The sequence below is a fragment of the Protobothrops mucrosquamatus genome, unplaced genomic scaffold (genome assembly GCF_001527695.2).
Source record: "Protobothrops mucrosquamatus isolate PMUCROS unplaced genomic scaffold, P.Mucros_1.0 scaffold3068, whole genome shotgun sequence".
Lineage (NCBI taxonomy): Eukaryota > Metazoa > Chordata > Lepidosauria > Squamata > Viperidae > Protobothrops > Protobothrops mucrosquamatus.
Window position 1 is genome coordinate 1 of NW_015389079.1, and position 64,994 is coordinate 64,994.

Sequence of the window (64,994 nt, forward strand, 5' to 3'; positions counted from 1 at the left end):
AGCAACTATTTCCAAGACTTTGGAGCCAGACTGACTTTCTCTGCAAATCTTTTTATTCTTTGAGGACAGTTGGCTCACAACTATATGAACTATATGAAACTTCAACTTTATGAACTAAAGCTTTTAAGCACTTCAGGGGCTCCAAGTATGTGAAGCTAGCCAGCTTGGTCTGTCCTGTTAGTTGGTTCAGCAAGACTAAAGCCATACACATCCAAGTTATTAAGTACTTATAAAGAGACACAGAGCTTTCATACAAAGAGTTAACAGGCAATCTTATGACTAAACAATTCATTGCCTCTAAAGAAGTTTAGTTTTATGAACAGCAAAGTGAGCATCTGAAACAACAATTTGAATATAATGTGCTGTGATTGCTTTCCCAGATAAAGCTTTTAGCATATAATCTGCCTTATTCACGGAATGTTATAGGGGCCAGATGTTACTGGATTCCACTTGTAATTTACCATCTCTTGTATCCACAAAAATCCATTAAGTTAAAAAGAGAGGGGAAAAACACATAATGCCTGCCAACATTAGTGCTGGCACAGGAATTGCAAACAATGTTAGGAATCTGATGAAATTAGAGAAAGAAGTCCTGTTTGGCTCCAAAGGTAGCCTTCAGATAAGACATCTTTAAATAATACATAAAGATAAGCAAAGCATGAGATGAAATAATTACTGTCATCATCATCATTATCATCATCATCATCATCATTTTAGCCATTGTCTATCCACTGTAGGATGAAGGTCTCTTCCGCATGTTTCCAACCAATACGGTCCTGAGCATCTTTTGCCAAATCGACCAGCAATACTTGCTGATGTTGTCAATCCATCCTGTTTTAGGTCACTTTTGTGGGTGCTTTTTATCAAGTGGGATCCATTCTATGACTGCCTTGGTCCACCTGCCATAAGTTCTTCTTGCTATGTGACCAGCCCATTTCACTGTATTTACTTAAAATTTAAGATGATCCCATCTTCATAAATAAAAGCTTGATGAAAAACTTTTGCAAAGGCCACCATTATATCAACCTAGGGTTGCTAACACAAGCTAAAACAAATCCCATAGATTTTCATCCATCATAAATGTGTGCTTGTAACACCCAGCAATGTGTATTAGACTGGTTTACTGTATGTGCATAGGTGAGTTTGTGTATAGTTACAATATCTACGTATAGTTTCAGAACCTAAACTTCCACAATAGGGAAGAACAAAAGAATATATTAACTGAATTTTTAAATGTGAATTAAAAATTGATTTCTTACAAAATAAGGTGCCCTGTTTTATAAACTATTTACTATATGTATCTTCACTGTCTCACAGGTAGCACTTTAAAATGCAAATATACATTCTCAAGAACACACACACACACACACACACACACACACACACACATGGCTTTCCTTTCTTCTTTCAGAAACAGCAAAAAATAAATCAGCAAAGGAAATACACTAAAAGATCCTTGCAATGGAAGGAAAAGAAAAACAAAGGAAAGACACTAAGGAAAGTAAGATGAGGGAAAATAGTAACAGAACGGGGGGGGGAGGAAAGGGAAATTCTAGGTGATACAAAAAGAGTTAAATTCACCAGACAAAACACCTGTCCAAGCAACAATTTATGCAGGGTAATTCAAAGGCATCCGTTTTGTAGCACTGTTTTCTATCTCTCACTCATTCCTTCATTTTTCCAGCTTCTTCTACTGTTGTCGATGAATGTAAGAAAACCTCCAAATTGAAAGGTTATTATTTTGATGGGGGGAGGGAATTCATTCTGTTGGATAAATGTAGTATATTTCCTTTCACTTTTTTGGCATAAAATTAAAAAAGTACATTCTAGAAGTGATGGATGATATCACCTCAATCAATCTTGCAGTCATAGAAAGTGTCTCGCCACATTTCCTTTGACTAGTTTGCAGGAATTGGGTATGGCTAGGCTAGAGAAAAGAAGGACTAGGGGTGACACGATAGCCGTATTCCAGTATTTGAGGGGCTGCCATAAAGAAGAAGGTGTCAACTTATTTGCCTACCCCTGCCCTATACCATTTCAGACAAATGGCTGTCTAGTCTCTTCTTAAAAACTTCCAGTGTTTAAGCATTCACAACTTCTGGAGGCAGGTTGTTCCACTGATTAATTGTTCTAACTGCCAGGAAATTTCTCCTTAGTTCTAGGTTGCTTCTCTCCTTGATCAGTTTCCATCCGTTGCTTCTTGTCCTGCCTTCAGGCGCTTTGGAGAATACTTTCACTCCCTCTTCTTTGTTGCAGCCCCTGAGATATTGGAACACTGCTATCATGTCACCCCTCGTCCTTCTCTTCGTTAAACTAGACATACCCAATTCCAGCAGCCTTTCCTTATATGCTTTAGCCTCCAGTCCCCTAAACATCTTTGTTGCTCTTCTCTGTACTCAGAGTCTCAACATCTTTTTTACATCGTGGTGATCAAAACTGGATGCAGTATTCAAGTGTGGCCTTACCAAGGCATTGTAAAGTGGTATTAACACTTCATGTGATCTTGATTCTATCTCTGTTAATGCAGCCTAGTACTGTTGGCTTTTTTGGCAGCTGCAGCACACTGCTGGCTCATATTTAAGTGACTGTCCATAAGGGCTCCAAGATCCCTCTCATAGTTACTACTATTGAGCAAACCTATACCAGTGATGGCGAACCTTTTAGAGACCGAGTGCCCAAACTGCAACCCAAAACCCACTTATGTATCGTCGGGTGCTGGGTGGGCGTGGCCCATTGGGTGGGTGTGGTCAGTTGGGTGGGTGTGGCCCATTGGATGGGCGTGGCTACGGTGGCAATGGCAGACTGGGTGGGACTAAAAAGTTCAATCAATCAATTCCAACTTTGTGAGATCTTTTTTTTTCCCGCGAAAAGTTGAAATTGATTGATTGATTGAACTTTTTTTTTTTGCACATGGCGGCAGAGGTCTAAAGCGAAAAGGTTTTATAAAACCCAGCTGAAGGCCTAGAACTGGGGCGATGGCGCGTGTGGCCACAGAAAGGGCTCTGAGTGCCGCCTCTGGCACACATGCCATAGGTTCGCCACAATGGACCTATACTATACCTGTGCATTTGTTTTTTCTTGCCCAAATTTTTTTCACCATTGAATTTCATTTTGTTAGATAGTGCCCAATGTTCAAGTCTGTCAAGATCCTTCTGTATCTTAAGCCTATCTTCTGGACTGTTGGCTATTCCTGCCAGCTTGGTGTCATCTGCAAATTTGATGAGTTCCCCATCTATCCCTACCAAATCATTGATGAAGATGTTGAAGAGCACTGGGCCCAGAACAGAGCCCTGGGGCACCCACTACACATTTCCCTCCATGTAAATGCAGTTCCTTTGAGAACCACATGCTGAGTATGGCCAGTCAGCCAGCTACGAATCCATTTAGTAGTGATGCTGTCTAACCCACATTTTCTCTATCTTATCAAGTAGTAGGTTGTGGTCTACTTTATTAAATTCCTACTGAAGTCCAAGTAAATTATATCCACAGCATTCCTCTGATACATTAATTTTGTCATCTGGTCAAATAATGCAATAAGATTTGTCTGGCATGATCTGTTTTTGACAAACCCATGTTGGCTTTTGGTAATGACTTTGTTTGCCTCTAGGTGTTCGCTGATTCGTTGCTTGATTATCTTTTCCAGAATTTTCCCAGGTATTGAAGTCAGGCTGATAGGTCTGTAGTTTCCTGGATCCATTTTTTTTCCTTTTTTTGTAGATGGGAACTACATCAGCTCTTTTCCAGTCCCCTGGTAGTTCCCAAGTACTTTGAGGATCTTTGAAAGATATAGATCAGTGGTTCTGAGATCACATCTGCCAGTTCCTTCAGAACATTGGGGTGTAATCCATCTGGTCCTGGTGATTTGAACTCATCTAGGGTGAACAGGTGCTCACTTACAATTTTCTTCTCTATCTTGTCTTTCTAATCTGTTTTTTATAGTACTGTTTTTGATAGGTTGAACTGTTTTTTCCCTTTGTGTAAAGACAGAAGCAAAAAATGAGTTAAGTAGTTCTGCTTTCTCCCTGTTGCTTGTCACCTTCTTGCCAATTTCTCCCACTAATGGACCAATCGTTTCCTTAACTTTTTTTCTTGTTTTTTTACATGTTGAAAGAAGCTTTTTAAATTATTTTTTACTTTTGTCGCAAGTCTTAGTTCATTTTGAGCCTTAACTTTCCTCACTTCATCTTTGCGGGCTCGGACTATTTGCTGATGTTCTGCCTTAGTTATGTACCCCTCTTTCCACCTTTTGTACTTGTCCTTTTTGTCTTTCAATTTACCAGAGAGTTCTTTCTGCAGCCATGCTGGTTTCTTTTGAGAGCTGTTATTTTTCTTCTTCATTGGTATTGTACTAGACTGGGCTTTTATATTCTCACTTTTCAAAATTTCCATGCTTCTTGAGTTGTTTTCCCCTTGAGGATTCTCATCCATGGAATCCTTCCCAAGCTCTCTCTAAGTTTATTGAAATTAGCTCTCTTAAAGTCCAAAACTCTAGTTTGACTATGTTTTATTGCTTGTGCTTGCATAACGTTGAATTCCAATATTGCATGATCACTCCCACCCCCCAAGGTTCCTATGGCTTCAACACCTTCTATCATTTCATCTCTGTTAGTGAAAGTCCAATGAGGCTGATCCCCTAGTTCGCTTCTCTATTTTTTGGGAGACAAAGTTGTCTGCTAGGTTCGTCAGGAATCTGTTTGATCTTCCACTTGGTGCAGAGTTTGTCTCCCAGTTGATGTCAGGGTAATTAAAGACCCCATTACTATTGTGATGTGCTTCCTACATACCTTAGTTAACTGACTATTTCCTCTGTTTGGTAGAGTGGCCTATAGTATACACCTATGGCAATGTCATTTTCCCCCTTTTATATTGACCCAAATGCATTCAAGGCAGTTTTCATCATTGTTGTACTCTATTTCTGTGGAGATGTAGTTATTCCTTATATAGAGAGTAACTCCACCTCCTCTTTTATTTGGTCTGTTTCTTTTAAATAATTTAAATCCCTCTAGCTGTGTGTTCCATTTGTGGGTTTCATCCCACCAGGTTTCCGTAATAGTTGCAGTGAATTTCTCTCTAGTATGCAAAAACAAGTTGGCTATTTCCTTTACAAATCAAAGATGCACCATCTAGCTTAAGATCAGTCAAGAGGTACTTCTATTCAAATTAAAATATTTATATGACCATTTCTTCTCCATGGATATCATTATTTACACAATTCTCTAATGTATAACATATTTTTTAAATAAAAAGCCTGACAGCTGTATCATATTTAGAATATATAGTCTTAGCCACATGTATGCACTGTAGTTTTACAAATAGAGCTGTATACAAATCATTGAGTGCTTATGAAAGTTTATTAGCTATCACCTCCCCCTCAAAAAAAGACCCATTAAAAGAAAATACTTAAAATATGTGTTTGCTGCTGCCTTACCATTTTCCTTGTGGTGCACATCTGGCGGAAACCAGTCAGGAACATACCATTGTTAGTCTGGCTGTGCAGAACAATAAAACATTATTACAGCAATGTGGACTTCATAGACACTTCAAACAAAAGTTTAGTATAAATGGTAAATATAATGATATTGTGAGACTTTTCATTAGTCATATCAAAGTAATTTACTCCTAAATTGCTCCCTCTTATTTTGATTAAACAATTCTTCTGATTAAATCCTTCAGCTGTTTTAAAACATATTGACCTAACAGATGAAATTCTAATCTCCACCTCTGATGGCAGTAAGTTAGGATTTTACATTTTTTTAAAAAAAAACATCTGTAAGGAAAAAAAAGGTCTTGCAAAATCATGCGTATTTCAGTTAAGCTATTCATTTCAGATCTTAATTGAAACACTGAAATAAAATGTTAAAAGGCAATGGAGTGGGAGGCATAGATATATTTTAAATTTTCAGAATAACAGGATAACAGAGTTGGAAGAGACCTTGAAAGTCTTCTAGTCCAACCCAGGAAACCCAATACCATTTCAGACAAATGGTTGTCCAATCTCTTCTTTAAAACTTCCAATGTTAGAGCATCACAACTTCTGGAGGCAAGTTGGCCAACTGATTAATTGTTCCAATAGAATCCATTTTATTGGGTGCTATCCCAAAATGGCAGAAGGAGTGATCAGCAACATTACACACATTAGAAGTAACACTATTCTTATCATGTCTCCTTACAACATTCATACTGAAGTATTGTGGTGAAGTCATCCACTTTTTTATTTTAAGAATGTTTATGGACTTATCTATAGCCCAAAGACATTCTTTGAAATAAGGCTAATGCAGAGGCAATTAATTTACATTGCAACATACCAATCTTCTATTTAAAACTCTTAAAATCAGATTGGAAATGGAAACTGGTAAGCACTGAAAAATTAGTTAGTGAGCAGATTGGAGCTCACGGGTATCAAAGGAGGACCTACATTTATGCTTTATAACAGCTTTTGTACATTCTGTCTATCAAGATCTATTTGAGTCAGCATTGTATTTAAAGGGTGTCGAATAGCCAGTTGTTTGTATAAATTACTTTAAATTAAATGTTTGAATTGGTTGTCATTTTCTTTTAACCACTTCCTACTCATTTAACACATGACCTTTGAATACTCCTAATTACAGTAAAGTTTTTTCCCCCTGAGGTAAAAAATAAACTAATACAAAAATGGGATTGACCTATGGATTTTTAGTACACCGCATATAACCTGGTGTAGCACTCAAGTTTAGATATATGGCTTTTTAGTCCTAAAAATGCAATAGTTACAAACCAGACTTTCAGCAAGGAAAGCAGGCATTCCCCCTTCCAATTAGAGCCAGCCCATGTTCATAGAGAAACATCTGTACTCTAGTTATCTATTCTCTATCTACTGTTTTTCAGGTGTATGAACTGGAATAATAAAGATTACAATATGGATATAGTGTTTGTTGATGTGTTTTCATCAGGAAAAGTAGGATTTGGGGCTCTAATCCAGCCTATTTTTAGATGTTGTTCCTAAATGGACAAATTGCTGAACTGAGTAGAATTATGACATCGTACCCACAGCTAGGCAATTTATATAAGAACTTCAACTAATATACATTTATCTCAATATTTTCACATTGAAATAAAAAAGGAACTTTCTATGGTTTAACAGCCACCTGGATCAATGATTCTCAACCTTGGCAACTTTATGCTGGTTGGGGAATTCTGGAAATTGAAGTAGACACACATTAGTGTTGCTAAGGTAGAGAAACATTGATTCTAGACAATATTAGATAATAAAAAATATATCCCCTGATTTACTTTAGAAGCAAATAACTGAACGATCTTTTACACTCCATCTAAAATAGGGAAATCGTAAGCCATTCCATTAGCTCTAGGATAATAACAGCTTAGTCAAAATGAACAATTTCTAGCTGGTTTTTCTTTCCATTTTTCCTCCCTCCCTTTTGTTACTCTAGACTATAAAACTATAAGCAAGTATTGGGATAAATTACCCAGCATATATATTTTAGCAGAGAAGGATAAAAAAGCATAAATAAAATGAGGATGTGGAGATATAAATATGCAACTGAAAGCATAAATGGTTTTTAATGAAATGCTATGTGAAACTACTGAATATTCAAAAAAAACCCCAAACAGTAATGTTCAAACACTGCATTACAACAAATAACATCATTTTTACAATTAGGTCTTGAAACTATTTCAAAGAATAAAGAGCCAGAATTTGCATTCAGACTAAACAAACGTTTTCATGGATAACCAAAAAGTAAATATTAAATGTGAGATACAAAAGAGGCACATATAAAGTCATAATTTAATGAAGTAACTGTGCTGTATTCCATATGCTAAGCCTACATATTGAGGCCCTTCTAACACTTTTTATGTCTGATGATAAATTGCTTGGCAGATTATAAAGAAATACATGCTAGATCTGCTTTGATTATATAAGAAAATGATCATAAAGACTGCAGAAAAGAATACAAAACAGACAATCAGCAAACAAGTCCACCCTTGAAACTCTCTTCTAAAGAAAGACAAAAAATTGTTTAGAATATATTGCACAGCTCAAGATCCAGATTGTGAAAGCTGTAGAATAAAGGCCAAAATTAATTAACCTCACTTTAAAAACATTAGTGGAAACCATTTTCTCCCAAATTCATGTTAGAAAAACAGTAAAAGGATTATTCAAATTTGGTTTGTATTATATCAGTGTTTCTCAACCTTAGCAATTTCAAAATATGTGAACTTCCAGAATTCCCAGTCAGAATGTTGGCTAGGGAATTCTGAGACTTAAAGCCCACAAGTCTTAAAGCTGCTGAGGTTGAGAAACCTGTACACGTATACATTTTTAATTTGTCATAAATATATAAGAAATAAAAAAAAACTATTTACTCTTGTGGCACAGTTATATCCTAGCAATGCATTTTAGGTAATGTCCCTAAATGTACAACACAGACTTATATTATCCTTTATTATACTGATGTTAAATTGGTATTTCCCCCTTTATTCTGACAGTTAGATGTGTGAAATTTGTAAGGTTTTACCATTCATTCCTGCAAATGAAGTCATGTGATTGTATTGACTTGAGAAATAAATAATAGAAACAAGACAAGATCAGAAATAGATCAGAACATTTCATGCTGCCTTGATATTGATATTGACATATACATACATATATACACACATGCATACACACACATTTACTTTTTTCTTAATATTTGACTGTACTTTATCTCAAATATTCTTAAAATTGATAATGACTCCCCAACCCAAGCCAGGACAAGCTAAAGGAAAGTTTTGCATGTATATATCTTGAGAATCTCTTTTAGAAAGGGTTGTATAAAATTAACTAAATGGTAGTAAAATAAATCAAATTCTGCCTATAACTTCAAATTGAAAATATTTTTATCTACAATTTATTTATGCTACTATATAAATGTACAATTGTTTACAAAATTAAAATATGCATAAAATAATTTCCATCAAAGTGGAAATTATATATTATAACTGAACAGACAGATAACATATATCTGTAGATAGAGAAAAATAAGCATGCTTCTTTTTAATAATCTGAACTTACTTTTTAAAATGATAATGATACAGAAGTATAGCTGTACAAGAGACAAAATAAGAATAAAATGTTTTTTCTTTTGCCTTCTAGAATTGACGTACAGGAAATGCAGATGGTAGAAATGAGTCCATTACCTGTTACATAATAAACTTATCAAATTCCCAGAAGAAAGCAAAGTGATTAGGTAAGTGATGGAAGAGGGTATAATAGCTAAGAAAGAAATGCGAAATAAAATTAAACTGCTGTGTAAGCCACCCAAGAAAGCAGAACTCTTGAAACAGGCATTGTCTCAAAAGGAACTTTTATTAGGGGCTAGTGATAGCAGGGAATCAAGGCGAGGTCTGAGAGAAAAACCTGCAAAGCAGTATATTAAAAGCAAAATTCAATACTCCTCCCCCCAGTGTCCCAGTGTTCGTTTGAATCCCAGGCAATCCACAGATGGCATCGTGTTTTGGTAACTGGTCTTTTTGGTGGGCTCCTCAAGGTCTTTCTCACTTTTGATTTCTTCTGGCTCCAAGCGCAAACCGTCTCTCAGATAAGGGAGGGACATTCCATCCCTTGGGGAAAGGGCATCATAGCAGACAGTGCAAAGCAATCCCAAAAGCTTCCCGCTCCCAACAGAATGGCAGGTCACAAAGAAAGGCTACAGAAGTAGAAAATAGGCATAGGATTAAAATGCATTTCTTTGGGGACCTGACATGCTGGTAGAGTTGCATATTTTTTGACATTACAAAATTCTCACTAAACACTTGCAGAATCTGGTTGTAACAGGTTTGGTCTCTGAGCCTTTTTGCTGACAGAGATTCAGCTTACAGGGGCTGCTGCTGTTTTCTGTTAGCACATGAGCACGATGTTATTTGAGGTTCAGACAATGGCTGAAGTAGGGCACAATTCCCACAATTCAGACAAGAAGGAACAAACAACTGTTGCAGGCAGAAATATTTTTCTGTAAGTGCTTGGAAATCTTGGGCCTATATGAAAATGGACATAAAATGACATTGATAGAAAGAATTATTTTTCTTGGAAAAACGTGACACACTTGCATTTCTTGTATTTATGGCTCGGGGTTTTTTTGGTTCAGTACAAACTATCTTTAAAAACACTTTATATATATTTTATTATCCTAAAATAAGGTTGCAAAATACTTCCCAGAATTTCTGAATTTAACTTTAAAAGCTTAAATTTGGTTATGACTTTAATTTTCTAAATTTATTATATTATAATTATGGATATACTATTGAAGTTGTATTTTTGATTTTTATATTGCTTTAAACTATATATGTATGCTAGTCAAATGCTTTTAATATAGTGCATCATAAAAATATTGAATTATATAAAGAATGATAATAGATTAAAAAAAAACTTTCGTTTATTAGGAGCAGTAACTATAAAGCTAATATTAGTCAATTTTATATTTAATCATAATAGTAATATTAAAAGTATAGTCTGCAACTTTAGGAGTCACTAAATAAATCTAAAGCAAAAAACAAACCTGTTGTTTTACTTGTTTCTGAAGAAGTTCATTTTCTGTCTGAAAGTGTTTAATCTGTGAAAAGGAGAAATTCAGCCAATGAAGTAAAAATATACACTATATACTATGCAGCTATAAAGAAAGAAGTTGCATGTGTAAGAAGAACTATTAAATATTGTATGAAAATGGCATTAATTATTAAACTTATTAAAAGATGAAATTTTAAAAAGAAGCCTTACAGCCTTGCCTAAATAAGCATTTGTCAGTATCTTGCTGGGTTTCAGAGGAACACAGGCCTGCATCCAATAAGGAAGCAAGTATTAGTTGTGTACCAACAAGACTTCATGAAAAGATGTTATCTGCCAAGAGAAGGCAGTTATTGAAAAGCAAATTTCAGAATTGTTGAAAGGAAGACTTCTTATGCCCTCTAGTGGTCCTTTTGCTGCATCATTTAATAACTCAGAAATGTGATTGACTGTATTCCAAGTTAAAAAAAGATGAATAAAATTGTGTGTTGTTAATAAAAGATATATTGCTTCTTATAATAAAGCCCTCAGTCAAGAGCAGTCATTTCAATAAACTAAACAGGCTACTTAGGTTGAATATAAGGTGAAAATCTATTAACCATTTGGGATGGTAGAAGTCTCCTTCCTATCTTGAGCAGAAGGTTGGACTAGAAGACCAATGAAGTTCCTGCCACCCGTATGATTCATGTTTTATGTTCTAAATGCAATGTAATAGCACGTATTACTCAGAAGGGCCATGAAAACTTCCATTTATCCATGATTATCAAGAAACTATTGAACAAAATCCTGTCAAAGATGTCTTAGGTACAGATTATCCTGGTACTCGTTGATTCAACTCATTTCATACAATACAGAGTGCATAAATCATTTGTATTTATGAACTGTTTTATTGAAAAAAGTATTTATTATATTTCACATTATACCAGTATCACAAGCTGATATTGTTAAACAGAAGCAGTGCTGTACTGTCACAGCACAAGCTCCACCCTTTAGTAAATGTATGCAATGTCCTGATGCCTGCAAAAAAGGCACAGAGCTTGTATTATACTGGTGCAATACCATTCATGGTATCTGATTCCTGTCTGGAATGATTTCGTCCAAGGTGAGAATCTCACATAAAATATTATGTCAGTTACTGATATACTATTCCTTGGGTTATCCTGGAAGTGAGAAACTAAGAATAAAGTATGTTTTGGGAATTATACTTTTGTTTTGAGACATACCTGAAATTTTAATTTGTTCAGCTGGAACTCTGATTGCTCATTAAGTTTTTGCAAAAGTTTCTTCTCTTCACCGAATCTCTCTCTGTGGTATCTTTCCTTTTTTAAGTCTTCTTCATAAATCTGAATCTACAATTGGCATTATTTAATGTAACAGCTCTATAGGCACATTATTAATTAAAAAGAGGCACAAAAATGCAGATTTGTTTACTTCTGTCTATAGGGTATAAATGCCATATAACAAAATATTTACATGAAAAATACATGAGTTCACATAAAAAATCTTTTTTACAAATCTTTTTTATTATATTTCATAAACATTAAAATATAAACTAACATAATGGGAAAATGGAGAGGGAAATAACAGAACAAGTTTAACAGTGACAAAAATACATCAAAAATATAAAACAAAAATGACTTTCAAACTTTTTTCAGTACAAAGATTTTCAAACATGTTTGATATTCACATACCGTGCAGCAGTCACTCAAATCAGTTTTATCCCAAACTGTATTATTCTTATTTGAAGTTTTATTGTTTAGTCCTTTTTAGTGCTTTTCACTCGCTTTCACCAGTTTTTTTTTAATTTACATCCAAATAAATTTCCTCATCTTTTAATATTAACATATCATGGCTGCAGAAGTTTGGTTGTCCAATACTGGAGGTTTTTAAGAAGACATTGGATAACCATTTGTCTGAAAGGGTATAGGTTTCCTGCTTGAGCAGGGGTTGGACTGGAAGACCTCCAAGGTCCCTTTCAACTTGCTTTCTCTGTTATTCTGTTAGTAACATGGTTGTTAAGTGAATCTGGCTCCCCCATTGACTTTGTTTGTCAGAAGGTCACAAAAGGACGCTACAACTGTCATAAATATGAGCCAGTTGTCAAACATCCGAAGTTTGATCATGTGACCACAGGGATGCTGCAGCGGTCATAAACATCATAAGTCACTTTTTTCACTCCCATTGTAATTTCATATGGTTAATAAATCATGTTGTAAGTCAAGGGCTACCAGTAGTTTGTTTAGTCTATCATTCTAACAAGCAAATATTTTCATATTTCACAGTGATATAATCCCACATTCATTCTGAACAAGCAGTCTCCAATAAGGACATTTGCAATTATACACGAAAAAAAGTCAAGAATAGTTACACAATCAGAGTTCTGCCCCTTTTTAAAATGTGTACATATGTTTTAACCCTGTAGTCATGTAACCTCTCAGCCCCATAGATGTTGCTGTTTCCATAATTTTCATAATTAAATGAATGTTGAAAAGAATTATATTCTGTCTACTCATACCTGTTCCCAGAGAAGTTCGATTTGCATTCCCATCTCTTCTTGGTTGCAATTTCTATCCAATGCCTCAACATGAGATCTCTGTGAGGATGTATTTTGATGTTTCAAGATATCCAAAAGGGATTTAACCCCCCAAAAGCAAAAGGCAAACAAATAACAGTAAGAGACATATATATTTCTCCCCAACTAATCCAAAATCCAACTGATTTAATGTCATCTGCATGCCAAGAAACTGAGGATTATATCTCAGCCCAATATGGAAACTTAGTCAAACCACATTGTGGCAGATGTACTAGTTCTTACACTTAATTTTAACATAAGTTATTTTAGTTTTTATATAATACTTTATAAAAGACTATTAATTATAAACAGATTTCAGCATTCAAATAAAAAAGATTTGAGGGCTCATAATCATGGGCAACATCCACAAATACATTTGAATACAAAAAAAAGGTAAAGACAAACACTGTTCTCACAAATACAGAATCACAAACTAAACTATTGTTGGCAATTTTGTTGTTGTTTAAGCTTCCAGTTCTATATGCTGAGTCTCAAAGATCCTTAGATTATAAATAAGAATTTTAATTATACTTTTTGACTTTTTAAAATCTCATTTTGTTTCCCCATCTACACATCATTACAAGTTTATAGTGAACCAAATCTAACAACTTTATTTTTTGGTAATTTTCTGACTCCTATTTCTTAGCTGTAAGCTTAGAACACTATTTCAAGAAATACGTTTCCACAGGAAATATGTTTCAGGTTAAGCAGTTAATATATATTTTTATTTTAAAAATACATTCATTGTTTTTTGCTGCCTTCCTGATGGAAATATATTTATTTACTACCAGTGCTACATATATGTAACATCCAGATAGCTATTGGCTTCTAGCTGTTCATGACCAAAAAATTACATATTAAAGTAGCTGCTGCTTTCTATGTTAAATATAAAGTAAGGAAGATGACCTTGATGGAAATGTGCAAGACCAATACCTATACAAAAGGAGTTTAAGTCCTAGAAAAATGAAAAAAATATTCAGAAGCACATCAGAAAAATGGCTTCCTGGCTCACTGGATCATAATGAACGGGATGTAATGGTTTGTGGAAATGATTGTGAGGAACAAGGGGAAAAATGCTGCCTAAGAAATAATCAGTTAACAGAAGGAGGAACCCCCAATCTCAACTGTCAGAGGAAAGACAGTTATTCAGATAGTTAAAAGTGGCGTGGTAAGTTTGTGCCTTCAGAGTTGCAATATTCTGTTAATTTGCCTTACAAAAAGTTGAAAATTAGCATATCTAATTGTGTTCCCTATCTGTCTGGTTTACCAGGGAGGCTAGTAGGCAAAATCAGACTCTATTATTATAGCCAATCACAATAATGTAGTTCTAGTCTCCATATGCAGTTGATTTCCTGATCTGATCTACTACATGGGCTTGACTCCAAATAATTTTCAAAAGGGATTCCATATATACTGTAGTACACATTTCTATTGTAGATAAAGATGACTAAAGCACAAGTGTTTGAAAAACTCATCGTCCAAGAGGAACTGTGCCACTAGATTTAATTATGTTTCCTTTTCCTTATTCTTTTACATTTTTTATTCTTATCATGAATGATAATAGCATGATTACTTTGTATGTAGGCATGATAATCCACATACTATACAATGAAATACTGCCAAGTAGATAAGAAAGATGCATGAGTATGATTTTTAACATAGATATATGAATACTAAAACAAGAAGAATCCTACCTTGTTGAGTCGATTTATTTCACATTCATAAAACATCTTCTTTCTGCTTGTAAAGGTAGTTTCCTGTTTCAAAAAACTGTTCTCTTTCCTCAATGTGTTCTTGTCTTTCTGGAACAAAATATATATAAATACATTGATAAAGTACAGATAACTGAATCTGTCCCCTTTCCCTAACAGATTATTATATGTTTTTATGCCAAACATTTCAGAAACAAAATAACATAAAATTGATGCATAGCATATCCTTGAAACAGTAAAGCATGATAAAACTGTATTGATTTCTTCTTGGGCTCTCTGTGGCCCATAGTGTTGTGATTCCTTGCCAGCCAGTGGATTCAGCAGCTGAGTCTGAGGAATCAGATGAGGAGGAGGGGCCTGGAGTGACATTAGAGTCAGAGGAAGGCTTAACTGTTGGAGGAGATGCCTGGCCCCTCTACTTGCACTTAGGTTGTGACACAGCTGTGCTGGGAGCCTGAGTTGGACAGTGATGAAGAACAGTTGGGACAAATCACAGACACATGAATGTGCAGGAAAGAGAAGCGAGTAGGACAGGGGAATGCAATGGGGCAGCTCCAAAGGCAGAGGAGAAGGCATTAGGAAGCCACGCCTTGGCTGAATTATAAAAGGGAAAGTGTGGAAGGTGCTGGTTGCCAAAGGCAACTGTCCATGTTGAGGATCAAGTTTCTGTGGACTGTGTTTGTTTGCCTTGGTCATTGACTCAGGTCTGTGAGAATAAAAGGGGTTGGTTTTTTCTTGTGGTTCCAGCCTGTTTCTTGGAAGAGGGGTTTCTCCTTGTGAGCATAACAGGGACTCACATAGGCTAGGACAGAACACATACATGTCATAAACAGTGCAATATAACTGAAGAAATATAGCTTGTGGTAAATCAATCTTGCTATTACTTTTTTATATAACTTGTATCATTCTTCAATTTCAAAGCAGACTTCTAAAAAGCAAAATAAATGGGATCTATAAATAAATGTTAGGTATTCAGTTTGTACAAAATGATAGTATGTTTATTTCTCCCCCGCTGCTTATTTTCTATTTAGTAACCAGTTACCCTTCTATGTCCACTGAGTATGCGTAGTCCAGTGGATTGTTTCAGAGGAAGGGAATTTCCTGAGAGGTGTTTCTGAAATATTTTTGGTATTACTAAAAGTCCTAAGGTTTCTCCAATCTTCCATCATTTTTATTTTGGAATACAAATGGCATTTGAGCGTCATGGAAACACAATTGATAATGTAAATGATTTATTTTACCTGATGAATTTATTTGGTATATGCATATGACACCTCCATTCCTGGAAATTAGGAGGCTGAACATTATTCTTACCAGCAGTCTTTCCTTTGTCTGGAACAGCCCAAACAGGGCAAAACTCATCCAATCAAATATTCCTCCATGCAAATCATTTCTTTGGAGATTTATCAAGAAAAAGAATTTAGCTTTCTCCCTGACTTGCTAGCTATCTGTGGCAATTATTTTGTAAAGAGGATCGTTCAACATGTGAATGATGAATTAGCCCAGACTTAGTGGACAACAGCAAGCAGATTTAAGGACTTTTTGCCAACCTCAAATTTTAAGGAGTTACTGAAGCCACCTTTGCAAAGTGATTATTATCTTGGGCATATAGATAACGAAATTCATTAGAAGCCATCTGATGAGGCTGCTCCCTATCTCTGTAGTACCACAGAACTCTTTCTGGACAAGCTTATATTTTTGAGGCAGGCTTGGATCATGTGTTTGCACTTTTTCCTAGAAGGCCTAAAGCAGTGTTTCTCAATTTTACCAATTTTAGGATTTGTGGACTTCAACTCCCAGAATTCTCCATCCCTTAGCATGTGTTGAGGTCCCCATATCTTAAAGTCAGCAAAGTTGATAAACACTGGCCTAAATTATCAATTTGGAACTCAAATGTTTTCTTGTAAAGAAATATGATATTGAAGATTCTCACAATCAGTAGAAAAACAAGACAAATGATAAATTTGACCACTACAAAAATAAATGAGCAGCTGACAGAAAAGATAAAACCAAAGTTGTTTGGTAGGCCAAGAAGAAAAACTGCATGTAAGACCATGTGAAAACACGTGTTCATAGTCTCTCCATAAAATGCATAAAGAATGGTGTTCACTTATTTCTTCAGTAAACATTATTAGGATTAGTAGCCTGAGAGCCAGTTTGCTAGCTCTGCTGAAATCCTATTAGGCAATCGAGAATGGATTGCATGTTTTGTTGTTGTACATAAAACTTCTTTAAGTGTGCTTTTGGCAGAACAGCAAGAAAAGAATATTTTCAATTGGTTCAAAATCCACTTTATCAAAACTGGAACTAATTCCCACTATGTTCCAGATGCCATGATAGTAAATAATTTTGCTCTTTGAGAAGCCAAACGTCCAATGTAAAATAAAATTGTTTAATAATTTTTAGAACATGAAAAATAAGAAAATATTTTTTGAGATTACACTATTCATTGTTGCTATTACACTTTACTATCAAATATTATCAGTGATCTCGGTCTCAGAGTTATCATCAACTGAGCTTTTTAGCTGGATAACTAGATGCATTTGTTATGTACTGTTGTTACTAGGCTATCTCTTGTCTTTAAGAATTCATCAAATGAATAGCCTGAAATTTTCTCTGCCTAATAGCCATATCCACGTGAGACAAGCAGATTCATAGTAAATACAACTTTCCCCAGAAATACCATAACTCATTGCTATTATGATTGTGAAGATATGGAAGATGAAACAGCCAAGATTTATATGAGTTTTCCAGTATATTTTATTACATTTACCCTCTTGTGGACTATAATCTCTAAAGAAACAACAAACGGAAGCTTTCAGGAGCAAATGATTTTCTATATCCTTTTTGCAGGTTTACCTTTTTTTTTTAAAAAAATGCAATCGTATGCATATCTTTGATTTTTCTCCAGAATTCTTTTTAAATTTAAATAATGAAAATAATCTATTGTTGAAAACAAACTGCTAGATGTCTTTGTCCAAAGAAATTTGCTTAAAGGATCACAAAATAAATTTGCCCCTTGGCACACACTTAGTGAAAACAAAATCAAATGCCAACATTATCTGAGGTGCATTACTGTGCGATCCCTCTGAGAGGCTTTTACAAGACCATGGTTCCTGCAAATGGCATATAAGCAACTAGAGAAAGCCAATTTCTCAGAATCCCATTTAAGCTTCTGCCCTTGTTCCAAGAAAAATAAACATTGTTTATGGCACTGTCCTATTTCTACTTCACAACGTGGAAAATTTCTACAAACCCTCTTGGTAAGAAAATCTTTTTGGCCTGATTCAGATAAAATTAAATCTATATAAATAAAAATGTAAATGTTCGTTTGTTTAAAATCTTAAATCTCTGAAAGTTCTTCACCGATTGCTTTGAAATTTTGACACAATGTTGCATTCGAATACGTGCGTGTTTTTATGTACCTACTATTATATAGATGTCACACCTGTGACACAAACGTGCGCTTTCTCTTTTCTTTCTTTTCCATTTAACCAGACTGAGCCACAGCAACGCGTGGCCAGGTACAGCTAGTAACTAATAAATTTAGACAAGGAGATGCTGCTATGGATATTAGCAAGGTTTGCACCAGCTGCAACTAAAGAGGCAGAATATTTTATCAAAAGTTTCAAATGTTTTCTAATGTTTTATTTGGTGTAATAACACTGTTAATGTTTTCTCAACTTCAGTAACATTATCAGTGGTGGGATTCAGCCGGTTCACAACACTTTGGCAGAACCGGTAGCTAATTTTTTGTTGCCCAGGCCCAGAATGGACTTCTGGAAGTGGCATCCACACAGACAACCAGTTGTTCACATATTTGAATCCCACCACTGAACATTATGTTATGTGGATTTGAATCCCCAGAGTTTTTGACTGCAGAATTTTGTGAGTTAGAGTCCACACATTTTAAGCTGTCAAGGTTCAGAAATACTGATCTAAACTGAAATTTTAACATGCACATTTTTTAATTCTCCTTTTTTAAAAAAAAATTGTTTAATGAAACTGGTGGGAACTCCATTAAAGGGTTTGACAACTGTGGTCTAGGTCTATAAAAACTTTATCTGGTTGTTCCTACTTTACTTGAAAACTATTTTATGAGAAAGAAAGTAAAGTAAATTAAGTTTCTTGAATTAAAGAGAGCAGTGAATGATTGTGAAAATATTTCTGAATGACAGCATAACAAATGTAAATCTTGTTTTCTTTTGTCAATAGCGACCAAGTGAAAGGTAACTCCTTGCTATTTCAGTCACTTTTCAACTAAGCAAGACGCACATTTAAAAACAAACATTCAAACAATGAACTGTAGAAGCCAGGCCTAATAAAAACATTGGCACACGCCCTGTTCTCCTACCATTTCCTGAGCTAATCGGCTTCTCATCAGATCTCCCAGTCTTTTGCACTCTTCCTGTGTTTGATATCTTTCTCGTTCAAGATCCTTAACAATCTTATGCACAGTTTCCAGTTTTGCTTTCATTTCTGTGATCTGCAACATGATACAAAACTACATTGTAAGATATATCTATGTATATATTTATTTGTTTGTTTATTGCTTGTGCCACCCATTTTCCCTACAAGGTGACTGTAGAAATGATACTTTTATTCTAAGATGTTCGTTCTGGAAGCAGCAATTGGAAAACACAACCGTCCACTCAAAAATGTAAAGGAAACCACTGGCAATAAAATGTATTTTAGTCAAGATCTAGGATACCAGATCAAAATATAATAATCAACTAATACTAGAGGCAAGCCTATGTACAGCTGACCAGATGACTGTATTGTAAAAGAAAAATCTTTGTTTCAGTCACAAAATTCCCCAAGCCGCCTCTCCTCTTCAATCCTTGAATATTTACAGTATAAATTATACCCTAATCTTAAATGTATGAAGATTATTAAGAAGTCATATGCAAATTACATTGAAAACTTGCTTAGGTTGTTAACATTTGAGTTACTAAATTACTCAAATATCATTTTCCATTTTTTTGGCCCTTTACTAAAATTTCTAATGTAAGGTTAGAAATGAAACACATGGCTTTGTGAATCTCTCTTCACTATGAGGTCATTTGAGCACTTCCCATGGCACCATTTGAAAGATGTTCAGCAATTGCTACATTGTCAGCTCATTTTTTTTGTTAGTTTGTTATTTTCTTGCCAGCAGCAGAAATGCCATATTTTTTCCTACAAGGTGCCTGAAGGTATATTATCTGAGATACTGTGAGAGGGAAATTGATGCCTGTGACAGAAGTAGTGCAAAAGTCCCTAGTTGCTGTGATGTTGTCTTATTATTTCCCAGTCCTTTGTGTTTCAAAGAAGGTGAGCACTTAAGTATAGTAACCTAAGATTACTATACTTACTATACTATACAGGAAATTAAGTATAGTAACCTAAGATTACTATACTTACTATACTATACAGGAAATTACAACAGGCTGATGAAATAAAAGTATACTTTTTCTGCCACTAATAAAGCAAATTTAAAAGATGACATTATTGTGTTACTGTTATTATTTTCTGTAAGTGATGCTGTACTATTAATTATGAATATTCCCAACCAATGATTTTTCTGCCTATTTTATAGCAAAATAATAGCTGGCAATTTTCATTTAATTTAAAGGGTTATACTCTTATGCCTTTATGTGCTCTGCAATCATATTTTCTCTTTTCTGTTTGGTATTACACTGTTTTATATCATTTAAGTTAAGGAAAAATATCTATACATTGTAGAAAAGAGACCATACTTTGAAACAACAGTGCATCGTTGTTATTTGTTTTACCTTTTTCTCACAACGCTGCTTCATCTGCCTGAATAGTTGATCCCATTGATTGTTCACTGACAAAAGCTGAAATGATTGAGCAATACTTAACACAATATTTTCACATTATTTTTAAATAATGTTACACTATTTTACCATATAATCTTTAAACTGCTATGCTATTATGGGTTTTGCATTCTTTTACATTATTATATTAAACGCAAAGCAGTTTTTCAAATATTATTGGCATAAAACTCGTCTTTAAAACGTATATATATATTTGAGAGTAAGACAGGCAATATTGAGATTTTACATTTAGTCTAGGTTTTAACTATAAATATCACCGGATGATAGGGAAAATATATCGTTTTTAAACTACAGATATCTCAAACATTTAAAGCTTTATGGATTCTACCTTTTTCCAATCTTTTCATTATATACTAGTCCTCGACTTATGATTACAATTTAGCCCAAAATTTCTGTGACTCAGACAGTTGATAAGTGATTTTTGCCCCATTTCATGATCTTCCTTGCCACAGTTGTTAAGTGAATCACTGCAATTGTTAAGTCAGTAAGATGGCTGTTAAGCAAATCTGGCTTCCCCATTGACTTTGCTTGTCAGAAGGTCACAAAAGGTGATCACAGGACACTGCAACCATCATAAATATGAGTCAGTTGACAAGCGCTTGAATTTTGATCACATAACTATGGGGATGCTACAATGATCTAAGTGTGAAAAACAATAATTAGTCACTTTTTTCAGTGCCATTGTAACATAGTCACTAAATGAAGTGTAAGTCGAGGACTACCTGTAAATTCATGACTTTTTACATTGTTTTATAGATGTCTTAAGAATACTTAATTGACTCTGTAATTCAGGAGATTAAAAAATAAATATAAGTGCCAGGCAAGAGAATAGCTTGGGAGTGGCAAATGAGTCAATATTATATTGTAGCAAAATTTACTGCAGTAATTTTTCAAACTACCTGTGGGAATTTCCAAGATGTGCAGGTTCCCTTACATTTCTGAAAGTTAGCTTTTCTCCAGCTCCTTGGTGTCATGTTACAATTACTCTGTGTATTTTAATATGCAGAGCTAGTCTTACAGGCAAAAGATTTGGTTACATATTTAATACAAATCAACCTTCAGTAATTCATAGTTCCTGAATAATGCGCACATTGAAACACAATTATTATTATTATTTTTCTATTTCTGTCAGAGAAAAAGTATGCAAATAAAACATATTCAAGGAAATGCATGCAAAATGTCTCTATTAAAGACTTTAAAAATTAATTTTGATTTGAAATTTAATAAACTTGTGTTTTAAAAGGGGAATGTTACAAAACTCTGTCTGAATATTTATTATACCACCAATGGAAAAATATCCAATAGGAGTTTCAAACAAGCAACTTTAAATATTATGTGTATTTACTGCATATATAATGTGTTTCAGTTACACACAATATGGTAGTATTATGCTCACATCTAATTTTTAGCTACATGCTTGATATAGTCAAACATAACTATAAGTTCCTACATGAAAAAATGTAAACGTTTATGCAACTAAAATTATATGGGAAAAACTAAGTCACATAACTGTGACTTTATCAAATCATAAAACTAAATGCTGTGAATAACACATAGAAAAGGAGAAGTATATTTTATATATAAGTTTATATATAATATACTTAGTTACCTAGACCATACTTCCTATTCTGACAGTCTGCAGATATGTTAATTTATTTCTAAGATTTTAATTCCTACTTTATTGTTGTATAATCAGGGATTTTCAACCTTTCACCCATTGTACCACTTTTAGGATATGGCAACATCTGAGTACCACCAGTCGCCTAGCAAGGTGTCAAAAACTTGATGACCAAAAAAAAAAGGAAAAAAGTGATGAAGTACAGGTAGTCCTCGACTTACAACAGTTCGTTTAGTGACTGTTCAAAGTTACAATGGCACTGAAAAAAGCACCCCCCAAGCCACAGCCAAGCAAGACACCTGCCTGTCCACCCGGCAGCGCTCTTCCTCCTGTCTGAGGTTTTCATTGTTGTGAGCATTTCTGTTGAGGATTGGCAGCAGGGTGGGGTGGGGGGGTGTTTGGTTTTTATTCCCCCCCATTTGCTGGCTGGTTGCAGCAGGTTTTGGTCACTTCACATGACCCTGGGACACTGTGACCGTCATAAATATGAATCAGTTGCCAAGCATCTGAATGTAAATCACAAGACCCTGGGCTCATCAGAAGCACCAGGATCAGCGTCGAGTTCCAGCTGGATCCTGGCGCTGATCCTAGCGCTTCCACTGAGCCCTGACAGCCCTGCAGCTCCAGCCATTCTTCTTTGTCTGCACATCCCACTTCTTATTCCTGTACCTTTTTTCTCATCAGGATTTTAGGGAGCTCTGTATGTATCTACACCGAACTATTTAAATTTCTTTCATTTTCCTTTTTGTAGGAATTATTTAATTGCCCCTTTAGCATCTCACTTGTAGAAACATATAACCTGAAGTCACATGAGATCTGTTGTATAAACAATGTGGTGATTCTGAAAGGAATTTTCAAATGTAACACATTATCTTTCTTGGCATCCAGAAATGCATGCTAGGTCAGTGATCTGCTCAGCTTGCTTTTCTGGCAAACTACAAGCAGGTCTGTATAGTTGGAATGAATCGTCAAGAAGCCTGCCATGCAGTTTTATTCTTGTTCTTCATGTGTAGTTTCCTTCCAGGCAGACAAACCCATGAAAAATATAGAAATGTGTTTTGGAGAATCTTAATGATTTAGGTTCAGATGGCTTCAACTTACCTCCTGCTTCTGCTTTTCTAATGATATAATTTTTTGCTGCAGTGATATGTCTGTTAAGTTCGTTGTAAATATACACTACAAAAACAAAATGATTCAGCTGAAAACAAATCCATTTACATTGACCTAAGTAAAATAAAAATAGATATCAGTCTAGATTTGCAGCTAAATAATGTAAACTATGTATCAGCCTGACTATTAGATATTGTTCCAATGTAGATTAGGTTCTCCCTGAAGTGGCTTCCCTTGCTCTTTCTATTTCTGTTACAAATATGACATTGAAAGTGAACTTTGTTACTGTAGAATATGGTATATTCTATGTTAGAATATTTTAATTTTATTTTTCTATCATTAGAATGTTGGAAGCTATTGTTAGGTTAATATGTTGAATGTTAATCTGATTGGGTACTTGAAAATGGAATTGTTGAATCGGATTTACTTTCAACCAGCAACATATTTCAATTTATTACATTTATTATATATTACATTTATTACATATATATAAAATCACATTTTTCAATTACCAACTAAACCTATATTATCTATATTTTGAAACAAATTCTACAGATATCCAAAATATTTACAATATTTATGTATAATTACAGTATTTCAATATTTAAAATTATGTTCAACACCTACAATATTACACAGAATTAAAGGGAAAGAAATATATATCTTCTCTGATGAAAGTATCCAACATAATTTTTAAAAATCCTAAAGCCATTTTTACAATTTACTAAAATAATATTTTACAGCATTGTTCAAATCTATTAACCTGCTATTTATTTATTTAACTTTATATGCACATGTGTCTGTCTCTCCAGAAACATAATTTTAATTATTTATTAAAAGGCATTTTAATAACTTAGTAGTTTATTTATGACTTGCTGCATTTTGAATGCTCTTACTTTCCATTAATTAAATTAATCGTGGTTAACATATGCTTATTAAAGCTTTAATTCACTTTAGTATCATGGAATAGGCTACTTTCTCATTTAATTAATGTTGCAACCATCATAGGAGAAGAAGTGGCAGAAACTGGAAATGGAATCAAAAGAGGAATCAGCCTAGAATCTTAACCTAACCACAAATGGACTAAATCCAATTCTCCTTGAATTCCATTACCCCTGGTCTAGCCAAAATAGTCCTAACTTTTGAATATATTCCTGTGTATAGGCATGAGCAATAAATCAGTTTAATTGGACCTTCACATGTAGATCTTTCACACCTGACATATAGGCTGTTTAATAACTGTTTTTAACTTCTAGCTAGAGGAAATTAAAATGAGTTAAAAAATAATTCAGTTGAGGTGTTAGTACTTAATATGAGTCATTGGAAACTCCAATTCTCAAGCATTAACTGGACTACTTCCCTTATGTTCAATCTGATGCATGCTGATACTGAAGGGCTCTTGTCCTTCTTATAGTATGGAAACTTGAAAATTTCAGTTTTATTGGGAGTATAATTGGTATTCGTACCAGACACACTTACTCTTAAATAGGCATGCATAAGATTATCCTCTTAGTAAGATTAGTCTCAGTTTATGTATCCTAGTATATAATATTGTACATCGGACATGATCCTATATGTCAAATTGGTATGCTGATGGTAGTGATTACAAAATGGTGACCACAACAGGGAATTTTACACAATACTTTTCATTGTTACTTCCCTCAGTGAACAATTATTTCACAGAGAAATTGTCCCTTGGCCACATTTCAACATAGCACTATATTATTGTTTAATTTTACAAAAATGAGCTATTGTGACTTTTACAAACTTTATACTTCTCCTTTGTTCCCCAAAGTAATAGCTGTGTATTTAATAGCAGTGCATTAGATAGTTATTATTTAATAATAACTTTGTGAATTCAATTCAATCTGTATTTTATTTGCTTTTAGGAAAACACATTGTTGCATTCATTCTTGTTGCTGTTACATTGTTATTATTGATCTTCCTCGTCTTGTTGTTATTTAAATAAGATGCTATGAATCCACAAAGCACACACTCCTTGGATTTAAGCTGGTATATAAATGAATGAGGAACTGCAACCACAATTTTAATTACTTGTGAAATACTTGTGGGATATTTTGTTTTGTTTTTAAGTTGAGCAAGATCATACTGAGACCACACCAGAATGAAGCAAAATAAGTAATGACATTTTTCAAGGCATACTTTTACAAATTGAAAATAAGGAAAATAGGCTTTGAAAATTTTCTCACCTAAGTGCATAATATTTTTATTTCTAAAAGACAATAAACATTTGAAACAATTTACTTGCTGCCTGGATAGAAAACCAAGGTTTAAATCCATATGCTTTGAGTACTGTCTATGTAAAACAGCAGAATATAATAAGCCATCAATACTGCAGAAATTATTAACTTAGTTTGTACCAATTATTAACTGGGTAGTTTGTACTAAAAAGCAAGAAAAATGATTATTAACTATACATTACATCCCTTAGTGGTAACTGTACCTGCCCCATAGAAATAGAGGCAGAGATTTACTTCAAGTCAAACAAACTGTAAAGAAGAAAAGCATGCATTGGCTGATTACATAAAAGACAGCAAGGACAAGCATTGATACAAGTTAAAAATTGGAAATTATGAGTTTCTGATGACCTCGCTGCAAGATGAGCACTGGGGAATGAAGTTCCGTTCCCCAAGCCCAATTTCTACCAGCTGGGGAGTCCAATAGGACTGAAAGTCACCTCGTAGAGGTGACTAGCCAAAGGGTGAAATTTTGCAGATCGTGGGCCAGCAGTAGCTGACTCACTTGATCCAAAGGAGCCCTCGGGACCAGCAGGAAGAAAAGCTGACCGCACCCATGTAGTCAGCCAGAAGCAGCTGACCGTCGGAGACAACAAATTCTAAAAGCGGAAAGCAAAACAGCTGATCTGGGTGAGACTACTTTCCTTATCTCTCTGCGAGTGAAAATACCAGTTCTGGGGAAAGCATTCAAAAGCAAGAAATCCCCGAGCACCAAGGAGGGAAGGCTTTTTTCTTTACCCCTCCCTCCTGAACTATAAGCGGCGGTTTAAGCTTTGGGGAAATTAATAATGACTGATAACAATATTGTGAAGAAAACTGAGCCATAAAAGAAGGATAATTTGGGAAACTTTTGGACTCATAAATATTTTTTTATTCCTTGTTTGGAAACCATCTGGTTTTAACTTTTTAAACTTGTTTAAAGTATGGTGGGAACGGACATCTCATGACATCTAGTGGCAAAACTGAGAACTACATTTAACCTTGCTTTCTCTCTCTCTCTCTTTTCTTTATCTCACTGAGTTGTTTTGATTGGAGTTTTAAAACTTGGCTGTATGCCCAGACACAGCTTATAGTTTAAACATTTTGGTATCCTTTAAATTTATAGTCCTGAAGATTGTGGCTGAAAAAGAAAAGACTCTTTTTGGATTGCCCTTTTCTACAGGATGGATTACAATTATAAATAAAAATTGTTTTTGAAGTCATCTGACTTCCCTGGATTACAAATACAGCTTGACCTGGAATTTTTGCAAGCTGTTTTGAAAGAGTGAATAACAAGAAATCTCTTTGAACAAAACACTTTGGATTACAAATTTTGGTATATAATTTTTTTTCTCTTTCTTTCTTTTTCTTTTTTCCCTTTTGCTCTTTTTTACCATTCATTATTTTTATTATTTACCTTTCCTATTTGTTAGGAGCCTATTGGATTATAAATTTTGATTTACTTGGTAGATTATAAAATATGATTAAAAGATAAAGATGAGCGTCCCTAATTTATCTAGAGTTGGAAAAAAAGGATCTTCTGCTCCCTCTTCTGCTTCTGCAAGTCCAGTCTATCAGAGATCAATTGATACAATGCTCCAACAAGAAAAGGCCAATAACTTGCAAAAGGAAACTCAAACGACTCTACAAGCAATTCAAGAAGCAATTGCTACTCACATGGCGGTTACAACAAGAAATCATGAGGAGATGAAAAGTGATTTTGATAAAATGAATAAAAAAATTAACAACATGGACTCTCAATTTGAAAATGTTAAACAGATGATTACAGATAATCAACAAAGAATCCAAAAAATAGAAGATAAATCAACTGAGGTTGACCAGAAATCAGAAGTCTTAAAAGATGAAAATCAGAAATGGATGCAAATAAATGGAGAACTAGAAGACTCGATAGCTGAAATGGAGATGGAAAGAGCCTCATACTTTTTAAGATTTCCAAATATAATGGAAGATAAGGAAGAGGATCTCCTAAACTTGATAACGGAATTATTGGCAGACGCATTAGGAATTGGGAAACAGCAAATGGAAGAAGAATTAGATCAGATCTATTGAGTCAACTCAAACTATGCTAGAAGAAATAAAGTCCCCAGGGAAGTACATGTTAGATTTCTCAAAAGATCTATAAGAGACAAGATTCTGAGAAGAGTAAGAGAAAGGAATTGTAATCCTCAAACAAATTCCTAGGAGAATTACTATATTAGTAAGAAGAAGACTATTGAGCGATTAATTAACATATTGTTTATGATAATTAACTATTATCTATTATTTCTTGTTAAACACATGAACCCAGACATTATGCTGTTTGCTAAATATTGAGAATGTTATTTGAAAAAACCCTAACCCTAACCCCAACCCCAACCCTAATCCCAACCCTAACCCAAATTCCAATCCCAATCCCACCTCATTCCTAACCCTATAAAACTAATAAAATTTATACAAAAATGTATACAAAAATTACAAACTTGGAAGTTTGTTATTTACCGAAGACAAAATCTAAATATAAAAACACAAAAAGCAATCCAAGGAAAAGCATTATATAGTCAATTTCTACTGAAGACCATGGAGAAAGTGGATACAGACAAAACCTGGCCATGGTTTACAATTGGAATATTAAAAAAAAAAAAAAAAGCCCTGAAAGCTTGGTTTTGGCTGCTAAGAGCAAGTTATTCAAACTAATCCAATCAAGGCCAGAATTGAAAAATCATCAAATGTTTCAAAATGCAGATTGTGCAAAGAAGTAGAAGAAACAATAGATCATATACTCAATTCATGTTAGACGATTTTACAAACTGATTATAAATAATAACATAACACATAGCACTTCAAAATTATTTGCTGGAACATTTATAAAAATCATCTTGTGCCAGTAATGAAAAATTGATGGCAGCATAGATTTGAAAACAGTTGAAAATGACCTAGTTATGGGACATAACATAGCAGAATTAAGAGTGGGCGATAATAAGAAATTTTGATAATTGATGTGGTAATACCACAGAACAGTAGGTTACAAGACAAAGAATTGGAAAAGATCACAAGTATCAAAATCTGAAAATTGAAATTGAAAGATTATGAATAAACCAGCCATGGTGGTCCCAGTGTTTGCACACTAGGTGCCATGTCAAAAATCTTAGATGGCACTTAGAAAATCTGCACACTGACAAAATTTCTATCAATTACAAAAGGCTACACTGCTTGGATCTGCACATATACTACGCCAAAACATTATGACATCCTAGATTCTTGGGAAGAATTCAATACATATGAAGGCAACACTAGCTAAAGAACTGAAACTCTGTTGTGTATATGATAATAATGTAATAATAGTAATAGCAGCAATAATAATAATGTACTAAATATTAATATATTAGTATATATTTATAAAGTAACATAAAACGATTGAATTGCCACAGACACACCTTTAGACTGGGAACAAACTTACTTCTTCCGAAGTTTTCTTGGATTCCATAACAACTTGTCTCTGGCCTGAACAATTTTGGCTCTTGCTTTTTTCAAAGGCCTTTAAATCATACAATATAAAGAAATCATGTACACTATGAGATAGAATCAATCCAAAGAAGAACACTAAAACTATAGTATCAGGAACTTCACATGAGGAATATCCTTTTTTTTCTGCATGTCAAATGCTGAAAGCAATGGAACTTGTATTTGAATCTTTCATAAAAGGGGCTTTCCAAAATATCTCAAGCATACAGCCTATGATTAAATTAATAAAAGTAACTGTTATAAATGCAACTGCAATTTCCATGTTGTCTTTCTGTTGTCTTTGGCTGGGGTGGGACTGCACAGGGAAGAAAAACAATAGAGTAAATTTATTATCTCCTCACTACCATCCATGATAACCATTTCCTATCAGAATTTTTTCTATGCTATTTCCCATACAAACCCGGAACTTTTCTGATCATTGTTAACACATATTAGATATTCACCCATGACAAGGAAATGGGTGAATCTTATTTTATACAGCAGAAGAATGACTGCAAAATAAGAGGAATGTCCATCATGAGGAATTTTTGTACCCTAGGGATGAACCCCAATGAAAGTTAACTAATTCTTGCAAGTAAACACATTTTTCTATTGTGATAATTTGTGGGTTCAAAAGGGAAAGAATTGTGGAAGAAACATAGGTTTTTACTTGAGTAAAAAGGAATTTTGATATTATTTCTAATCATAGGAATAATAAATTTATAGTCGCTATATAGCTGTTATGAGCTTTTTCTTGTGCAGGAAGAGCATTTGCTAAACTAAGAGCTGGTATAAAATTATATCCCTTGGTGATACAGATCTGGATTCAGTTCCAAAAGTTTTATTAGTTTATAATATACGATACAATGAAAATACAAAAGTAAATAGAAGAAAAGATAGGGAAGGAGAAAGGAAGTAGAGAAGTGAGGTAAGAGAGAGAAAAAAAGGCATTGACTTCCAACTTCCTTTGGTGCAATAAACATCAAACATCAACTTTTTACTTTTACAAAATAATATAAACTAGACATTTTAATAACATCAAGTCTTTCTAATTGGTAAAACCCAAAATCAAAATTTCATTTTTTTCCACCTCAAGCACAAAGTCTAGAAGCGGTTTCCTTGTAACAATAAAAGTATTTGTATTCTTTTCTTTAATCAGTACAGTCAGCTTAGCCATCTCTGCTAGCTCCATCAGTTTTTGTAACCATTCCTCCGTTGTGGGAATTGATGTAGTCTTCCATTTCTGAGCATAAAGTAATCTTGCTGCTGTCAACATATATAACATCAAAGTTCCATATTTTTTTCCCAGGTCTTTGTTCAAGAGATGGATGGCTACAGATCTGGATTGATCCACCATTAGCTTATTCGAAGAAGCAGAGGAATACTGTACATCTTATATTGTCTATTTTGTTTTTGTTTTAAATATTTTTATAGACATTCCCAATTTATTTGATTGTTTGCCACACAAAGTTACACCATGTTTTGTGAACTATTGTAGATTTATGTATCAAATGAATTTACTTTGATAACTGTACCAACAAAACAACAGCCTTTTCTAAATATAAATTGGAGATATTTGCTTGACAATGTTAGTCATAATAATGCTATAATAATGAAAACTTCCCTCAAATAGCAACTGAAGCTTAAATATGATTTGAATAAGATTCTAAATATCTTAAATCTAAAATCTCTCCAGTTTTTCTGCTGACTTTCAGTGCAATTTCAGGCTTTGGCTGCTACTCATTCATGAAATTCTTAATTTAAAAAAAAGGAAATTCACATTCACTCATATTGTGTATTGTTTTCAAAAGGGATTTTTTTTCTAAAGATTTAGGTTAACTTTTGAATTTGTAAGTAACAGATTAGAAAATTTTGTCTTTTCCCCATTCTTTTCCTTGGTAACTTTTTTACTACATGATCTAAATCAACATTTCCATTAATAGTACGTATATTGGACAGATAATTAAAACACAAAATATAAATGAAGAAGCATGTATGATATTTGATTTCTGTATAAGAACAAGAATGGAAATATTTCACTTTCTGTGGGTGTAGTATATTACAACTTATATATAGTTATTCTCATTTAAAATTTTACACATTTACACAAGTGGGTGGATTTAGAGAAACCATAATTCACTCTTTCAATTTATGAGGGAAATGATTATAACTTCTATAGTAATCTTGCAGCTATGTATTTTATTTAAGAACTCTCCATGAAATCTGGACATATTTTCTCTTTTTTATGTGAAAATAGTGAAACAATGATATTAAATATCACATTGTTATATGTTGAATAATCAGAACATTTCTAAGAAGATGTTTAAAAAATGATATAAAATATGCCAGTGTTACAAGTTGAAAGAAATTGTGCCAAAAAAGCATGCTTTTACTACCCAAATATCACCCGGGTGGAAAATCCTAATTTATCAAATTTCACAAGAAAATTGGACATATATTTTTAAAAAGGTCAATGCCTGTGAGCTATTTCAGGTAGGCCAAAACACTAATTAGATAATGTGAGGATTATAAGAATGTTTCTTTATTGCTATAGAATATATTGACAAAATCTTGAAAGAATCTTGAAATCATGTCAGAAAGTTCTTCTGAATTCTCAGATGCCAAACAGATTCAAGCTAGGATTATCTTGAGTTTCTTTCTCATGCTTTCTCCTTTCCCAGGAGTGTCTGAATTATTGTTTGCTCTCTCTTAACAGTTCTTGCATTCCTTCATCAAATTTATCTCCGTGCACCTCTACAACAACACCAGGGAAAGGGATATTTGAAAAAATAAAAAAGAGAGAAAAGGAAATAAGTTGTAACTTGTTACATTTCTACAATTACTTTTTTTCCTTCCTTCCTTCCTTCCTTCCTTCCTTCCTTCCTTCCTTCCTTCCTTCCTTCCTTCCTTCCTTCCTTCCTTCCTTCCTTCCTATTTATTTATTTCAATGAGTGTGGGCAATTTACAATTAAAAAGTTAAAAGCAAAATATATTAGAAAAATTATTAGTTTATATATAGAACCTACAACTTCCACATTTATGTGATTAGTAAGCAATGAGTTAGAAATCCAGGACTTATCTGTTTTCAAGTTCAGGACATATCTGTTTTCAAGCTTGTATCTTTACCATCAAAAACTATTACACTATTACATAAAGAGAGGTAATAGTTACATGTTGTCCATTTTTTTCTCATGTTGGTAAAGCCACATTTTTACTGAGCTATTTGCATTCCAACAGTTTGCTCCCATAATCATCAGCCAAGACAAATTGGGGAAATAATCTTTAAATGATGTGTCAGGAATCAAACCTAATAAATAGATGCATAAGTCACACTTGTTAAAGTGTACATCAGAAGTTTCACTCAAAAAGAGAGAGAGGGAAAAGGAGAGAAATAGTCTATACAAATGAATAAACTGTGCATTAGCACCTATAAAAAAAGGAGCTCATTTATAAAAGGTCATCACCTCATTGTGTATCATACACCCAAATTATTGTTAAACAAAGAAACATAATAGACACACTTCCTTTCTTTCTTCTAAAAGAAGGCTAAAAAAGAAGGAAAGAGAAACAGGAAAGAAAGAGCAATGGGAAACAAAACTGGATGAAAATCAGATAGAAGGAAGGAAAGCAAACTGAAGCCCTCGTTAGGCATTACAAAAAGAAATAAATTCACTGGAAAGAAACAACTTTCAAGTAACAGCTACTCCTCTGACTAATTCGTAGTGGCATCTACACTTTCCAACTGCAGTATCTGTGAATATTTGCAGCGTCTTTTATTCCTTTGTTTTCAAAACCTTCTTTTATTAGCAATGAATATGAAACCACATGAATTCTTCCCATGTGTGTTCCTATGGGGTAAATACTGTATTTTAAGAAATTGACTCTTCCTTTGAAATTAAGTAAGAATAATTAACGTTACCATGTCTTAGGAAAAGTCCACAATATTGCATATAAGAAAATGAAAAATTATTACAGATGTGATTATTGATGCATAAAGCAGATGTTCGCAATCCTAGTAAGTTCTCAATCATGTGGTATTTTTTAAGCTCAGTTTTATTTTCTCTACAAAGATTTCCTGTTTTGTATAAAAAGGGATGGAAGTAGAGGAGATTTGTTTATACTTAAGTTTTGAAAATTACAAGAGCCTTAGTAGTAGGTATGTCATTTGAGTTCTTTGCTGCAAAAACTGTAAACACTAGCAAAAGATATGTAGATATATTATGCTGCCAAACAGGATTGGAGAAAATGAATATAGGGTTTTAAAAGAAACACAAGAAAGCTAAAAGAAACATGCCACATCTTATTCTCAAAATAAAATGTAGCAAATAGCCTTCTTTTCACTTCTTAAAGAAACTGAAGTTAATTAGCTATCTTTTTTTTAATATATTTTTATTAATTTTTTTACATGAAAAAAGATAAACATAAGAAATACAGAGGAGAGTTAAGAATAAGAAAAAAGAGAAAAAAAAGTGTAAAAACAACACAAATAGAAAAGAAAAAGATAATTAATAAAGCAACTTCCAATTATCTTTACAACAGTTACAAACCAACTTATTATCTCTCATTTCTCTCTAAGATTATATCACATGGATTTCCTCTATTCCATAGTCAACCTATTTAATCAGCAAATCAGAACACCATATGATTTCTTTTTCCATTTTTAGCAAAAGTTCATAAAAGGCTTCCAGTCTTTTACAAAAGTACTTTTATTTTATCTCTGATCAAATAGATAAATGTTGCCATTTCTGCAAATCCTGAAATTTTCACAATCTATTGTGGGTTTTGATAAAATTTCCATGCTTTTTCACACTTCCAACATTGACCAGAAATACTTTTATCCATCTTAGATACGTTTTTCTGGAATTATATACCAACAGTACATCATTTTATTAAAATCTTGTCTTAAATTATAACACAATGTAAATTTCAGTCCTTTTAACCACAGTCGTTCCTACTGATCCATCTGTATATTATAACCAAAATTGTTAGTCCATTTTATCATGAACTCTTTAACTTGTCCTTCCATTTCAAACCTCAATGAAAGTTAATACATTTTAGCTATTATTTGTTCATTTGTACACTGTTCAATTCAAATTTGGCCTTATGTTGTTCAATTTCAGTTATTTTTCTATGTACCTTAAATCTTTCTTTTAAGTATATATAAGAACTGAAACTATTGGAAATATTGAAAACTAAATCTCTCTGCACTCAATTGTTCTCTTGATTTCATTTTAAATTCTCATGTTCCTATACTAACAAATCTGGATATGTTAACAATTTGACTTTGCCTGCTGTTTCTTTTCTATAAAATGTGTCTTGTGTTGAAACTATAAAAGTATTTTCAGGCACAGTCTGAATTTATATCTATTCCATATTCTTAATGTGACATTTCTATCATAGTGGTTTTGAAAATCCACATTAAATTTAACTTTATTGTACCATTAAAAAACCATTTCACCCTCAGGTTATATTCTTTTAGTGGTTATATTCTTCTTATTCTAACATTCTCTTATTTCTCAAGAGTATCTACTTTTTCATCCAAACTAAACAGCAGGCTGCAAAATACAATCTAATGTCAAAGAGGTGCATTTCTTGAAAAGTAAGTGATATAGCTGGTGACAAAATTTGTAAGTTATTTTTCTTTTACTAAAACATAGTTATTTTCTCTATTGTACACTTTCTTTTGTACACTATATTAAAATACTCATTTTGTCATAACCATTTCTTTTCACCTACATCTATTTCATATTGAAATCTGGTGTGGCAACATTAGCTTTTAATGGGTTTTATCAACCATATTCCAATAGCACAGTTTGAGGACTGATATATTGCCGTGCTTTCCTTTAATCATCTTACATAAATTCTGAAAGATGCATCTTGAAGTCTTAAGTATTTAAGGGAATTTGGACACAAAATTTACTCTGGTCTTTCCTGTCTCCAAATGTGTGCTATCCACTCATCATGAATCAGTAGAAATTCTGCTTCTGTTTCAGGTCACTATTATTCATTTGACTCCATTCAAAGTAATGAATAATGAAACATAACAAATTTCATCAATTTAGACTGCCTTCTCAAAACAGTACTCAAAACTATTCAATACCACTGTAGTTGAAAATGAATTTAGACTGTTATTTACATAGGCTGGAGATGCACAACTTGTGCACAATTGGTAAAAAAAATATATTGCCAGGAAACATCGGTATCATGGCTAGGTAGAAATGAAGAAAGAATTGTAATGCAGATATAATGTTATATATGTTGTGACACCTTCCTTCACTCACTCATTTATATATTGCTTCTCCATCTTGAATATCAGTCTTGTAAAGTAGAGGAGAGCCTCACAAATGTTACAGATGAAAAATGTGGTTTATTATTTATTTGAAATTATTTTTGGCAGCCAAGTACTTCAGGAAGGTAGGGCTAATCTAAATGTTATCAGTTTGGTTTGCACTCTGTAAGAGATGGCTGTAAGAAAATGGAGAAGTGTCCTTGGACTGTTTTAAAGAATCCTATAGAGGAATTATATGTGTTTTTCAATCCTATAATTCTAATTTTATATTCATTATAAACAACTTTGCATCTATATACTACTATTTTCTGCCAATATTTCAGAGTCTACATGGACTATTCCTGAGGATAGTCAAGAGTTTATCAAAAATACCAGCAGTATTCTGCACATGATGGGATGGACATTATGAAATACATCCTTCAGGAACTTGTTTTTTCAGTCGTCTGGACTTCTCTAACTTCCTACATGTCTAATAAATTGATAATGTAGACAACAGATGCCACCAGAAGCAGGATCCACTTACATTCTTACCACCCCTTTGTGTTCCTAGATCTAAACTTGTGATTCCATTATATCAAGTTAAAATTTACCTAATTGAAAACCAATCTTTTAATGTTGGTACCTATTTGGTTCCTGCTCAGATGTTTTATAGATAGCTTCGGATTAAATATATAAATTAAACAAACAGTGCTGTTAAATCATTATTGGCCAAAAATGTCTAAGCGGGAATATGAAACAAGAGCTTTTCACTTCTCATTCCACACACTACCTAACACCACACAAATAATTGCAGTAGGAATAATGACAAATATCCAGTAATGAAAAAAGGAGAAAAATAAGTAGTAAGGTTTTTAAATTATTAGTTGTTATCCATATGATACTCATTATTCTTAGTATGATACACAAAACTAGCTAATGCAGAAAACAATGCTTTCAGTTTCAATTCTTTATGTCAATTTGTTAAGTCGGTATTCTTTGGATACAGGTGAAAACTATATTATTTTAGTTATACAGTATATCATGCTGTTCTTGGATTTTTTTTCCTCTCTAAAGTAAGCACAACTGATTTCAGTGTGGAAACGAAGAATGTAGACTAGCAACTATTGCTAAAGAAACTCCATCTTTGAGTCTGATTGGGACTCAAAGGGAAGGTGGCATTTTCTCTTATATTTCATATTTCATGACAATATTTCATATAATCATGAGTTTTTAATCTAGCTCTGATATATCTTCAAAGTGAAGAAGTGTGAGCAGAATAATTTGGAAGCTGCCATTTAGGTCATCATTTCCAATCCATTGCACAGTAATGAAATTCAAAGTAAAGTATTTCTGACAAATCTCTGTGCAGTATCTGATTGAATACCATGTGATATTGTATATCTGAATAATGATATAACATTTCTTCACAGTGAAGAGACATACTAATAAGATCATCCTTCCAATGAATAAAAACACCATTATAAATATATTTTATTTAAAAAAAACATACTGCTATATCCATCTCTTGTCTTCGTATAATTCTGACACAGAATACAAAATAAATGAGGAAGCAAGAAGATGGAACTATGAAGTATTGATCTCATTCCTACACACTGAGCAATCATTTCATTGATGTGTTGATTTCAAACCTCCAAGATTTGGAGATTTCATAGATTATTGCAAAAGTGATTATTGTAAATCTGATGTCCAAAAACTGCCACACCAACATAATATGTCTTACTCTACTATACAAATGATGCCATCTCATGTCAGTGTTCTTCCGACTACCAGGAAACAACTGCAGAGAGTAGGGAGGTAGCTGCATTATTTAATTAATAAAGGAAGTTTTTGTACAATTATGTAAAAGAAAGTCAATTGACTAATTTTAAGCAGCTGTCAAGAATGACAAAGTTACTTACATTTAAGGCACTGTTTTCTGGTTTCTTACAGGACTCTGGAGTATCATTCTTCTTGATCAAAATCCTTATTTTATCATCAAGTTCTACACTGTCACATCTGGGTTCAGAAGAGAAAAAAAATGATGCCCTATTTTCTAAAGCCAACAAATATATGTATATAAGTTCATTCAACTTTTTGTTTAATTAAGGATATTTTTAAGCATATTCTAAGAGTTTCCCAAAAATTATTCTGTCAGGACTAATTGGAGTTTCAAGAAAAAGATAACCTGTTAATTAATTATTAGTTTTATAAAATATATATTGCTCAAACACTTTAAAAAAAGAAGCTACATTATTTGATAATATAAATGTGTTGATCTAGTAAGCTTAAACATCTCCAGCTTGGAACATAAAATATGGTTCTCATATGTACTGTATAGCTGCAACAGTGCTTTGTGGCCACATGTGAAAAGTTCTTTAAATTTAAACCTCTTTGTTTACAATGAAATATTCATTAGAAGTTTTGAAATACAGGACCACTCAATCAAGTAGTCTTTTAATTAAAGAGGTTTCTTTTTCCTATTTGGGCCAGTTTTCTACACTGTTTCATCCAGACATTTTTCTTATATATACTGTATTTCCATCAGCTGGTCAAAAATTTTAAGCTTACAAGAAATTCTCTGTAGATATGGACACACCTTTTCCAGAGTCGTATTTTAATTTTTGTCTTTTTAACAAAAGATACACACTACTAACTAAATATTAAGACTGATGGCTGTGCCACAGACCCAGAAGTAAAGCTCCTTCACATTCAAATTCATTCAGTTCCAGAGTTATCAGTCAACACGATCCACTTTTCCAATCTGGTGTTCCCCAAATATGTTGCATTTCAAGTTGCAGAATTTACAGTTGAACATCTTGAGTATACCAGGCTGGTGAAATACAAAATGCCTCTTTTTACATAAAAATTTACATCCAGGCAGTTCATTAATACTTAAGATAAGATAAGATAACCTTTATTGTCATTTTTATACTGTGGGCACGATGGCACACATCAAAAATGAAATTTAGTTGCCCGCTCTCAAAGTGAAACACATACATGACACACACCTAAACATACTATGAACAACATATGTTTAGACCCACATCCCTACATATACGTAGCAAATAAATATTAAATATTGTCCATCTTGAATATATAACGGAAGGAGGAAGCTTGAGAGTTCGCAAGGTTAATGCTGTATGGAATGAAACTGGCTGAATCTGGATGTTCTGCTTCGGATACCACGAAGCCTCCTCCCAGAAGGTAACAAGGAAAATTCTGCACCAGGTGATTTGAAACAAGCATGGAAATTGCTTATATAAAGAAATCTTAGTTGCTGTACTGCAATTTCTCTTTCAGCCCCACAGACTCACAGGGTTGTTGCTGTGAGAATAAAATAAAGGGACATCTCCATGGAAGCTGTACTGAGCTCTAGGAAGGAAAGTGGAGTCTAGAAAATACATTTTTAAAAGTTGTCCATTGATAATTAGTATGCTGTCAAATACAACTATATCTTGATTACTAATTATTATTGGGTACTGCAAAATTAGATACTTTACAGGGAAAGAATCATGCAATCTTTCTGTTGATCCAATGGAATGGCAAAAAAGCCTTTATTTAATATTAAGTCAAAGAAACAAATAAATAAAGCACGAATGATTTTCCTGACACATGTTTAGGAAAGCAATTTATGTATGTATGTATGTACGTATGTACATGTTTGTTTGTTTGTTTGTTTGTTTGTTTGTTTGTTTGTTTGTTTAGTAGGCCACCCATCTGACCTCATGTTAACTGTGGGGACTTACAATCATGAAAGGTAACATTGGGTAGGAGGAGAAAGGATGGCAATCTCTGCCTTGTAACTACTCCATATTAAATTGCAGGAAAGCGACAAAACTATTCAGCCTTGTTACTGACGCCTGGTATAGGCACACTGCAGGAATACTGCCATTTATTTTAAGGACAGAAATAAAACACATTAACTTGTCCCCAAGGAAGAGATCATGGTAATTTATTCTTAGAATAAGAATCAAATTGTTGGAGTAATTCAACTGAATCTCTGTTTAAAAATTGGATTCTCTGAGTTATACTTTCTTTCTTTTTCACACACACTTTTAAGGAAGGGTACTGTAGAAATTACCTGCATGTTGTTTTTCTCTTATGCATTGATGGGATATTTAATCTTGATGCTACTATCATTCACACAGGATATGGAATCTATCACAATTAATACAAATATATAGTCATAAACAAGGTTGCTGTTGATATGTTTTCCTGCTAGGATTATAGTAGGGCATCTGAGCACAGGAATATACTTATTCTGTCCAGCACAGAGTCTTGGTTGATTTTTTCCTCACATCAAATAATCATTGTATGCCAAAGATTTCTGCTGTGCTCTGTTTGGAGGTATGAGGGAGGATGCATTTATCCTCAGATTTTCTGGCCTAGGAATCATATTAGTTCCTGAAAACAGTATTTGAGGATGTCTCTGACCATAAATATCCTCAAGCTGATTCCAAAGACACCCAAGATTGTGTGTATGGCAAGTTTGATGTTGAAAGAGAGAAAAAAGCACCACTACAGACTGACAACTAAAGACAGGTCATGGCTGCCTAAACAGCAGACTGAAGGTGAGAAGGAAGTGATGGCACAAGGAACTTTTTCTCAGAAATAATTAGTAAAGATTTTTCATTCATGGAAAGAAGAAGATGACATTAGTACTTTAAAGAAGGACATTAGTACTTTATGAAACTAATTCTGTTGGAAGGGGAAGATAATTCAAGCATCTTTCAACAGACCTATGAATTTTTCTTCCATCATTCCAATAAACCTGAGCCAGCAAATTGTCACGTTTACCAACTATATGTTCTCTAAAAGTAAAAGTTCTAAAAATAACAAGGATACAAAGAGATGTTGAGGTCACATATTCCTGAACTTTTTAAGCAGTGCTGTTTTACGTTTTTGACAAAGCAGAAAATGCAGTATAATTCAAACAATCCATAAGTAAAATTAAAATAACATTGCTATGAATTTTCAGGAATTCCCCATCATTTCCTAAAAGAAAGGAAGGTTAAAACGGATCCTTTACAAATAATAAAATATGAAAATGTTTATTACTATCTCAGAAATGCATATGTCAGTGGTGGCGAACCTATGGCACGCGTGCCAGAGGCAGCACTCAGAGCCCTCTCTGTGGGCACGCGCACCATGCCCCGGAGATGGCAACTGTCCCTCTTCAACTAGCCGCCCACTAACTCGCCGAGGTCCCACGTGGCCGGATGCATCCCAGCACGGGTGGTTTCCCTCCCCTCCATCACATCCCTCCTGGCCTCGCATGCTCTCCTTTTCCTGGGCACGACCCACTGCATTGCCTCCTCAGCTGTCGGCTATCCATCCAGCTCAGAGACGGCTTCTCAGAACTGCTGGCAGTAGGCTGTGGAGCCCCAGAGTGCACCGGTCGAGGGGCCGGCAGCTGTGGCTGCTGATGGACACTGTCGGCCCCCATGTGCTCGCTGGCCTCTGTGTGCGGGGGCCGATGGTATCGAGCAGCAGCTGCCCCGGCCCCTGCCTCGCCTTGCCCTGCGACAATGGCACCCCCGCCCTGCCTTGCCTTGCCTTGCCTCGCCTCACTCCACAGGATGAGCGTCCTGCCCACCGTCCCACCTGCCAGAGACCCCCTGGATTTGCCCCAACCCTGTCCAGCCCCCACAGGTGTCCCTCCCCACAAGCAACATTGAGGTGACCATGCCCACCTTGGCCACACCCATCCAGTCTGCCATGACCACCACAGCCACGCCCACCCAGTGGGCCACACTCACCTGGCACTTGGCGATAAATAAGTGGGTTTTGGGTTGCAGTTTGGGCACTCGGTCTCTAAAAGGTTCGCCATCACTGGCATATGTTCTTATAATGCTAAATTCAGCCTTATTTATAAATGTTCAGTTGTCATTATTGTTACAGTATTGCTTCATTGTTTCATATATTTACATGCACTAGTATAATTTTATAATTATAATAACTGTATTATTGTGATAAATTCTTAATAAAATATCTTAATAAAATATTAAAATCAGCAACAAGCTAAACCAAATTCATGCTGTAGTCACAGATTTTAAGTTATTTTCTGCAAGCAACTACGGTATCACTTCATTGACAACATTGTTTTATTGGTCTATTTGCTTGCAAGGTTATTCCCGTTGCTCCATTCCTTTTATTGATTGTTGGAAGAAAAATCTGGTCCTTCTGGCTTGGAACAGGAGCAGATTTTTCTTCCAGCATGTTCATTCCTTTGATTTATGTGTGAGCTGGCAGAATCATTGGTTCAGTTTACATCCTGTAGTGTGTTTGGTTTGGATTTAGACCATTATATTTTGGGGATCATGAAATATAGTATAGCACATTATGTGAACTCATCCAATTTACATATGTAGGTTGCATCAGCTTTTACATTTCATAAAAGTAATTCCATTTTATTGTACAGAGTAGTAGTACTGTATTTAGTATTCAGATCTCCGAATGACCAGTAAATGGTAGCATCTGAAGATAGCTGTTGGATATCAGTTGGAACAAAAAAAATCTATGACTTTTGCTTACCTTAACTAACAGCACTTTTCATGTGTATCTCCTTTTTGCAGTAGAGAAACTGAATTTCACATAGCTATTTAGAATATATGTTGTCAGGACTGTGAGGGCAAAAAGTCTCTAATGCTTGCATAACATTGTGCTGCCAACTTATCAGGACAATTTCACAAGTTATCATTTTCCTGCAGGAAGTGCACTTTGTTCTAGGAAACGGCTTGGAAATCAGATTTAGATCTCTGACAATCTGGCATAGAGATTTCATGCTATTTCATGCTATTAATTGTGTGAGAAACAAATCAGGCATGAAGCATGGTTTATTATCCTTTGGTGTCCTCCCCTTACTGAACTTTTAATTACAGTTTAAAATAGTATTGCAGTACTTCTTTTTAAAATCTAGAGGGCACTCATAATTAACAAAGTTTTACTAAATACAACAACCTGTTACTTAATCATATACTCTATTAAAGTACAAAAAATATCTTGTTTATATGCTAGAAACATTTCTTATTTACATCTTGATTATTTCTACTATCTGATAAATAATTGAAGCAGAATCAAAGGGTACAGAACAGCAGAGCTATATTTCCTCCCTCCCTTCCTCCCTCTCTCTCTCTCTCTCTCTCTCTCTCTCTCTCTGTGTGTGTGTGTGTGTACATTTGAGATCAATTATGGATGGGGAAAAATCGTTGGCTTGTTTTAGGGTACTGTAGGGGGTGTTAAGATTTGAAATAGTGGCATTCAGTATTGCCAAGTCAATGTATCTATTTGGGCCCTTATTTTAGCAAAAAGAAAAATCACTATCAATCAAAACAATCTCTTTGCCTTCAATATTGACAGCATAATCTGAGCTGCTTTGGCATCTGACAAATAAGTACTAGAAAAAGGATGTATATGTTCCCAAGGTTCTGAAGGAACTGGCAGATGTGATCTCAGAACCACTGAACTATATCTTTCAAAGATCCTGGAGCACTGGGGAACTACCAGAGGACTGGAAAAGGGCTGACGTAGTTCCCATCTTCAAAAAAGGATAAAAAATGGATCCAGGAAACTACAGACAGAAAAACCAAATGCACAGATATAGTATAGGTGGTACCTTGCTCAATAGTAGCAACTGTGAGAGAGATCTTGGAGTCCTAGTGGATAATCGCTTAAATATGAGCCACCAGTGTGCTGCAGCTGCCAAAAAGGCCAACACAGTGCTAGGCTTCATTAACAGAGGGATAGAATCAAGAACACTTGAAGTGTTAATACCACTTTACAATGCCCTGGTAAGGCCATACTTGGAATACTGCATACAATGTTGGTCACCACAACATAAAAAAGATGTTGAGACTCTAGAAAGAGTACAGAGAAGAGCAACAAAGATGATCAGGGGACTGGAGGCTAAAACATATAAGGAACGGTTGCTGGAATTGAGTATGTCTAGTCTAATGAAGAGAAGGATAAGGGGGGAAATGATAGCAGTGTTCCAATATCTCAGGGGCTGCCACAAAGAAGAGGGAATCAAGCTATTCTCCAAAGCACCTGAAGGCAGAACAAGAAGCAATGGATGGAAACTAACCAAAGAGAGAAGCAACCTAGAACTAAGGAGAAATGTCCTGACAGTTAGAACAATTAACAAGTGGAACAACCTGCCTCCAGAAGCTGTGAATGCTCCAACACTGGAAATTTTTAAGAAGAGACTGGACAACCATTTGTCTGAAATGGTATAGGGTTTCCTGCCTGAGCAGGGGGTTGGACTAGATGACCTCCAAGGTCCCTTCCAACTTTTTTTTTTATATTATTATTATTATTATTATTATTATTATTATTATTATTATTATTATTATTATTATTATTATTATTATTATTATTGTTGTTGTTGTTGTTGTTGTTGTTGTTGTTGTTGTCGTTGTTGTTGTTGTTATATTCTGTGGGCCATAGATGTTCTAGTATGTTAAACAATAAAGAATCGTGGAATAATTATTTTGGTACTTGGGAGGAAAACAATGACTTTTAAGCAAAGATAATTACCTTGAAAAGCTATGAAGGAAACTTGAGTAGGCCATGTGATGCACATTTCTACTTTAAAGGGGCTTCCTGATTTGTTTGTTTGTTTGTTTGTTTAGTCTGTACTATATCTATTTCAAATTTACCGTTACATTTTGGTGAATTTTCCATCTCATATCTTAAATTAAATGGCTTGATGAAATTTATTAACAAGGCTGGAAGACACAACTGAATGTCAAAAGAAGAAAAAAGATGATATGCACAGAGTGTGGATTATTCAAATTTAGGATACAATAGGTTTTTGGTTTTTTTTTTAAACTGGGGGGGTCTTGTTTCAATACGTCTGAAGGAGAATCCCATAAAAAACTGTGAGCAAACTATTCTTTGGGATACTATATTCCCACCAGAAGACATTTGTACTGTTTTGATAGCTTTGTGACAAATAAAATCTCATGAGATGAAGCTTGTTTCAAATGCATTTAGTTTCACTTGCTTTCTTGCTATGGAGCAGTTACAGGCCAATAATGTGATACTATATTGGGATTATAACATGGTTGTGTAGAGACAAAACTAAATTGTTTTATGCTTTGGGAAAAATAAGCAATAATAAAAACTTTTTGATATTCCTTCAATTGCCACCCCCAGCAAAAAAAAAAGCCCCCAATTCTGTTGCTTTAGTAGCTCTAATCTCTGCATGTTTTTAATAAGCTCTATGCCCTTCAGTATAACTTTATTAAAAAATAATTGTCCGTAATTTATATGCTAGATATTTGAATACAATCCTCTATTTGATTGTGTGTTGGTATGTCTAAGTGCGAGCCTAAATGGAAGCCAAAGACAAGCACCAAGGCAGCTAAAATATCTAGCTAAAAGACAGTTAAAATATCTTTGCAGTAAAAGTGCCCAAAGCATCATCTGGAACATGATACATGCTATGTTTGAAATGTCAGTTCTCCAACATTAGTTCAAACTACTAGAGAAACAAGCTACTTTTCAGTATATTGTTGACAATAAAATTAAATATTTATAAACTTATCCAGAATGAAATGGTTCAAAATCAGAACCAATGTTATAAAGCATTCAGATACGTAATTATCAGATTCAAATTGCTGCTGAGCTCATATAGTGTATTGGTATATGGGAATAACCTTAAAGGATGAGGGGAAGATATGCTGCTTACAGAAAAAGCAGCTAAAAGTGGGGAAGGCCACAGGTGATTAATGGACAGATAAAGAAACTTAGAAATGATCCCTGTTCCTTCCTACCTTCCCCTCTCCCTCCCTCCTCTCTCCTCCTCTCTTCCTTCCTCCTTCTGTTCCTTCTCTCCCACTCTCTCCTTCCTTCCTTCCTTCCTTCCTTCCTTCCTTCCTTCCTTCCTTCCTTCCTTCCTTCCTTCCTCCTTCCTTCCTTCTTTCCCTGGGGCAGGATGCAGTGACTTCACAAATGGCCAGCATGATACATAGAAAGAGTCTGGCAGAGAGGGTGCAAGTAAGAGAGATTTACCCACTCCTGCCAGATTCCCTATTGACTTTCTCACTGCAAGCTTCTAAGGCTGGAATTTGCAAATCCAGACCTGTAACTTGACTGAAAGAGATGCAAATAATCTCTTTCATCCAGGATCCTCTGGAGCTGCTGTGCAATCATTTTTACTCCACCCATGGTTCATATTTTATTTCTCTTCAGGTTTTCAAATCATTTTACCCTATTGCCAATTTTTATGTTGGAAGGTTCTTTTTCCTTTCAGCCACAATTCAGAATTTGGGAAGAAATTCATCATTTAAAATTTCCCAGCACCTCTTTATCACCACAAAAGAGTTTCAACTGTGGATAATAGCACAGATACATCCCACTGATAAAAAAAGTTGGCAATTTTAGAATAATAGTCCAGAAGTGAAACCCAAATATGCTCTACATATCCCTACTGTAGGCCTGGCAATTACTTATTTGATAAAGCTTCTTTGTCTTCAGTAGACATTTAACTGATATGCAATCGAATTCATGTTTCACCTATATGTTCCTTGTCTCTTTAAACCACATCAGTGTTTTTTTTCTATTCATTAAAATCTGGACTGTGAAATAAAATACAAGCAATCCTCAATTTACAACAGTTTGTTTAGTGATCATTCAAAGTTAATACAGCATGGAAAAAGTGACTCGACAGTTTTTCATACTTATGACCATTGCAGCATCCCCCATGGTCATGTGATTAAAATTCTGACACTTGGGACCTGACTCATATTTATGACGGTTGCAGTGTCCCAGGGTCATGTGGTCTCCTTTTGCTATCTTCTGGCAAGCAAAGTCAATGGGAAAGCCAGATTCATTTAACAGCCATGTTAGTAACTTAACAACTGGAGTGATTTACTTAACAACAGTGGCAAGAAAAGTCATAAAATGGGGCAAAACTCACTTAACAATTATCTCACTTAAAACACAAATTTTGGAGTAAATTGTGATCGTAAGCTGAGGACTCTCTGTACATCAACTGGCATGTCTAACATACATGTGAGCTCTTTGCATAATATTGTACAATGAATTTGAGGGTGGGATTATTATTTTTTTTATCAAAGGGCATTTGGGAAAAAAAGTACAGCATTATTGTCTTTCTGTTACTATAGTCCAGCTTTATCCAATGTGATAACCTACACATATATTTGATTGACAGCTCCCATAATTTCCAGTTAACAAGTTCTTAATATTTATTGATAGCACCAGGTTCCAAAGGCATCTGAACATGTATTCAGACATGGAAAATAAATTGAAAACTACACCACAAGAAAACAATTTGCATTGTCTAACTCTTGTTTGCGTCAGCTAGTATAGCACCTGGCTGATCTGAGAAGGTAAGGGTCAGCCCTATTTAGTGTTTTAATGGGAAATATTCTGGAATTCCTATGACTATTCGCTAAAATGAAATGCTGGCAAATATGCACTGAAGACAGCAACAGCAAACAAAATGTTTCTAAGAAAACTGCATGGATGCAGTCACTAATTAGATGGAGCTTTTTCTGAGGCTGTATTCAAAAATGTGCATAGGTTGCTATGAAAATAATCATTCTTTCTTCTTTAAGAAAAGGGTACTATGGCATAATGTAGATAAATATAGATTTAAGTAACATATAGGCTTGTAAATTAGGTAGGAAAGAAAAACACCACTTTCATTCCATTCTAAGTCAATCAAAACATCTGCTTGTCACCCCATAAATGTCCTGGTGCTTCTGTTTCCCATATGAAAAAGGAATGGTGCTTTAAAGGACAGCTAATAGCTGGCAGCTATTTGTCTGTAAAATGGCACATCTGGAAAACTAAACATTTTAAAATGTGGATAGAACCAATTGTTTCCTAAAAGTTTCTACTTATTTTTTTTTGAACCATAGAAATAACAAAGCCAAAACAAAAATAGGAAGTAATACTTAGCATGGAAATATCTGGTTTGGGGGGAAAATGCAGAACAAAATCTGCATCTGTATCTGCTCAATTATAATAAAAGGGTAAATGCTTAATATCAAGGCAACATTTGGTGTCCCCAAATGTCTTGAAAAAGTTTTGAACAATCTACTCAGCAATCAGAAATGACATTTTAGCACAAGTATTCCATCTCAAATAGGTTGTAAATATACGGCAACTAATAAAGAATATTTTTTTACTTTTCTTTCAGTCACCAAATTCATTATATAGCAGCTGCTACCTCATCTTTTTTTCTACTCAAGAAATAGCTAATGTTATTAAGAGTTGGGATATATTCAGAAAAAAAATTTCTTTTACCAAACCATTGCCAGTTTTGTAGCTTTTTTTTAAAAAAAACTTTCTGTAATTTTAATATTGTAACTTTGTTTTATTTTAAGGCTTCTCAAACACTACCTTTTTAGAAGACAAAATGAGCATTTTATAGCTACTATATAGTTACAAACATTTTCACTGAAGCCACCTGTTTGAGAAGGTTATATGGCGACAGTTGCATCAAAACACTATATGACAGGGTGAGAACCCACTGTAGTATTCAGCAAGCAAACAACTGGAGAGCAGGTTCCTACATGAACAATTAAGGCAGAATGGGTATTCACAAGCATTTATCACAAGATGCTTGCACAACATGCAGGGGAGAAAGGAAGAAAGAAGGCACAAGACCAACTATATACCCTGTCATTAATAAAAACATTTTGGAAAAGTAGAATGCAACTTCCAAGATCTGCAAGTGGGCATCACCCTCTGCCCAGAAGCTACCATATGAGGACAAATCATGCACTACAAAGATTGTTTAGAAGTAGGAGAAACTTCTAATGTAATTTACCAGAATCCCTGCATGGATTGTCCTTGTGATTGTAGGACAGAAAGGGAGGAAGCTAACCACAGAGTGAGTGGTTAGATGAGGAGACCCAAACTTATTGGCAGCCTCACATTGCAATGAACAAGGACATACATTCAATTTCAAAATTACTAAGATTATTGGTCAAGCAGGGACAAATATAGCCAGAGAAATGATTGAACCCTGGAACATAGGTCCTTCTCAATCAACAGGAGTGCTGATTTACCACTAGCTTAGAAGCTAAGGGTACAGAGGCACAAGGAACGACCTAATAGCTGGCCATCAACACCCCAATTAGCATTTAAAACCCACCTACAATCAGGCACCATATAAATATTACACATAATAATGTCCAGTGCACACATTCTGGAGAGAGAGAAGTTCCCTGAGGATGGGCTCCAGCATGAGTCTAAAAGCTTAGAAGAATAAACCTCTAGTCCCAGTAACCAACTCAGCATGGATCCTGCAATATTATCCTGGATCTAGAACACATATGTTTGCCTTCATTCACAATAAAATCAGTTTTTTAACACTAGCGTAACTTCGAACAATTGCAATATAGAGCAGTCGTAAAGCAAGGTCTACCTGTGTAAGAAGTGCAATCTCTAAGCACCTTTTGATATCAATTACCATGTTATGTTCAAAGACAGGTTGTATAGATGAAAATATAGTTGTCAACCTTGCAAGACTTGGCCAAAGCCATTTTCCTTGTTTCCGGTTGCCACAAGATGGGGGGGAATGGGACACTTTCTATTAGACTAAACATTTTCCTATTCCATGGGAACCAAGGTCATTTCTGTTTTCCTCAGCTGGGGAGGATATTTTTAGTATTAGAAAGGCCATCTAGGTGTGTTATTGAGGAACGTAGTTGATTGCATAGCCAGCGAGGTAACTTTGTATTACTGTTGCTTTTGGGAGGGGATTTTAGTCTTGGTTTCACTTTTGACTGTGCCGATACTTTGCATCCAATAAACATGTTCTCAGAGGAAACCTCAAACCTCAGAGTTCTGTTTTATTCGGCCTCATCTATCAGAACCATGACAATAGTTATATCCACATCTATCTATTGATATTATGTGAATCAAATCAGAGTGACTGTGAAACTGCCTACACATTATGACAGATGGAGATCAGTAACTGAGGCTGAAGCTTAGTGTTCAGTCTGCCCTGTATGATTGTACTCAACCTTCAGTAACTTGATCCAGCAAGATCATTATAAACCCAAATAGCCTGATAACTCACAGTATTTTCTATATTTTGCTGGGCCTCCAAGTAAAACTTTTGCTGTGTAGTACTAGGCCTGTACAGCAATGCATGTTCTGTGTTTACAGCACTAGCTAAAGGCAGATTAATACTATGAGATGCAAAACAAAGAGAATATGAGGTCCTGGAGACTATGAGTGTTTGTCTGCTCAGCCTCAGACAATATCCCTGACCTAACTGGAGCCTGATCCAGAGGTAGGTTCCAGTGAATTCATTGAGAATTACTTCCAAGAAAGCTTGGATTGGAATGGATTATATATTAGATAACCAGCATGAATGATTTGTCTTTCCAGTGTTTGTATTTCATCCATTTCATTCACAATTACTGTAGCTAGACAGATTGTAGGTAATCAATGGGCAACATTTAACAGAATGTAATACCTTTCAGAATCAGAGGACTGGCTGATATGCATATCAACACATTTCTTCTTCAAGCTTTCACCTCTGGTTTTAACCTGCCTTTTGTCTTCCTAGAAGAGAAGAAGAGACATGAAGTTGACACCAACTTTAGAAAAATACGGGGGGATTTTTTTTGTTTATTTTCTCCCAAAAATCAAACTGAAAAAAAAAACTGAGCCATGTAATTAGCAAGTATTTTTAATAAGTATAATTTGCAATAAAATATGTTTAATGAAATAATATTTACATTACACAAAATATATAATAATTTAATAAATATACATGCTGCCATTGTCATACATTCATCCCTGAGATAGGTATAACACAATATTTTCCAGCCAGTGATGTTTATGTATTTTGCCGAGCATATGTATTTTGCTCCGATCACACCCTGAACAATAAGCAATTTGTCCTGTCTAACTTGGGTTGAAAAAGCAAAATATTCAAACAAACAAATACATAAAATCATAAAATAATGTTATGAATTACATATGTATATCACATATGTTATGAACAACATAATTTAATTTTTTGAAATGTTGTAAGCCGTCCGGAGTTACCTATGTGTAAATTGTGTGGCTATATAAATTTGTTTAATAAATAAATAAACTCAAATTAAAAATAAATTCTGCTGCTATGGATCAAAGGTCATTTTTTTCCTCTTAAAGTCTTTTTAACCAGTCAAGTCTTTAAAAAAATTCTAAACACCACAAGGGAAGCAGCCATGTTGATAAAAAGTCATTGGAATTCACTAAAGTAATAGTCCTTTTATAAATAACTATAGTAATGATCGCGAATAAGCCTGATCTAGGTCCTTAAGAAATGGAGTTAACTAGAGCTGCTTAGTGAATCTTCTGTAGCTCTATCTACATCATGAATCTATGGCATAAAGCAAGACTGGCCCTTATTGAATCCCAACTGTACTTAAATGTAGGATTTCTATAATTGGTAGTTTTCCAAAATATTTTAAATGCCACGAACCCTGAAAGAAATATTAAGAAGCCAATAATTGGTTTGAAAATCTATATTTTGGCCTAAAATATTTTCATGCCTCTGAGCCATACTCACATCTTGGGAGACTAATTTTGCATATTCATCTAATTTCTGAATAACAGTCTCTTGCTTCATATTTATCATCTATAGCAAACAAATGTTTCAAAGCATATATGGAAAGGACATATCATTACTTCCCCTCAAGAAAAGTCTCTTAGGAAGTTAAAGCAAATCAGGTGACATTTTTATCTTCACAACATTTTGAAAATACAAAAGGGAGTAAAACTTTTTCCTACATGAATAAACTCTTGCATCATAATTTAGAATTATATAATTATAATAATTAGTGTTAACAAGCTGTGCAGCAGACTTTAGATAATTATAAGATTTATGCTTATAATTTTGCTTTAGCACTATTTCATAAATTTCAGTCTGATCAGTCCTATAATGTTACATTAAAATACTACTATTAATAGTAGTATATCTAAATATATATTTGTAATGATAACTGTGTAGAAAAAGCAAACAAGTTCCATTAAAAAAGACCAAATTTAAGCTAATACTTAATATTCACAACTGTAAAATCCACAAAGTGGATTGAGCTAACTTATGCTTCTGACAATTATAAACAAAAAGCAGTTATCTTGGTTATCTTCCTCACTCTAAGCAAGCTCTTTTTGATTGCAGCACACTGACTGCATCTTCAAATGTAGATTTATGTTATAGCCTTAAATTTAGAAATGTATCCACTACCACACATAGTTTACAATGCTTACGATGCTAAACAAAATGAAATTAAAATTTGAAATTCTGTATAATTAAATTGATTAGTTCCCAAAAGGTTGAATGCATTTCATTTTGTGTTGTACTTGGTGTCATTTATACCCCAACTTTTCATTCAGACAAAGATATTTTCTTCTCTAGGATTGCAATGTCATTGGATAAGGCAGATACTGGAGAGCCATATGCTTGGAATGCTATATTTTGGACTCCTTAGCTTAAGAAATAAGCAAAAACCTAATAGTTAACTTTTCTCAATTACCCAAGTTTGTTAGTAAGTCGTATTTGATTTGTTCGACTTATTAGATTTATTGAATTGATTTTTTAAAGATCACAATATAATCTGTATGTATTTTAGTGTACATTTGTATAATATCTGTCTACAATTCTGTATAACATACACAGTTTCTGAAAACAGATTTCCTTAATACAATCAGTTTCAGGACATTTTTTCATAACCGCTTGTACTTTTGAAGCTACATTATTTTGGGTGAAATTGCACTACAAAATTAATAAAAGTAAACCATCTTTGCATCTAAATAAAGGTTTTGGCTAATTCATCAAATAAAAGAAATAAAGAACTGCTGCAGTACTCACCATTATCTAAATGCAGAGTTTGTGCTCCTTAGATAATTGTAGCCCTTATTACAAATCTCTCAAAAGGTCATGTTCAGGGAAATCCAGTTTTAAAATATTCACAGAAAAAAAGCTGCTTAATCATATCACACAGAATCACAACCTACGTAGCTTAAATAGAAAGTATTCAAAGTGAAAGAGCACAGAAAGGATTCCCTCACATTCTTCAAGGTAATAGATCGTGGAAAAAAACCAAAATATTTCTTCCCCCTCATCTGAAGGGACCTTCGTGGGCGAAATAAATGTCCTTTGTGGTGGAAAATGAGTTAATCAAGAAGAGGAGTCCACCCGAATACAGCCTTAAAGTAGTGTATAGCGTTTACAGTAAAATTGAGTACCGGTAAGTTATTTAATCATTTCAAGAAAGGTACATGATGCTTTGTTTTAAAAGATTAGCGATTTCCCTAAATGCTGAATTTTTTCTTTCATTCACATAGCTCATTCACATGAATTATTTTTGTTTCCACAAGAATCATGAAGTAACATTTATTTTTATATATTATAGTAGATACCAGCCTGTTCCTTGAGATTGGTTTCTTTTTCTTTTTTAATTTTACAAAAATATGACTTTACAGTGCTTGTTAATAACCATGGCTTTGATTTATATTAGGGCTGCTAGGAAAGACCTTATTTACATTCACCAACACTTTTTAAAATCAAATGGCTTTCCTAATAAATCCACCAGAAGCAGTTATTAGTGGGATAAAGCCTCTTCCTTTTCTTCAGTGAATGGTAGACCTCTGTAAGATGTTATAAAATAGAGCCCCAACATTATCAGTCATAATTTTAGTAATAGTGAATTATTCAACAATCAAATGTGTGCTGCAGCTGCCAAAAAGGCCAACACAGTGCTAGGCTGCATTAACAGAGGGATAGAATCAAGATCACATGAAGTATTAATACCACTTTATAATGCCTTGGTAAGGCCACACTTGGAATACTGCATCCAGTTTTCATCACCGCGATGTAAAAAAGATGTTGAGACTCTAGAAAGAGTACAGAGAAGAGCAACAAAGATGATTAGGGGACTGGAGGCTAAAGCATATAAGGAACAGCTGCTGGAACTGGGTATGTCTAGTTTAATGAAGAGAAGGACGAGGGGGGACATGATAGCAGTGTTCCAATATCTCAGGGGCTGCCACAAAGAAGAGGGAGTGAAGCTATTTTCCAAGGCGCCTGAAGGCAGGACAAGAAGCAACGGATGGAAACTAATCAAGGAGAGAACAGTTAGAACAATTAACCAGTGGAACAACCTGCCTCCAGAAGTGGTGAATGCTCCAACACTGGAAGTTTTTAAGAAAAGACTGGACGGCCATTTGTCTGAAATGGTATAGGGTTTCCTGCCTGCGCAGGGGGTTGGACCAGATGACCTCCAACTTTATTATTATTATTATTATTATTATTATTATTATTATTATTATTATTATTATTATTATTATTATTATTATTATTATTATTGCACTTATTAGTGTGAAAAAACTAAAGGTGTAAAAACCTTACTTTTTGTATCAATAGGAAGGTAAATTAGAATAAATTAAATATAATTGGATCAGATAAATGATTATGAGGGAATCCTTGTACTATAAGTAAAATAATGCCAATGGGCATATAGTAAGAAGCCATTTTATTTCAGGGAAAGCGATAACACTCCAATGTTCCCTTTATAAGTTTCAGTAAATAGATAGGCCTCCTGGAAAAGCCCTGACCTTCAAACCCTTTCATAGAACTTTGAAAACTTGGATGATTTACCAGGTATTTTGTCCAGGAGCTTAGGCTAACCCTGTTGGTTATGTATTTTTATTATTGGAATGTGTTATTTGCCCAAATTGCTATGCATTATTTTTAATTGTTGGGTTTCTATTTGCATTTGCTTTGCATGTTATCCAAAGTCACTGTTGTGAGATATGGATATAATTTCAATCATCCAATTAATCAATGCAAATTATTTCACCAAAGATTCTAAAATAATTGCACATGCATTCAGTCTTACATAGATGCCCATACACAGACATACATATTGGAAGAAAATTAGTACTTTCTAAATAATGTTCTGGCCTGTTTTTATTATACTGGGGAATGGACATTTGAATTATTCTTAATCTGGATGTTTTTTAGGAAAACCACCCATTATGTAGTGTATTATTTAGTGTATGATGAGAACATGACAGAAGAGAAATAACATATACACACAATCAATGTAATTATATACAAAACTTTTACAGCGGTATGGCTGTGGCCTCATAACTGCATGTCCAATTCACCTATCTTTATGATTTCCTCTGGTGTTGCTTTGTGTAGATCTTCTAGGGCAGGGGTCCCCAACCTGTGTGCCTCTTGGCCACCAATTTGTGTGAAGAGATCGCCAGTGCACACACATGTATGCATGCACTCACCTCCCACACTTGCACTAGCACCACTGCGAGCATCCCTCAGCAGTAGCACCGCCCCAAGCATCCATCTGGCACAAGCACCAGCCAGCCCCGAATGTCCCACTGGAACTAGTGCCACCCCGAGCATCCCGCTGGCGCTAGCATCGCCTGCCCCAAGGTCCTGCCAGCGCTAGCACCGTGCTGTGTCAAGCGTCCCACCAGCACTAGTACCGCCCCAAACATCCCACCAGCACTAGTGTCATCCCATTTGTGGCACTTGCAATCACATGGCCCCATTTGCATGTCCGCATGCACTCATGCATGGCCCATTTGTGCATGCGCATGTGCACATAACAGTGCCTGCCTCCCTTTCAGGCCACCAAACCAAAAAGATTGAGGACCTCTGTTCTAGGGAATCAGACAATGCATGTTGTGAGCAAGCTTGCACAATATGTTTAATAGTTTGCATATCAGCACTATAATCACAACAAGGGGGATCTTTCCATTCCCACTGATACAGGGCAGAAGCACTTTTTCCAGTATCACACATAATTCTGTTCAATTTCAACCAGACAGACTAGGCAGATCAAAACCAGATGGTTTGGTAGAGGGATCACTAATAGTCAGGCCACAAGAAGGTACCTTGGACTAACCTTGAGCTGTGATGGCACAGTGCTTACAATGTAATATTGCAGGCTGACTCTGCCTACTGCCAGGAGTTCGATCCTGATTGGCTCAAGGTTGACTGAGCCTTCCATCCTTCTGAGTTGGTAAATGAGGACCCAGATTGTTGGGTGCAATATGCTGATACTGTAAACCACTTAGAGAATGCTGTAAAGCACTATGAAGAGGTATATAAGTCTAAGTGCAATTGCTATTGCTATTCCTCTCTCCAGGCATTCTTGGTGTTAAACTGGGGAGATGTTAAGTGTTTTCCATGCTGGCCTACAGAATTTCAATCTTGTGATGGGCTGTGCATTGTCTTGGTGAATAGGGAGGCCCTTGGTGTTCAGCATCCTTCGCCATAGCCAAAAGAGAGCTTGTTGTCTTCTAACATGGGGCAGTATGATATTGCTAACTACTGGTAACCAGTGTGCAGGAGTGGGATGCAATGTGCCAGAGATGATAATTCCCAGCCATTATCTAGAGTACTTATGAAGATTCCCTAGGATCACTATGGAACACACTCTGTAAACATCACTGAGAAAATCATAAGATCATTTAGTGCTTTTTAGTGGAGATGATTTAGTGCATATAGTACACTACACTATTGAAGGAAAAAAAACTTTTGTTTACAAGAGTGCAAGGGTGCCCTAGGAGTACCCTAGGAGGACAGTATTATGCTGACTTATTTATTCATGATTGTATTGGACTACTACTGTGAGAGGTTTTTTAGCCAGAGGATGTGATCAACTTGCTTTAAATCAATGAATAAAATTGCTTTTTTGCATGCAATAATATTGCAATGTTCTTAATTACTGATGCAGTTTGACCTCTAAGACTAATATTAGTAATGTGAAGATTTGGGGATTTTTAAAACATGGAATAAAAATTAATTATACTATACATATGTCAACCTGCCCAAGCAGTTTTTCTAAATGTGTTGGCTGGGAATTCTGAAACTGTCATTTGCCACCTCTAAATGGAACCAGAATGGGGATATGTACATATTGATATGTACATATACGTTGTGTGGGAGGGTGGCACTCTGATTACTCCCATTTAGCCCACTAATCATCAATCAAAATAAGACAGGAGCTGGAACGGATGATGTCACTTCACTAACTCTCTTAGCCACATACTAGAGCAAAAAGAAAATGACAACATTTACAGGAATCTCTCCATAGTGCAAAATTTAACAGGCAGCAAGTGATATTTGGGTCACAAGTAATTGGTTAACTTAAATGCAGATATGTGGAAGTATTATTTTGCCAGAAAAAAACCTCCAGGCTTTTTAGTGGCTCACCTGCATAGCAGTATAACTGTGATACCAATTTGAAATAACATGATGAAAACTAAATCATTCTGCAAGCCCACAGTGTGTTCTGTTGATCCTTGAGCAGGGGTGTCAAACTGCCGGCCCACAGGCCGGGTGTATCATGGCAAAACTGCGGCCACCCCATTGCCGGCAATGGAAAAAAAGTCGCAATACGTTGCGGCACATCACGTGACGTTGAGAGTTTGACACCCCTGCCCTAGTGGATTTGAATCAATCCTTTGTCCAGTAATCGTAACTTAATGTCAAAATAATATTATTAATTACTGAACAAGCTATTTCTGAACAAGCTATTAATAATAATATTATTAATTACTGAACAAGCAAACCTGATCGGCACTATAACTAAGTAGAGGGATAAAAACTTTTCCAGTGCTTCTCTTTCCATTCTTGCTTGTGAAATTAAAATATTTCATGCAGAAATGCTTAGGGTACTTTTCCAATTTGACTTGAGAAGTCAAATAAAAATTAATTAATTATTGATCATTGTGATGTTTTCTCACATTTTCCCTTTTTAATGGGAACAGGACTTGTGTGATATCTTGGCTATTGCTCATACAATTATTAGAGCTCTTAAGTGCTAAAGACTGACAAGAAACAAGAATCATAGCTAAAGCAAGAGAGAAGGCGAAAAAGAAATAATTCTGCTTCCTTAGTAAAATTAATAGATTGTCACATTTAAATAGCACAGGAGTCACTTATTTACAAGCATTTACAGGTATTTGGAGTACTATATATCATACTATATATACTAAGTATAATATATAGATGGGGAAATCATCAAATTTGCAGATGACACCAAGCTGGCAGGAATAGCCAACACTCCAGAAGACAGGCTTAGGATACAGGAGCATCTGAATAAACTGGAACACTGGGCGCTATCTAACAAAATGAAATTCAATGGTGAAAAAAGTAAGGTTCTACATTTAGGCAAGAAAAACCAAATATACAGGTATAGTATAGGGGGTACCTTGCTCAATAGTAGTAACTGTGAGAGGGACCTCGGAGTCCTAGTGGACAATCACTTAAATATGAGCCAGCAGTATGCTGCAGCTGCCAAAAAGGCCAACACAGTGCTGGGCTGCATTAACAAAGGGATAGAATCAAGATCACGTGAAGTATTAATACCACTTTACAATGCCTTAGTAAGGCCACATTTGGAATACTGCATCCAGTTTTGGTCACCACGATGTAAAAAGATGTTGAGACTCTAGAAAGAGTACAGAGAAGAGCAACAAAGATGATCAGGGGACTGGGGGCCAAAGCATATAAGGAAAGGCTGCTGGAATTGGGTATGTCTAGTTTAATGAAGGGAAGAACGAGGGGGGACATGATAGAAGTATTCCAATATCTCAGGGGCTGCCACAAAGAAGAGGGAGTCAAACTATTTTCCAAGGCGCCTGAAGGCAGGACAAGAAGCAACGGATGGAAACTAATCAAGGAGAGAAGCAACCTAAAACTAAGGAGAAACTTCCTGACAGTTAGAACAATTAACCAGTGGAACAACCTGCCTCCAGAAGTGGTGAATGCTCCAACACTGGAAGTTTTTAAGAAGAGACTGGACAGCCATTTGTCTGAAATGGTATAGGGTTTCCTGCGTGAGCAGAGGGTTGGACTAGATGACCACCAAGGTCCCTTCCAACTTTATTATTATTATTATTATTATTATTATTATTATTATTATTATTATTATTTTGTTATTCTATTGCTTCTAAATGTTTAAAAGTTTGATCTCCATTCTTATACACCTATATGGCATTTTTCATTTTACAGAATGGATTTCACTATCTCCCAATGTCATCGTTTATCAATCATATCTGATATTCTAGCAGCTAGAACAGTAAATGAAATAGTCTAGCTGTCTTTACAAGAAAAAAAGAGGACAGCAGCACAGTGGATATATACTTATAGTGCTGATCCTTTCACCACTGAGATACATTATGCCTAAGTCACCACTAATTTGGTGGCATATAATAAATCAGGTGTCTTCCCATTCGTATTAAAAGCTGCCTGTTAATTAAAGAAAGTTTAGTTGACTTTATTTATTTATTTATCTATTATGTTGGAATTATAAAAGGTGGTATAAGCTAATGGAAGTGGATATCTAAAATATATGAAAAAATGTGGAAAAGTCCTGGACTGTGACTCTTGGACTCAACCCATCCCTTGTTCATTAGCATATATTCATTTTACACGACATCATGCAGAAATATGTATTAAAACTTTATGTGCACAGGCTTCAATACTGCAATGCAATTCTGGCTTCTTCCCCCCCCAACAGGTTAGACCAGTGATGGCAAACCTTTTAGAGACTGAGTACCCAAACTGCAACCCAAAACCCACTTATGTATAGTCGGGTGCCAGGTGGGCGTGGCCCATTGGGTGGGCATGGCTAATGGCAGATTGGGTGGGACTAAAAATTTCAATCAATCAATTCCAACTTTGTGAGATCTTTTTTTTCCCATGAAAAGTTGAAATTGATTGATTGAACCTTTTTTTTTGCACACAACAGTGAAGGCCTAAAGCGAAAAGGTTTTATAAAACCCAGCTGAAGGCCTAGGACTAGGGCGACGGCGCGCATGCCCACAGAGAGGGCTCTGCGTGCCATCTGTGGCACGCGTGCCAAAAGTTCGCCACCACAGGGTTAGACTTTATTGTTCTATATATAATACTAGCTGTACCCAGCCACGCATTGCTGTGGCTCAGTCTGGTAAAAGTGTGTGTTGCTTTTATGTCCAACAGATGGCGCTGTTTTTCAAAAAAAGCATGTTTTACCTGTCACAGGTGTGACATCTATATAATATAGGTATATAAAAATACGTGCGTATTCGAATGCAACATTGTTTCAAAATTTCAAAGCAATCGGTGAAGAACTTTCGGAGATTTAAGATTTTGAACAAACGAACATTTACATTTTATTTATATAGAAGATATGCAGGTAATGATGTAAACTGTTTATATCACCCACATGAACTTGCAGATACAAGTTATTCATTCCTCTACATAGCAGATCCAAAATATGCTTTAATATTTTTCCAATAGCTACAATGACGATAATACACTTTCGAAAGAACTCTTATTGTAAAAAATTCAATAAAATCATGTTTTACTGGTAAGATATGATTTTTAATACATTGCCTAATGAAAATGCAATGTATATCTAATTAACATTTATATCCTTTGCTACAAAGCAGGCTTTTCTTATATTCATCATCCACCCAAATACAAATAATGCAATGCAGATTGCATAATAAATAGAGTAACAATGTTGCCCTGAAAGATACCCGAAGAGCAAATAATATCAATTGTCAAGCAATTGTATGAAGCTAGATGCTCCAAATAATTATTGCATTCATTATTAACTAAAAAGGTTGGATGGAAAGGCACATTGTCTTTCTGGAGTGGGATTGTCAATGTCACCCCTAAATGACATTGGGGTGGGATTGTGGGGCAAAGAAGTTGTCTCAATAGCAAAGCTTGAATTTTAAATATAAAGTTTCCCAGGACATCCAGATAAAGTTATGAATACTACACTTGTCTAATACCTGAAGAATCACAAGCAGCCATTGTAAACTAAAAAATAAGTAAGCATCCTCTCCTATAAATAGCTACAATTCCCATTTTATCTCATCATGGGCTGGGTTTACTAGAAGTTGTAGCTGAGGAGAGCTACAACTTTCTCAAGTCTGATACAAACTCAGTAATTCAGAGATAGATGGACAAAATTTATGTGTTGCTAAGAGTCATCATCAATCAATTACTGTATGTAAGCTCTTGAATAGCTTGGTAACTATAGAAAACTTAGAATACATTCCAGGATAACATAGGTTTAAAGGAGTAGGCCAATATTATTGTGTGAATCACAAATTAAAGTGACTTGCTAACATGCTTGTATACAAGTTGCATCTTTTCTATCATTAGGTCTTGATATTTAATTTTTTTTTATTTAGGGAAAATATTTGCCATTTCTTAAATCCCCTTCATTTCTCTTATTAGCACAACCCCAGCCTGCGTCAGTGCATATTAACTTTTAATAAGGAAAGCCCCACACCTTCCAGCATAACAAATGCTTGTTTGTTCAGAGGAGGAATTAGTCAAAGGGTAAGGGAAGCTGTTCATTTCTGCGGTTTTCAGTCATTTCCTTCCCATGTAACTCAGAGGTAATGATCAGTCTTTAGATTCACTTTAAACTGAAAGCTACTCAGTGCTGTATTCTTTTTGTACACTTATAGCATAACTTTTTCCTCCCAGCTGCACAATCAATCCATTTAATAAAATTTGCTTGGGTATGTAAGTTTTTTGGCACTGCAGCTTGCCATCTCCCTGGATAAATTGTCTGGAAATGAATCTACTTTAAGGAGTTTCTAGATTCAACCTCTTTGTCTGCCTTGATGTTCTACTTATTGAGTGACTTTGGCCTGTCACTTTCTTTCTTAGCTGACCTGACTTCACCGGTCTGTTTTTGCAGGAATAAAATGAGGGAAAACTCATGCCTCTTCAGCTCTCAGAGAAAAAGCAGGAGATAAATGCCATAATAAAAATAAAACCAAGCATCTAGATTAATATGAAAACCAGATACTGACTGTTGAGAAGTAAAAACCAATTATGTAGTCTTTGTTTTGTATGTTTTGTATTCCTAGTTCTCCCCTTTGAGTTTTACAATAGGGTTATGAACAAAATAGATGAATACATCTTCTGAGTATTTCATTTCAGTGAAGGACTCTATCTAAGCTATATCTTGAAATAAAATCGTGTTCCTGGCCTACCAGTTCACATTCTTCAAATTGACAGTTGAACAGAGTTAACAGAGTAGCTATTAAGACAGGCTGCCTTGACTGTTTTTAAAGTGAAGCACTCCACAGTTCCACAACTTGCTTCATTTCATCAAACCAGAACTATGAGGCTCCAGAAAATAATAGCCTCAGCAAGATTGGGCAGACTGTGATGATCAGAGGTGTTCATGGGGTCAACAACACCAAAATGATGAGCAGGACCACATACATGAGACTTCATCACACAGCTATTGATTTCCTCCCCCCCCCCCCACAGCCAATCCATATTTTTTTAATGCACATCTTATACCATGGCCCCAATGATAACACTTATGTAATTTGTTTGATTTTGACTTTGGGCAATTTATACTTAGAGGCTTAGCCACTACTTGAATCAGAACACTATGCCTGATTCAATAAGCTATATGTGAAATCAATCATATTTTGCTATGATAAATTAAATTATTGATCACTTAATTTTTGAGCAGATTCATTTCTAAAATGAATTTTGATTTATTCTGATTATGTGTGTTTTTATATATTTGCATTTTTCTTTGTGATAAAGCACATTGAGTCCTATCAACTAGGCAGTATACAAATATTTGCAGAAACATAAATAAACAATTCTACTGTTATAATCTTCTAATAAACATATGTATTAAAATTTTATATATCTGTATAAAACATGTAAGACATATCTCAGGGTAAAATATATATTTTAAATCTATTTTTGTAAGTGTATATTTCAAAATAAGTGCTCTAAATGCATATTTTACCTTATTGAACCAAATACTGCATTATAGACAGCAGTTAATTCAAAGAGTAGCATAATTGTGATTTGAAGTTAAGGATCAGAATCGAATCAATTTAATAATAACCAAGAACTAACAAATTGTTCTTTCATATTAGTTAGACTTAAAAAAAGTTTTGTCGTGAATGATAATGGAACTGTCTCAGATTTTAGTAAAGAAAACGTTATTGTTGACAAATACTGTTTCTTGTAAAAATAAACCAAAATAGAAATATAAAATGTAGTCTGCTGGACTCAATAAGGATTCTTTCTATTTTAAGAATATCTCCTCAGAGATAGATAGTTAGATTGTAGAAACTGCAAAATCCATTTTATCTGTCAAACTTCTACTGGCAGACAGACTGAAACTAATTAAGCAATCTTGCATTTCATTTCAACCCTGAACTACAAATATCCTCTTTTACTGGAATCTTGCATGAATTCACAAGAGTGTCAATATGTCAAATTATGATTTATACAAGAAATATTTAGACTTTATTGGACTCCATTATATTTGTATAGAGAAGGACTGTCAAAACTGCATTTTGTTGGAGATGTAATACACATTTTTACAATGTCCTGCACTTATTATGTTTTGGTAGTGATTATATAAATGTAACCATGTCACAAAAGTTAAAATTTCAGACAATACTATTATCTTGGAACTATATACTTACTACTTGGACTCTGACAACCACACAACTGCAATAGATTCTTTGTGCTTTCAGTATATCCAAAAGTCTGATAATGCTGCATTGGAAAGATGGCCCCTTTTACTTACCACTTATGAATGGATTGCCTATACCCATAGACTTTGTACGGACAAGTATAATGAAATATACTTTTATACAAAAATACAGTAGGTTAAAAATATGATAGTTATGTAAATTAATGTAAATATATACGTACTTGAATAATAATTGCCTTAGATAACTATATATAGAATTGTAATTATTTACTGCTAAAATGATACACAAACCATTTTTCTTTTTTTCTTTGTTGTATTTTTCACTTTTTCAAAAGCTTCTCCTATGTACATATATTTTTCTTTTCCTTGATTATATATGAATTTTTATCATCATTATCTATGTGTTTTCGGTTTTCCTTTTTTGTCATTGCCTTAAAAGCAATAAAAAATTTAAAAATAAAAAAATAAATGCTTGTATGAGTTTTTCATAAGAAGTTATAAAGCCATAACTAAAGAGTCACAGCAACTTTAGCATTCCAAGCACAAACCCCATCATAGATTCAGTATTCAAACTTTTATTCCTCTTTTGTGCACTTAACATTAACAGATTACTTGAACTCTGTTTAGGGAGCCCGTTCACCGTCTGCTCCTTATTTAGAAAATATTCCGATCTATTACATTGTTTTTTGTGTGTGAGAATGAAGTTCCAAGTATTACCCTTTCAATTCATAAGATTATTTTTCTGTAGTTAATCATTTTGTTTGTTTAGCGCTCTCTGGTGGATCACAAAAATAAATATCAGAATTTCTGTTAGAAATTTTTAATTCATATTTGGGCACTTCTACTTAGAATCACATTTAAGTTATAGCAAGCATTTATACACACATCTGCATTATTTTAAATTTGTTATAAATTTTGAGTTGAAATATTTATAGGTAAAGTACTTGCAATATTTTTGCAGGCCAATAGTTACTTCCAATAAAACCTGATTACAAATTGGCTTTTAAACGCATCCAGCATTTATTAATATACCCTTAAAGTAATATTAAAATCTTGAATAAAACAGTGCAACTATTAAAGTAGTACAGTGTACTATTTTAATAGTACAGTCCCAGTTCTCTGCATTTCCATTTCCTTTGGATTGTCAACTGACATATATATATAGGGGCAATGATATATTCTATATATTTTTTTCATGCTTAGAAAAAGTCATTATTACTAATAAAATACCAAAGAAAAATACTACTTACATTTTGTTCCATTAATTATAAACTGTTAAGAAATCAAATCTTTACTGTAGATCCAGGAGTCTGAACATACTTTTAACAAAGTCCCCAGGTTTTCTCCTTCATTTTGCATTTTGCATCAAGTTTTTATTATTATTATTATTGATTAATACTGCCTTTGAATTTCTAAATGAATGTTGTCATAGTTTAGACTTTGGTTATAATGTTAACAGTAGTAAAATTGTAATAATAATAATAATAATGATGATGATGATGATGATGATGATGATGATGATGATGATGATGATGATGATGATGATGATAGTAAAGTTGGAAGGGACCTTGGAGGTCATCTAGTCCAACCCCCTGCTCAGGCAGGAAACCCTATACAATTTCGGACAAATGGCTGTCCAGTCTCTTCTTAAAAACTTCCAGTGTTGGAGCATTCACCACTTCTGGAGGCAGGTTGTTCCACTGGTTAATTGTTCTCACTGTCAGGAAGTTTCTCCTTAGTCCTAGGTTGCTCCTCTCCTTGATTAGTTTCCACCCATTGCTCCTTGTCCTGCCTTCAGGCGCTTTGGGAAATAGCTTGACTCCCTCTTCTTTGTGGCAGCCCCTGAGATATTGGAACACTGCTATCATGTCCCCCCTCGTCGTTTTCTTCATTAAATTAGACATACCCAATTCCAGCAACCGTTCCTTATATGTTTTAGCCTCCAGTCCCCTAATCATCTTTGTTGCTCTTCTCTGTACTCTTTCTAGAGTCTCAACATCTTTTTTACATCGTGGTGACCAAAACTGGATGCAGTATTCCAAGTGTGGCCTTACCAAGGCATTGTAAAGTGGTATTAATACTTCACGTGATCTTGA

The 64,994-nt window shown here is 34.6% G+C and overlaps 1 protein-coding gene across 1 annotated transcript; it reads right to left on the bottom strand.

The window, feature by feature from the left end:
* Positions 1 to 11,449: 11,449 nt before the first annotated feature.
* On the bottom strand, positions 11,450 to 51,002 carry LOC107296992 (TNFAIP3-interacting protein 3-like). Its single transcript, XM_015826345.2, has 11 exons — positions 50,943 to 51,002; positions 49,857 to 49,945; positions 37,315 to 37,411; positions 29,084 to 29,161; positions 23,381 to 23,455; positions 20,596 to 20,661; positions 19,176 to 19,307; positions 14,804 to 14,911; positions 13,053 to 13,130; positions 11,761 to 11,886; positions 11,450 to 11,554 (listed from the first exon to the last, which is right to left on the bottom strand). The coding sequence occupies exons 1-11, from the start codon at positions 51,000 to 51,002 to the stop codon at positions 11,450 to 11,452; spliced, it is 1,014 nt and encodes a 337-aa protein (XP_015681831.2).
* Between the last annotated feature and the right edge of the window lie 13,992 nt (positions 51,003 to 64,994).

Excerpts from the sequence above, each read along its gene's own strand:
- LOC107296992 (XM_015826345.2), bottom strand. The coding sequence starts at position 51,002 with ATGAAGCAAGAGACTGTTATTCAGAAATTAGATGAATATGCAAAATTA. Across the intron at positions 23,456-29,083 it reads CCAAGAAAACTTCGGAAGAA|TGTATATTTACAACGAACTT; the intron begins GTAAGTTTGTTC and ends TTGTTTTTGTAG. Across the intron at positions 19,308-20,595 it reads AGCAGCGTTGTGAGAAAAAG|ATCACAGAAATGAAAGCAAA; the intron begins GTAAAACAAATA and ends ATCATGTTGCAG.